This window comes from Mya arenaria, chromosome 12, assembly GCF_026914265.1.
Source record: "Mya arenaria isolate MELC-2E11 chromosome 12, ASM2691426v1".
In the NCBI taxonomy this organism is placed as follows: domain Eukaryota; kingdom Metazoa; phylum Mollusca; class Bivalvia; order Myida; family Myidae; genus Mya; species Mya arenaria.
This window is the reverse complement of record NC_069133.1, coordinates 45,588,205-45,660,293: the sequence shown is the minus strand read 5'-3', so window position 1 is coordinate 45,660,293 and position 72,089 is coordinate 45,588,205. Positions and strand designations below refer to the sequence as shown.

Genomic DNA, 72,089 nt, shown 5'->3' with positions numbered 1-72,089 from the left:
GGTGTAAATATTGACGTATATTACTAATTTAAAACGTAATATGGATTTTTTCTTGGAACTATTTCATCACTTTTCATGATCAAATTAGATGATAATTACTCAAGCTTCTTTTTCAAAACAAGGTTGTGAGCTGCAGCGTACCGCAAACGCCAAATATACTTTTTGACATGACATGTAAAAGAATTAATGCGCCGGGGTAGCAAACTGGGACGTATGCTGTAACGCGGTTTAAAATTGTGTGAATTTAAATACCACTTCATCTAAATATGTAAGATTGCAACGTCAATGTGAATGGTGAGGATCTGAGGTAAAAAAGATAATTAAAGATAATTAAGCAGAAAATGGAAACATGTTGACTTAAAGGCACTGTCTTGTTCTTCCTACACCAAATAGTAAAAACGTCCTTAGCCAATATCGGGTTTCATTTAATTATCTTAACACTAGCAATGAGTTTGCGAAACCAAAGCAATGTTCATATATCGTATAAAATCATAAATGACAGGTAAAACAGGCATCTATAGGTCATGATTTGTGGCCACTCAAAATATTTTTTGGATTCGACTTTTTTTGCCTGTGAACAGACTTGCAAAAAGTGACATCAAACTTGTCTCGCCTACAGCCTTTCAACTATTTCATTGGTTCTTCGACTTGGGGAAACTTTTTCAATATTTGGACATTTTTATATTCTCTAAATCTTTGCCAGTTTGGTTTGTGGTCACTATGTCGGGCAAATGAGTTTCCTCCGGGTAGTCCGCGCAACATTGTACAACGTGAGTTATTAATGTAATGTTTTAATGACTAGTTTAAGGATCGTTGTATAATAAATGAGTTTAACATGTAACAAGTAATATGAATTGTAAATTACTATATTCATTTATTCATACCAACCTTACATTTGCTGCGAAATAGATCGGAGGGAAGTAGATGGCGGTGTAAATGTGTCTTGATGAGACGAGGCGACTTCTGTTCTTCCACGCTCTAGAATATGTTGTTTTTTCTGTTTGACTGATATTCGGTGATATTTGTAACAAAGGCATTATTTCTACATATGTCCGTTTATATGTGTGTCTTTAATACTTTAAAATGGTAATCCCATTGCGTTCCACATTCTGTAAATTGTTTTTTCCCCAATTTTCCGATTCAATAAACCTTTGAGGAAATATATATTTACAGATCCAGAAACTGGAATGTCCCGAATCCTGCATACACAATATCAGATGTTTAAGGAATAGCGTTGTTCTTTTATAGAGCAAATTCAACATTTCAATAACTTAAATTGTCAAATGTTCTAGTTTAATTAAGAGATCCTTATAATTTAACGAATTTTGATCCGAACATTTGGAAAGAAAAAAAAATCTTGATTGGCGCTATTCACAAAGGAGGTTTTTAAAGTTTAACAATGTGTTCCCATTAAAAAAACAACAAAAAAACATTATAGTTATTTAAAGTTGTCTTGCCATATGCAGTTGGGTCAGGTTTGACACAATTCAGTCACTTTCATAACACTTAAGCTGTATGTAAATTAACAGACACAGTGACTGAATGCATATAGTGCAAAGGTTGTTACAACACAACGACGTTTAATTTGATAAGCTATTAACCGATTGTTTACCAATTTGCCAGATAAAGAACAGTTATAAGAGGAATTATACATCCATCAATGTTGTATGAATAAAGAAAATGCCTTGAAAAGCTATTATTGGAAATGTAGGAATGTTGTTGTTTTCTTAAACTATTCAAAAAATGAATATTCTTTTACCTTTGGGCATCAAATTAAAACAAAATTATCTAACCTGTATTCCCCTGAAGAGCGGGAATTCCGGTGTGTTTATGTCAAGGAAAGGGAACCTGGCATCAAGGGGCGTGGCCCGGGCAGCTTCAGTGTCCACCTTGTTACACAGCAACCACACAATCTCCTGGGTCAGCGTGGTACCTGCAGGTAACGGAACAAAGTTATGAGTGTCATTAAGAAATAGAAGCAGTCCCTTTTCGACCGTCGGCCGCCGATTGAATTCACCCTGACCTCTTGTAAAATGAAAAGAGATGAACTGAATATTATTAAGATTTTCATTGGTAATTGTAAAACAAACTAAGAATTCACATTGGTCATTTAAAGACTGTAAAGTGAAACTAAAAATCTGATTGGCCATTGTAAAAAAGTCGAGTTAATAAAAGAAGTATCGAATAACTATCGAATACGATCTAAACTTTTAGCTCTATTTATCAAAATTGAAGCGAACAATTTCCCCAGAAAAGTAGGACAGATTATATTTTAAGACTAAGAGCAACGAGAAGAATGCTGAAAATATGATACAATTTCGACTATAATTGACCGATAATTAAGGTCAAGGTCACCCGACGTCTTATTGAACATAGTTAAGTGTCTGGTCCCGGGTTTAATTTTCAACTAGGACGGTGAAATCTATATCTTGTCAAACACAGACAGCAGCATTTAAAATTGCATACGGGTATAGGTCCGTTGTTTAATGGCGACATAAAATGAATCTTGAACTAGAAACTAACTGCTAAATAACACGCTCATTTCCCTATTTTTCTACAACCCAACATATATAGGCATTTTAACAACCTCCGTGGACAGAAACAGCATAAAACAGTCAATTGTTTATAAAGCTTGCTATCTTTGGCTTTGAGAATAATTATGGGATAACTATTGACCATTCAATAAAAAATTCGACCTATACCGAAGTTGCAGATGTCCTCAACGTTGGCGGTCATATCGTGTAAATATGCTTGATAACTCGAAAACCATCATGACGCCATGTCCCTCAATGTATATATGCAGCTCATTTTTATATCTCGGGTATTCTCTCTACCCACTGGTATAATTTCTTAACAGAACAAAGAGGACATTTATAATAAATTTTCTATTTTAACCATGAATAATAATATGACAATTTACAATACTAAAACTATACTACTTCGCTATTGTATATAGCGACGTTTCCAACGAAATTCATTTATGACGTTACGTCAAAGCTTATTACACTAGTTATATTATAAAACTATAAATTATGTTCTTTATTGCATTTTTGCGGCGTCATTTAGGATACAAGTATTGATATTTTCTGAACCATCTTTAATGAAACCATGTACTAAGTGAGTTAGAATTGACTGATGTCGAGTAAAATACCATACCTGATCGAAAAAATCTGAGAACATACATAGTGTCGTCTCGGATGGTCACTCTACGAGTCGAACACACGCGCACGACATACTGTCCTTCAGTACGTAGCCAAATTAAATAGTCAAATAGTCAAGGAAACCAAACCATACCTGCTAGATAATAATTGCGAACCATCATATCGTCGTATACATTGTAGAACAGTTACTCCACAGCTCGAACACAAGCGCTCGACTTGCTGTATGTTCGTAGCCCAACTAAATATTCAAAAAACATGAAACCATACCTGATCGCGGAAAAGTCAGAATCCAAACATCGTCTTCTATGATGGTCATTTCAGGTATCTTCTCCACTTCACAGGACGAAAACACACTCGTCCCTTTGTATTTTCGCAGACCTACTTGGATTGTTTCTTTATCCGTCACTTTGTCGGACATTTTTAACGTAGATATATGATATTTACAACTTGTATGGTTAAACCGTACATTCATATATCTTGGCTTTTGACTTTTATAATCATATACAAGTTCAACGCATACACTAATCAATTTAGAAACGAATATGATTAACTGCTCTTGATAATGTCTGCGCATTTATTAGGAAAGTGAAATGAGAATGATCTAGTGTTAATGGTGTCCGCCACTCACCCAGGGTTTATCATGGCCTCATTAAATGCACATCCATGAAACGGAATCGAGAGTGACTCTATGAGCCATCAGCTTTTGTCACAATCGAGCTAAAACATATGAACTAATTAGAAAAGGAAATAGCCATTTTTGAATCAAATATAGTTATCCTGAATGATCAATAGAACTCGGCCGCCACAACATAATTAAGAGATACATATAGTTGCTGTATTATGTCAGTCTAAACGTCTATTCGAACGTTGGTATTGACATTCAGAACTATTGTTTTTCGAGCTCCTCATTCCACATAAATATAAAGGATTTTCTTGAAACTTTCCCAGATTGTCAGGTATCATGTGCAAGAAGTACTGCAGCTTTAAAAGCTCTGGGGTTTTTCATATCGTTTAAGCATGTTATGTTTATAATTGTATATTGTACTAGAGTATAACGTTATTATTTGCCTGCTAGAACAATTTGACTCCTGTACAACAGTAAACTTTTGACCACAGAAAAGTCATTTGTTGCTAGAAAATACGGCTTTATTTCCTGTGTTAGTACGTTTTCCTTTTCCGACCATCCATGCTTTGTGTAAGTAATAACCTTTTGAATGTTTTCATTATCTTGCAGTGACTATTTTATTTGCTGTAGTCGAATGCCACTTAAAGGAATATTTTCAGTGGCCATTTATATATATATATATTTACTTCATTCCCAAAAGTTCAAACTAAGTCAAAGAAGACCTAGAAAAGGTATCTGACACAACCATTTCTTTGCCCGGTATATAATTGCATACAGGATTAAACTTTCTCATTCGCATGAGAAGCTTCTGACATCTTAAATGTGCCTGGGCCATTTCTTGCTTGTTAATATGATATTATATATATAGAAATTATATATATAACTTGCTTTAGTAAAATAATAATTTTGTTACTGCGTCAATTCGATAAGACTTGATAATACTATAAAACCTTTTGTAGTTTTTTCTCTGCAATCATATAGGAGATATGCCAAACTCCGCACGTACCATTTTGATGATTTGTTTTATCAAAGTCCGCTTTTTCTTTTATTTTATTTCTCGATTGCAAAGCTCATTGCGTTTAAATAATTTTATTTGAATCCTGATACTGAATCTGTTAATTCATTCTTTAGGGAAAATTGTATTGTTCATATCAATAAAATGTAATTGGTGTAGCAGAAACCCATAAAAATCAATAAGTATGTTCTATTTTCTATTACAATATCATTTATTTGCATAAAAAGGGCTTGCTCTGGCCCTTAAGATGTTGATTTTTTTATAAGTTAAATATATTAAACTGTTGATATTAAATATAATGAAAATTTCTTGTGGTTTAAGTCATATGAGAAAAAATACTATGTACGTGTCTATGTATGTGGTTGCCCCCTAAATATTCATCTAGAACTGTTTATGCATCTTCAATTGTTTATAAGCTACTAAGCTTATTTTACATCATGTACAGAAAGGACTGAATATATACGTATAAAAACAAAGGCTCTTTTTTATTTGTGGAGATTTTAATTAATAGCCGATGTGGCGATGAATCAGATTTCATTGAATGTGTTGATAAAACTCTTTTAAGGAATGTAATATATTTTACCTGTAATGAATACTATAGTGAATTATTTAAATATTTTCTTATCAACCTCAACTGTGCTAAGTGGATGAAACCACACGGTTTGCTAGTTGAGTATTATTTAAATAGTAAGGCAAACATGCAATTATTCCATGATTCAACAGTCTACCTAAGCTTGGACAGGTTTTCAATAACCAATAGGTAATCCAGATAATTCGCGTCGGATTTAGAGCATAAGATATGTAATTGATAATGAACCGGACATCCATATAGGTGAGGTCAGAACAAATTAAATATTTGACTGATAAAATTCCAGAAAATATCTTATATGATGATATATGAGGAGTTTATGATGTTGACAATGTACACCTGCGTACACATTCTGTGTTAGAAAAGTTGCACGACAATTTCTTTAAACAATACGTGTGTAATTGGATAGAAATTTTACATGTCTTGCATGCTGCCAGCAATTCTGGTAACAATAAGTTAAGAACATATAGGAATTAAAAATTTAGTTTGAAACTAAAGAATATGTTAAAATACTAATGCACTATAACACAAATCTGCAATAGCTAAGTTCCGGTGCGGATTTGCACCATTTAGGCTTGAAACCGGTCGGTATGAAAGACAGGATGTTTTAGATAGAATATGCAATATTTGTTATATAGATGTTGAATCTGAAATGTATGTCCAATTTCAATATCTTAATTATTTCCAAGTATGGGAAAATATACTATATGTACTTCAACCTCCTATTGCTTTATTGTGACAAGCGCACTAAATATGTTTATTATACATGGGTTGAGTGGTTTTATAAATAAATATGGGAACAATTTAATATATTTTCTATATTATATATCTTTTTTAATTAATATAAACTTATTGTGTTTAAAAATGTAACATTAAATGTTTAAATGAAATCCATCTTTACACATAGATCAGTATCATTAATTTGGATTAAATTTGGACAGATATGTAGTTAACTGACATTACATCCTAGGTATAATTTATTTAAATGATCAATATAACAACATAATAAGGTATTGTTAATACCTACAATGCAATAATACAATTTGCAAGTATTCTCTGAGTACTAGTATATAGGTTGTATCTTACAATGAATATATTTTCAGGTATTTTGTATCTTATCAAAGAGTACCAGTCTCTTGTAATTATTTTTAAGAACATACACATGTTGTAAGTGTTCTACATTATCATGATGAAACTTTTATTCAATTTGAACTATATTTAATACGAGCATTTAATCATTGGCTTGGCCTGATATCACTAATGTCACTATGTTATCAAATATACTAATTATGCAGGTTGCTTTACCTTGTCTGAAGTGTTACTAGCGATAAATGCTTTAGCATATTTGTGTATATAATTACCTTTGTGATTGAATTAAATGAACTTAAATGTGGACATGTTTTGTAAGTTGGCTTATTATTGATTGTGAAAAATGCTTTTATAAACTTTTTTTAAGTCTCTTTCGGTGTCACGTTGTTGCGCCAAAGTGTGGTATTGTGTTGTGGAGGAACCGGAGAAACCGGCAGAAACCCACTTATCCAGCTTGTTGACCACCAACAAAACTCACATACGCCTAAGCCGAGAATCGAGCCAGGGTCGTCTTGCTGCGGAGCGAGCGTCCAATGCTCTAACCACCTATAAGGTTACAGTTTGTGGCGGCATATTTTGGGAACCCTTGGCAACATTGCCTTGACCCAAGGAGAGGACAACAGATAATAGAGAAAACAACACTATTGAACATTTATTTTAGTACAGTGATGTACATTGTCATGTTTAAAGACTATAAAACAAAGGTACAAACAACAAAGTCATGGTATTCGTGGTATTTCCCATTAATTGTTATTTTTTTTAACTTCTATAATATTTAAAAAAGGTATATTTTTATCTTAGTATATCTCTATCAATAACAAAACAACAAATTGTAATGAGAAATAGGACGGAAATATGCTAACATGATAAGTTATGAAACATATCTTTCAATGTTAATAAAGTATTAACAACAAATTCTTATCAACACATTCTTATCAATGGGATATAAGTTCAGCAGATACATGTATTTGGTTAAAAAATAAGGTTCATTAAATCAGTTGAATATTCATTTGATACTAAACAAATATACAGGTAGGATTTGAATAGATAATTATTAAAATGTGCAAAGAAAGGAGATTGAATCGAGATTGAATCGAAAGTACACTTTATAAGAAAGTAATTGGGCTAACGCTTGTTCAAAAACAATAAAACAGGATTATCTTGGAATTGCAAAAAAAATGTCTAGTGTTTTTGAGAAATTATTTGTAATTACGAGACAACAAAGACATTTCATAATTGCGAAGCCAATTTCTTATACTTTTTAGTCTTTGACGTTTTTTTAATTTTAAAAATGTTTCGGAATTACGAGATACTGATTTCGTTAATACTAAATAGTTCTTCGTTATGACGAAAAAATAACATCTACATCAGCTATCATTGAAAGTTGTTTGGCGCCTGAATTATTGCTTTATATGATTTAAGCTATTGACATTATTTTTTTTTCAAAGTTTGACACAGAGTAACGGCAACTACGCGTTCTTGAAGTTTATTTAACGTGTTGAAATAAAATAATGTTTCACGCCTTTATGATACTAACATGCTTTCGTTAACAGTGCTGCTCAAACAGGTAGGTAAAAATAAACGTTAACAAGACAACTGAAAAACATTTTCAAGTGTAGCCAACTGGAAATTACACTGGACATTTTATTTTAATAAAAGTATACTTTCGATTGTAGAATTTCCAGATAACAATAATGGATAATGAGTTTAATTCAAATATGCTTCTTTCTCTGTTTAATATCTCGTTAACAATCATGGATAATGAGTTTAAATCAGATATGGTACCTTCTCTGTATAACATTTCGTTAATAATCATGGATAATGAATTCAATAAAATAGGCCACTTTCTGTACAGAACTTCTAGGTATCAATCATCAATAACGAGTACAATTAAAATAAGCTGCTTTCTGTGAAGAACTTATAGATTACAATGATGGACAATGAATTCATTTATTATAGGCTACTTTCTATGTAGAACTTCAATGTAACAATCATGTATGATGACTAAGACAAATGTACAAATATCACAGTAAAACATCCGCAACCACAGCTATACTGGAGCCCGAGTTCTAAGCTTAGTTGATATTATCATAATTTTATATTTCCTTTATCTTGAAATACATTTGTGTCAATAGATTTTTACGAAAATTATACTTTCGATTATATAACTTTAAGATTACAATCATGGATAATGATTTTAATTTAAATATGCTCTCTCTGGTAAACATTTCGTTAACAAACATGGGTAATGATTTAAATTTAAATATGCTACTTTCTCTCTTTAACATTTCGTTAACAATCATGGGTAATGATTTAAATTTAAATATGCTACTTTCTCTGTTTAGCATTTCGTTAACAATCATGGATAATGATTTTAATTTAAATATGCTACTTTCTCTGTTTAACATATCGTTAATAATCATGGATAATGATTATAATAAAAAAGGCCACTTTCTGTACAGAACTTCTAGGTATCAAACATCAATAAGCTGCTTTCTGTGAAGAACTTCTAGATTACAATCAAAGATAAAGAATTCATTTATCATAGGCTACTTTTCTATGTAAAGCTTCAATGTAACAATCATGTATGATGAATACAATTGATATAGGAAAATATAAAATTCAATGACTTAGACAAATGTACAAATATCACAGTGAAACATACGCAACCACAGCTATACTGGAGTCCGTCTCCTAAGCTAAGTTAAAATTATCATCATTATTTATTTTCTTTATTTTGCTAATATTTTTGCTTTATTTTGTGAATATTATTTAGGTTAGTATTCAAGTTCAATCACAATTACGAAAATCAAATCAAATCTATGATGTGAAGATTATATATATATTTGAAGGTCATTTGGAGCTCCTTAGCCATTTTTATCGAAAACACCCTCGGATGTATATGGACGGTTTACAATGTCAGAAATCGGTAAACTTTTACTACGCTGCAAGAAGATCGCGAAGTAATTTCAATTTATCAGTTTAACTTAACTCTTGGAAATTTTAATTACGTTTGCAACAATACACTTCACTGGCAATCAATTTAAACTCAGAGCTACAAATTCAATCTAAAACACTACATTTAATTAATAATATAATTCAAAATTTTACAAACTACTTCATCTGATGTACAGGCATACATCCAAGGTTGTTTTCGATAAAAAATGGCCGAGGAGTTCCGAATGTTCTGAAGTTACGACCAGATTCAGTTGATGAAACGGGCTCCCGACACCGCGTACCTTACAATACTACTTTTGCATGTTATGAAAAGTACAGGACCAATAAAGGTTCTATATTACAACAAAAACACAAGCGACAACAACCATCAAGATATAGAATTATTGTTTAGATTTGACTTTCATCACTTGTTCAGAAGAACAACAAGACAATAATTATATTGTGTATATTTTTGTTTCATTGCAAAATTGTAATATATAGCACCAGCAGATGTAATTTACGAGTTGCGTTGAAACTAGTAAAATAATTGGTGCTCTTCTGATAAAATATTATGCAATATTACACTGTAACAAATATGTATCTATTTACAATCGTATAATTGAAACAAAATGATATTGATTTAAAATTGAATAGGAAAATCGAACCAAATTTTAGCCAAAATGACTCCTATCGGAAATGACATCAGTAAAACGGTTTAAAATGAGAAAATCATCGAACGTTTTCAAAATTGTCAGTTTATCAGGATATAACTCACCGCTATTTTATTTTAAAAAAACCCCCACACAACAACAACCTGAAAGCATGAGCTTATCAGTATTTGTACTATATACATGCACTAAAGGTAAATCAGTTAGATTTGCTACCGCCTGCTTTCCTTTTCGTTGATCTCATTATCTTATGCAACGCGTCTTTGTTTGTGGCTGATGAACTATTTTAAAATGTGCATAGATTCGTTGAAAACTTTGATATTTGATTTTTTTTTGCAGAAATAAACATTTACATGTGCATTGCAAATAAAATGAAGTGTCTATAAGGGAGTCGTTCATAGATTTTATGCTGAAAACGATTTAAAAAAGGTTTTGATAATCCAAGACTACAATAATTCAATTTTCAATAAATTTACGCCGTTCGAAAAAATGTAACAATTCTGGCGCATTTTACAATAAATACTATCAGAAGAGCTTTATTTTGAACTTCTGATGCTATTTTATTATTAAATCAAGTATTTGTTCAGATTCCCATACGAACTAATTATATTCGATGCCTGACCCTATAAAATGTGAATGAGTCCCTCCGAAACGCAATTTCTTTTTCGAAACAAATGAGTTTTTGTTTCTTTTACTTAAAATCTTACAGGATAAACCATAATAATAAAAGTCCCTTAATTTCATTTCTTCCCTTAAAAGTGAACATTGAACTTATACCGTACCAATGACAAAACTTTACAAGTGCATTTAAAAATGAATCAGACCAAAACAGTTTTTTAATATTAAAGACCATTCACTAAAATCTTAATTTACACATTGTGTGTAATAAAGGGAAGTGAATAGTCAGGAGTTATCCACTTTTACTTCTGTATGTAGTTTTTCAATGTCATTTCAGGGTTTAAACGAATACAATTTTGAGCGTATATGCAATGAAGAGCAGGAGGAACAAAGGCGTCTTGCAAGGAGACAGCGTCGCTGCTTGGCTGTCGATATCACCTGAAATAGTAACACATTAAAGTAAGAACAATATGTAAGCTTATTTTTGTGTGTTCGGTGCTTTGAAAGTGGACGTTTTCAGTGTGTGTATACCACGTGATACATTGCGTCATACATACTTCGTCGGAAGGAAATTTGTTGCTTTGAATTAAGAATTTAAACAAAGATAACTTTACATTTTTTCACCATTTTAAATGAACCATAACGCACTCTACGCCGCTGAAAGGGCACCACCTTTGTTCCTTACCAGAGTTTGATTGAGAGTTTAATAACTAAATTACTTCGGCAAACCTTTTCACAAAACCGTCACCTGATGGAGCACTGTCAAAACATTGTTTTGGAAACAGGTTTGTCAAAGTGTTTGAGGAAACTAATCGCCTAATCAAACTTCGGTAATAAAACGAAGGAGGGGCTCTTTAAGCGCCACAGACTACTTTTTGTTTCATTTAAAATGATGCAGAAAAAGAGTAGTAAAGTTTTAAGTCTTCATTCGAAACAAAATGTATTGTCTTCCGACGTAGCATTTATGGCGTAATTTATCACGTGGTATAAAATGCAATGGATATAGAGGTGGCGAAACTAACACAGCTTGTACAATAATGTATAGCAAAGGTTGCAGTTAGACATACATGTAGTATGAATATTGCTGTTAGTACATGTAGGCTCACTGACTCTTGCAAAAGCTTTGAAAACAAATCACTACGAAGCGTTATAAATACGGCCCAGGCATATAACTAATACATTATTTAAAATTTCTACTTACAGTTTGTTCCCTTCCATGGCTGAAGACAGGCACACACGTAGCTCAAAGCCAGGTCCTGGCATACACCATTATTCTGGCACGGCTCGTTCAGACACTCGTTCTCAACTACAAGTAAAGTCTTCATATTAGTTATATCTAACTCGCTTCAGGTCGCGGGGAAGTCGACAAGATGTCGACATATGCTGTCTTAAGCTGAGCTCATATGTCAGTTCTCTCTCACTTTGTCGCAAATGTTTACAAGTATTTCAGGTGATTTAAATTCCAGGGGGAAGACGCAATTTCGTTTCTGGCAAACATTAAGTGAGAAAAATGTTTCATGGCAAACAAAATGGCGAATTTGGATTGATAAATACCGATTCTGGGACCATTTATTGCCTGGTAAGTTGACTTTTTTTTATAAATTTGAAAAATTAATGCGTCCAGTGTGTGTGGAAAAACATATTCTTCAATCGACATCTTAGTTTGGTATCATAACTTTAAAGATAAAAAGTTATTGAACAGATTGTGTCTCGGGAGGCAATGTTTACTAATAAATGTGTTGAATTTATCCTCATTTTTTCGTATTTTCTCGGCAAATATGGCATATCTCTGAATGTTGTAACCGTGCTTTCATGGTTATATTCCTATCTTCCAAATGCCATAGTTATTATTCTACTGTACACGTTTCCTGGCCGATTGTTTGTACCTTAACCCCCCCATTTTGTTTAGTGCAAGCACATTACCCACATTTTGGTGACAATGCAAACAACCTTCTGCATCATTTCAGTGTGTCCAACTGTTCATAATGTGCTGTAAAATTAACTAGACACCTCTGACTAACTACACTTGTATGTGTTTACGATTATACCACATTTAAAAAGTAATACAACAGAAATTATTCTAGAATAACGTATCTCTATTATCATTCAAATCATTGTTTTGATGATATCCGTAACGATTAATACATAAATTAGGAAACGTAATACCTACCTACATCTTCACGACAAAAGAACGTAAACACTTTTATCAAACAAATGTACTATCATTTTGTTTTACTTATAGAAATGGATGTAGACACATATTTAATGTACTGTACAATGCTTTCATCAAATACAGGTATCTAAAATTTCTATATTTTTATATATAATTTAAAACCTGTTCATAAAATAAGCCAACAACAGAACAAAATATGACTTTAAATCAATGACTGCCTCTATTCCCCGCATATTTCGAGATAAGCATAGACAAGTAAAACATATCAAATATAATTGGTATTATATGCCTATTCTATGTCATTCGCAAGATGCAAACATTATCAAGGGTTGATGAAGTTTGAATAATTCCATAGAATCATTACCAAGTTTCGTACAGGTTGGATAAAAATGCTAAACTTAAAAAGTGGACAAAGAAAAAATGGTAAAAATTGACAAATAAGAGACCATAACTCCATAATTAATATGTCTTTTGAGCAAACTCGGTCGCACATAAACAATGTAGCCAGTTCTGGTAAGGATTGGATAAGAAATGATCAAGTTAGAAAGTGGACAATGCGAAATTGGTCAATTTGTATCGTTAAAGGGCAATTACGCTGGATTAAAAAGTGCGATCAGGTTGTTAAACAAAGTCATTTTAAATAGTATGCCAATACACATTTTGACCCAGGTTAGTAAAATTTGGACAGCAAGAACAAAAGTTAAGGAGCGAAAATGAAAGTTTAAGGTCGCGAAAGACGACGCAGACGGGGACGACGACTACACCGGAAGGGAGATACCAAATATTTTATGAGTCAACCCAAGTGTACACGTGTTGCTAAAATGTTTAGCGATCTCTTTAAATAGTTTAATGATTGCTTGTTAGCGATAGCGTAAACAAAGGAAAGAAAAATCAGAATTTAAACGACAAAATAGTGATTTATTTGACGAATCGCTAAATTGAAGCGATTTTCTAAACAATCAGGTCATCTTTTACTTACGAACGAGGACTGAAGTGCTGGTCTGTATGGAGTCGGCACTCAAGAGTACGGAGTTCGCGTCCACCAGAGCCTGCACGAGCTCCGTCTGAGCGGCACCGGCAGTCAAGGTTAACGTCTGTAGCGTGTTTGAAGTAAACATGTATTAGGTAAGATTTTATATGGATAAATGATTTTATTTTTCGCAAATATTAATTTCGACTCGATATGTACGAGCTTTAAAATATATTTGTTTAATGTTCATGTAATGGATTAATCCGCTATGGTTCACTTCCTGTTCAAAGCCAATACAATTCAATAGTTTTATGATTATATTTGTTCGTCTTGTATATTTCGTCCTGGTGTAATTGTCAAAGGTCCTGGTCAGAACAAGACACACATTTTGACCAATTTATCATTCGCGATGGCTTAGAAATGTTATTTGCACATCGAGGGGTGAAAGCGAAAAGGTTCTATCTGCTTCTTTATTTAATGTCACTTAGAAACTTTTCGCATTCACCCCTCGACATGTAAGCATGGATAAATAGTGTCGTTGTTATTTTCTACACAACAAAAGTGTAAGGAATCTTGTATATTTATATACAATTTCTAGAACAAAATAATAGTGTATATATAATTATGTATTATTTCTTGGGCATTGCAAACATTAGGAAAACTTTTCTGCAATTTTGGGCTTATTCAAGACACGCATATATGGGTTGGGGTGATATTCATAAAGCATCATAAGTCATTGCTTAACTGAAGTTGATTCCTAGAATTTTCATAATCAAAATTAAAGAAAAGTATTAGTGTTTTTAACATAATATGATATGTCATTCCCCTAATATGAATGAGGCAAAATCATTGGTTCAGAAATGGCCACACGGTGACTACTTATTTCCATATTGGGTCAGTAAATCATTTCGTACCAAAATGGCGTCTATGTTCCAATTCCGATGAATAATTGAAATAGTTCTTATTAATCATTGTAAACAGGTTGCCGACATGATATATACTTTGCCCCGTATATCCCATATCGGTTCACCTACTAACCCTGTAACATATAGTGTTTTCAACGAAACCAAATGAAATATTTCAGAAATTATACAGGGAGATAATTAACTTAGGAACATAACTTAAAATTACCTAAGCTTTATGAATACCAGCACATAGTTTCCATAGTTCCCTTGAAAGATACCCGAATATTCTGGTGGTTGGAACATAATTTTATTCATCGTTTGTAATATATCACTTTAACTGTATTTAGATAAATACAACTACTGTAGTAAACGCTGATATTTTCATTTCTCCCACCTCAGATAAGTAGATCCATTAATTTAATGCTAGAAATTCTTATTTTGCCCACGGGTGAAGATAAAATGCCCGTATGGAACTTCTTTCAATAGTCACCACATTGTAATTACCTCCCTTGTTGAAGACTGTCGTCTGTAGCGCATCATGGAAACCTTGTCTGGTGGCAATATTTAGAACGCGAGTTAATCATTTCTCGCTTCAAATGTCACCAGAAAACAGTTTTCACGCACCTTTCAAGAAATAATGCTTCACTCTTCTTAGAACTATTTAAAGACCGATCAGACCATTTACATACTCTGAATCACTGTGCGAATATCCATGACAACCACGAATTATTGCATATCCGTACGCAATTATTTTCACTAAGCACAAAAGAGTTCCGGCAAAAAAATACATTTTTACTTAATTTTGTTCAACTGAGGTGGGAGAAAAAGCATCTACCATAGCCGCTCGTGTAAGATAGGTTCATCCCGACCCCCGCGCAGGGTGTTTTGAGGAAACTCAGTAAACCTCGTTTCCGCAAAACACCCTACGCTCGGGTCGGAATGAACCTATCTTACACTCTCGGCCATGGAAGATACTTATAATCTTTTAAACAGAGAATGCTTTTCTGATATTATTTGCTTTGAAAAACTTTGATATATTAAAAGTCAAATTAACTTTTAAATGATAATAATTCATCATATTTAATATGATTTATAGTATCGTGATATTAGTCGTAAACTTTTCGCTGCTTAATAGAGCTCGGGAAAACCCGTTAAGCTACGGAAAGTATCTATGCGATAAACGTCCTTTCGAGATGTAAATTGAAACCCAGTTTACGCAAAAAAGAGGTTACGCCTTGAAGCTGCACTCTCACAGATTGAACGTTTCGACAACTTTTTTTGTCTTTGGAACGAGCCAATATCTGCGAGCATCCATGGAAACCAGTCATATAAAAGGACTGACAAAAAATTAGATCGCAGATTTTTATATTTAAGTTAAAAAAATTGCTGTTCTATGCATTTTTCTTAAACCGTTAAACCGCTTTAAGCCATAACGGATTAATATTCGAACGGAAATATGAAAATCTGCGATCTGATCTTTTGCCAGCATTCTTTTATAGGTTTGAAGATATTTACGCAAAAATGTTTTCTTTCCAAGAAAGAGTTAAAAACGGTATATCTGTGAGAGTGCAGCTTTAATATTTCCGGTCTCAAAGGCATAGTTTAAGGAATGTTTGGCATGATAATCCCCTGCTGTGCATCTCCTGCTAATTGCACTCGTGTCACAGTAGGTGCCAATTTCCTGTGTATGCGTTTATTGGCTCAGGGCCATTTAGGGTCCATTTTCATAATAAATCTTCCCAAACTGCACAGCAGGATACTCAGATTGGAGATCTGATAAGACAATAAGCCAATAAGATTAAGATCAATTAACAGAGGTTGTGTACAAATACACGGGTTGGGGGGACGGGTCACTTATAGAAGGCTTAAACTATGCCTTTAAGCTTGACGACCTTTATTGAAACTGGGCCTTAAAAGTTTGCTTTTGCTAATGTTTACTGAAATAAAATGCCAAAACAAAACACACATATACATTTTATCGACTGTTTTAAACATGAGTAAAGATCACTTACGTTCCCACCGGAGTCTGTAAACGTATCTGAGTTGAAGATCATCACCGCGTGGACTATAACACTTCCAGAACTGCAAACAAAATAGTATAAAAAGGCTTGAAAATGCATAACTGGAAACAATGACAAATTAACGGAATTATACCAAGATTATGTTCAATGCCAAATAAACTCTCTAATTTAATAGGCTGCATGCATTTATGCTCATTTGAACCATTAATACATTATGTTGTTTGTGGAATTCATCAATTTCTTCGTAATGAGCCTTTATGTTTTCTTGCAAAAGCTTATTATGATCAGCATAAAAATTACAAAGAATTTTATATATACGAGCACTATCCAATATAATGGCTCGTACATCTCAACAACCATTTCTAATACAGAGCTTGTATTCATAAAACCTGTATTCATAAAATATCTAAAATACTTTTCTCGTTTATATTTTCTTAAAATGTGCATAGTCAAATTGAAAGGACAGTGTTTTAACATTAAAGTATGTTGTTATTTTTCAATGAAATCAATGAAATTAACGTATTTTTGATAGATGTATTATAAACTTTACATAAACAAATAAATATAAAGTTATCATATGATAAAGAGAGCTACTAAATATAAGAAAAAATACTGAGGTTAGGAATTGAGTTCAGATGTTTTATGAATGACCGAGACAGGTAGACAAACCTGAATCCTATAACATTGGTTTGTCTGTAAACAGACGCCATCGGAGTATTCCCCATTTTGTCATTGATCTGCAAGAATACATTTTATATAGAACAAAGAGCAAAGCTTCTTTCGTTTAAAACAGTGTGTGACTGTTTCGGAATTAATTTCACCGCCTGTTCCTTCTAAATTGAGATTTTTTTTTCATTTTTGGAAAATTACAAAGTCATACTGAAAAAAAGCAATATTTTAGCAAAGATATAGAGGATATTTGTTAATATCAGTGTAAGATCGTATTTAACTCTCCAGTGTCATAGAAAATATAGTTGTCATATGATCACGAGGTTATTTCACTGCTAAAACTCCATATTTCATCGAAACATGGTATCCTTTTTATGCATACATTTAAAAGAGAAAGTCTTATCAAGATTTTGTTATTTTTTAAGAAATTAATTGCTTTTTTTATCAATTCACAGAATTTGCGTTTAATTGTTTGAAAAAACATCATAAAGAATTGGGAAATATTAACTATTTTACGCAAGGGGAAACAAACAGTCTTTAGAAGGCAGTAAATTGCACCAACACAAATCACTGAACAGTTTACACATTATACATAAATGACCCTTGATGAACTGTATGTTTGTAGAACGGAATATTTGTAACAAAAATAGCAATACCATGTTAGCTTCTCTAATAACTTTCTTACAAAAACATTAATATTTTCCCTTTCTATGTCGGGATCTCAAATTCAAACTTAAAACGTTATTGATTTTGGGCTCAGCATTCGTACACTAATGCCTTGCCTCAAGACTCAGAACTGCACAGCTGCACTGTATTTTATTTACTTTTGTTATAAGCCAACATTTTTTTTTCAAAACGGTAATACATGTTGTTGCTACTCAGTTTAATAATTATTTACGCATTTTCTGTCAAAATAACTATAACAAAGATAAATGAGGACATTTCGGAATTCACTATTCTAAGTGCAGAGTCTAAAATTCAGACCCGAGACGTTAGTTAATATGAGCCATCTATTGTCTTCCAATATTGTTTTTCTCACCAGTAAAAACTCAAGATAGCAAATATGGGTTATGTTGTTACACAAGTTCAATTAAAATGAGTTTGTAGGCGCTTTTCAATGCCTACCTCAGCCAGAACTTCCCCCGCTAGTGTCTGGAAGGCACTGCTTGACGGATCATTCAGAGCGTTTGTGAACGTCCGTTGAATGGTCGCCGTCAGACCCACACGGCGTTCTGTTATTTCATTGAAAAGATCAATTAGTATTATAACAAATGTTATAAAGAATTCGTTGTTGTACAGCGAGGCAGTTACTTAAGACCACAACTTGGTCGCCGTCAGATGCATCCGGTGTTCTGTAAATTAGATTTCTTCATGCAGTGAATGAGTAATGCACCAGTCAATTGTAATCACCCCCGTCCCCCAAGTTCCGCCGGGGGTAAACCGGGAATAGCGGAGGAAATGGGCCGCATTTTTATCGTCCAGGTGGACCCGCAGTACCGAGTAAATGCGGTGGTTTTATTTTTGCGCCGAAAATAGCGGGGAATTGGCCTGCCCTAGGATGTCCTCGATGTGCGGGGGCATTTTGCGGGGATATTACCAGAAGTTTATCCCTGCAGAACGAGGATTTACCTTAAATTGGTTGGACCGTAAGTCAAATTGCCCGCTTTTCCCCGGACCGGGGGGGGGGGGGTGCGTAGTTACAATTGATTGTTGCATAAGTAAAATATTTATTTTAAAGACTAGTGTGTTAGAACACAACACATAAGTACTTTGCCAACAATTGAAAATTTAACACACCGTGCCATGTGCGTTTAAGTCACTTACCATCTTAAAGGAACACTTAATTATATAATGTATTATTAATCATAAGTTTTATTCTTTCATTTTCTTTCATTTAAACAACAGCTTATGCTAGCACCGTTTTATTTTATTATAAAATTGTTCTGATATGTGTCTAAGAATAAGTTATGTTATCATAATAATATTATTCATTCTATCACTCAATTTAAAGCTGCACTCTCACAGATTGAACGTTTTGACAACTTTTTAATTTTTTGTCTTGGAACGAGCCAATTTTTGCGAAAATCCATTGAAACCAGTTATATAAGACTGCTGACAAAAAATAAGATCGCAGATTTTTATATTTAAGTTCAAAAATTGATGTTTAATGCATTTTTCTTAAACCGATAGTAACGGTTTAAGCCATAAAACATTATTTTTTTGAACGGAAATATCAAAATCTGCGATTTGATCTTTTGTCAGCAATCTTATATCATTGGTTTGCATATATTTACGCATAAATTTGCTCTTTCCAAAACAAAAAATAAAAAAGTTGTAAAAATGGCAAATCTATGAGAGTGCAGTTTTAAATAATGTTTAACTATTTTAGCTCGATCGATAGTGTTTAATAAGCCCTGACCTTAATCTTAAAAAGAATAAACTTAACCCTATCATTATCCAAATAGTTGATATTCAGTAATATAACTAGGACTTATTAAGTTATTTAAACGTTATACCGCCACAGTTGGTTCCTTTCCACCCCGAGGCACACGTGCATGTATACTTGTTGACCCCATCTACGCACGTAGAAGTCGAGTGACAAGGACTGGAGGCACACTCGTTGGTGTCTGGTAAATAAAACCACTCGGTGAAATCGGTTCATCAAAATAAATAACATTTTCAACGCTGATGGTTCGATGTCTTTAAAAACATAGGAAAACTTTTTGAAGTAGTGTTCCCTGAAGTATAATAACGATTACATTCATACTATATTGTTTTAAATTTTGTTAATGTCGAGTTATTCTTCTTACTTTTAAGAACAAAACAACAACAACACCAAACAACAACTTTTATAATATAAATTAAAAAAAACCTTACTTTTGGAACGTAATTAAAAATGCATAAAACGCGCTTTTTGAAAGATAAAGAGTATATTACTGAAATCCGTCTATTTTCGACGTCGTCTCTGCTCGTCGAGAGAGATTACTGCGTATGAGATTGAGTATATCCCTGAACGAATAGGATGAAAGGAGCCAGTCTGAACTGACGATATTTAGGAATGTTTCACAGCAAATTGGATGAAATGAATCAGTCGGAGCTGACAAGTGCTTTAGGAATACGTCTGAACAGAAAGGATGAAAGGAACCGATCTGAACTTGCAAGTTAATTTATATATTTCTGAATATGTACTAATTGTTTTAAGCAAATCGGATGAAAGGGACCAGTCTTAACTGACAAGTTGTTTAAGGAATATTTCCGAACTGATAAGATGAAAGAAACAAATATGAACTAAAAGTTGGTTTAGGAATATTTCTGAACAAAGTGGATGAAAGGAACCATTCTGAACCGGCAAGATGGGTTAGGAATATTTCTGAACAAAGTGGATGAAAGGAACCATTCTGAACCGGCAAGATGGGTTAGGAATATTTCTGAACAAAGTGGATGAAAGGAACCATTCTGAACCGGCAAGATGGGTTAGGAATATTTCTGAACAAAGTGGATGAAAGGAACCATTCTGAACCGGCAAGATGGGTTAGGAATATTTCTGAACAAAGTGGATGAAAGGAACCATTCTGAACCGGCAAGATGGGTTAGGAATATTTCTGAACAAAGTGGATGAAAGGAACCATTCTGAACCGGCAAGATGGGTTAGGAATATTTCTGAACAAAGTGGATGAAAGGAACCATTCTGAACCGGCAAGATGGGTTAGGAATATTTCTGAACAAAGTGGATGAAAGGAACCATTCTGAACCGGCAAGATGGGTTAGGACTATTTCTGAACAAAGTGGATGAAAGGAACCATTCTGAACCGGCAAGATGGGTTAGGAATATTTCTGAACAAAGTGCATGAAAGGAACCATTCTGAACCGGCAAGATGGGTTAGGAATATTTCTGAACAAAGTGGATGAAAGGAACCATTCTGAACCGGCAAGATGGGTTAGGAATATTTCTGAACAAAGTGGATGAAAGGAACCATTCTGAACCGGCAAGATGGGTTAGGAATATTTCTGAACAAAGTGGATGAAAGGAACCATTCTGAACCGGCAAGATGGGTTAGGAATATTTCTGAACAAAGTGGATGAAAGGAACCATTCTGAACCGGCAAGATGGGTTAGGAATATTTCTGAACAAAGTGGATGAAAGGAACCATTCTGAACCGGCAAGATGGGTTAGGAATATTTCTGAACAAAGTGGATGAAAGGAACCATTCTGAACCGGCAAGATGGGTGAGGAATATTTCTGAACAAAGTGGATGAAAGGAACCATTCTGAACCGGCAAGATGGGTGAGGAATATTTCTGAACAAAGTGGATGAAAGGAACCATTCTGAACCGGCAAGATGGGTTAGGAATATTTCTGAACAAAGTGGATGAAAGGAACCATTCTGAACCGGCAAGATGGGTTAGGAATATTTCTGAACAAAGTGCATGAAAGGAACCATTCTGAACCGACAAGATGGGTTAGGAATATTTCTGAACAAAGTGGATGAAAGGAACCATTCTGAACCGACAAGATGGGTTAGGAATATTTCTGAACAAAGTGCATGAAAGGAACCATTCTGAACCGGCAAGATGGGTTAGGAATATTTCTGAACAAAGTGGATGAAAGGAACCATTCTGAACCGGCAAGATGGGTTAGGAATATTTCTGAACAAAGTGGATGAAAGGAACCATTCTGAACCGGCAAGATGGGTTAGGAATATTTCTGAACAAAGTGGATGAAAGGAACCATTCTGAACCGGCAAGATGGGTTAGGAATATTTCTGAACAAAGTGGATGAAAGGAACCATTCTGAACCGACAAGATGGGTTAGGAATATTTCTGAACAAAGTGGATGAAAGGAACCAGTCTGAACCGGCAAGATGGGTTAGGAATATTTCTGAACAAAGTGCATGAAAGGAACCAGTCTGAACCGACAAGATGGGTTAGGAATATTTCTGAACAAAGTGCATGAAAGGAACCAGTCTGAACCGACAAGATGGGTTAGGAATATTTTTACAACAAATATGATGAAAGAAACGAGATTGAACCAACAAGATGATTTAGGAATATTTCTGAACAAATAGGATGAAAGAAACCAGTCTAAAATGGCAAGTTATGTATCAGTATTTTTGAATAAATATAAATATTTCTCAGCAAATAGGATAAAAGGAACCAGTTTTAACTGACAAGATGGTTAAGGAGGGAATATTTCCGAACTTATTGGAAGAAAGGAAAAAATCTGAATAAAAGTTGGTTAAGGAATATTTCTGAACAAAAAACAATTAAAAGAAACCAGTCTTAACCGACAAAACGGTTTGGGAATAGTTCTGAGCAAATAGGATGAAAGGAACCTTTCTGAACTGATAAGTTGGTTAAGCAATAATTCTGAAAACATTAGAATGAAGGAACCAATCTTTACTAAAAGCTGGGTTATGAATATTTTCTGAATAACTGAATGTAAGAAACCCGTCTGAACTGACAAGATGGTTTAGGAATATATTTTATTCCTTCGGTTATGAAACGCTTAAGATGACATTCATCGTTTTTACACATCTACAATTGTACGGCTTTAAATCTCGTTCAATAAATTAATGATGGACAATTTCCTCCTTCTGGTTTCTATATTCCCAGTTGAAAATGCATTGGGTGCGTAGGGGTCAAATCATAATGCAGCTTATAGACGCGGTAAGACCATGGCAAGTCTAACATGTCATTCTACTTACTAGTTTGGCAGTTGTCCCCGGTATATCCTGGCACACAGGTACAAACGCGGGCAAACCATGACAAGTCTAACAGGTAATTCTACTTACTAGTTTGGCAGTTGTTCCCGGTATATCCTGGCACACAGGTACAAACGCGGGCAAACCATGACAAGTCTAACAGGTAATTCTACTTACTAGTTTGGCAGTTGTCCCCGGTATATCCTGGCACACAGGTACAAACGCGGGCAAACCATGACAAGTCTAACAGGTAATTCTACTTACTAGTTTGGCAGTTGTTCCCGGTACATCCTGACACATAGGTACAGACGCGGGCAAACCATGACAAGTCTAACAGGTAATTCTACTTACTAGTTTGGCAGTTGTTCCCGGTACATCCTGACACATAGGTACAGACGCGGGCAAACCATGACAAGTCTAACAGGTAATTCTACTTACTAGTTTGGCAGTTGTCCCCGGTATATCCTGGCACACAGGTACAGACGCGGGCAAACTATGACAAGTCTAACAGGTAATTCTACTTACTAGTTTGGCAGTTGTCCCCGGTATATCCTGGCACACAGGTACAGACGCGGGCAAACCATGACAAGTCTAACAGGTAATTCTACTTACTAGTTTGGCAGTTGTTCCCGGTATATCCTGGCACACAGGTACAGACGCGGGCAAACCATGACAAGTCTAACAGGTAATTCTACTTACTAGTTTGGCAGTTGTCCCCGGTATATCCTGGCACACAGGTACAGACGCGGGCAAACCATGACAAGTCTTACAGGTAATTCTACTTACAAGTTTGGCAGTTGTTCCCGGTATATCCTGGCACACAGGTACAGACGCGGGCAAACCATGACAAGTCTAACAAGCAGGTAATTCTACTTACTAGTTTGGCAGTTGTTCCCGGTATATCCTGGCACACAGGTACAGACGCGGGCAAACCATGACAAGTCTTACAGGTAATTCTAGTTTGGCAGTTGTTCCCGGTATATCCTGGCACACAGGTACAGACGCGGGCAAACCATGACAAGTCTAACAGGTAATTCTACTTACTAGTTTGGCAGTTGTTCCCGGTATATCCGGGCACACAGGTACAGACGCGGGCAAACCATGACAAGTCTTACAGGTAATTCTACTTACTAGTTTGGCAGTTGTTCCCGGTATATCCTGGCACACAGGTACACGAATAATCGCTGATGTCATCTACACACGTTGCTCCATTCAGGCAAGGGTCGGGGCTGCACTCATTACTGTATACTGGAACACACATACTTCCATGTATTGCGTATGTTTTAATGTTGAATGTTAATTGATAGATGTTAACCTGACATAACCGTCTTAAATACTAGAGTTACGGGGAATATATAATTTACTATCGCTGTAGCAGCTTTATTGTCTTCCCCTACTCCACCGAAACTTGCCCTAGTATTTGCAGTAGCTGACCTTGTGCAAGTATCTAGGCAACCGTCACCATTTACATTGGATATTCAGGTCGGTGTCAACGGTTGGCAAACCGACCAAACGACCAATCAAACGATAGGAAAATGATCCCTTTCTGAGATAGGACAAACTCATTGATTTATGCAGTTATTTTAATAACAAAATAGAAACAACGTACTTAGGACATATATTAAATACTCAAATGCCCATACTTATACAGTGCCAAGATTAACATACCCAGTTGACAATTGGTTCCCTCCCAGCCGGAAGCGCAGGTGCACGTGTAGCTGTTGAGGCCGTCCACACACGTGCCTCCGTTCTGACAGGGAGAGGCGGCACACTCGTCCGTCACCGCTGGGAAACGCATTCATATAATTAAAATGATATATCAAAGATAAGAGAATAATGTTTGATGAACTCTTAAAAGGGTTCATTTAAAAGCCATTTGAGATAAAATCTACGAATAGTATATTTACCTTAAAGCTGCACTCTCACAGACCGACAATTTTGACCTTTTTAATTTTATGTCTTAGACTTAGCTGATGTTAACATCAATGCCTTCATGTTAGATAACTCACAGTAGATTCTCAGTTTTAAGAAAACTGCCGATTTTTTTTTTAAAAAGTTGTCAAAACGTACAATCTGTGAACGTGCAGGTTTAAGACCAGTTCATGAACGCTGTTGATTCTCGGACGTCGTGTTGATGGGTTACACGTTTTTAAATGGCATTTTTATGAATAATTTTCAAACACAAATAAAGTAACAGGGAGGATGGTGTCAGTGATAAATACCGCTCTGACAGTTGGTGTTTTCCCATCCGGAAGTGCATGAGCACGTGTACCCGTTGACACCGTCCACGCACGTGCCGCTGTTCTGACAAGGAGAGGAGGAACACTCGTCAATATCTGAAATACATCATATGTCTTCGTTATCTCTAGTTCAATGGTGTATATGTATAATAACGTATCCCAACTCCTACTCCTGTCGATCATATATTACGCAATTCATTTCGTATAAACTTATTCGTTGCATAGGCTGAGTGTTTCTCGATTTCAGCAACGCCTTGTTTCGAAATTCAAGCACTAATCCATATATGAAACGTACTACCCACTTCTGCTATTTCCGACATATATTACATATTCCGAGTATACTCACTAGTGGCGCAGGTTGTTCCCGAGTACCCGGCTGCACAGCTGCACGAGTACTGGTTCACCTCGTTGTTGCACGTGGCCCCGTTCAGACAAGGATTAGAACTGCATTCATTTACATCTGAAAATGAAAATAAAGGTTGTAAAAACAAAAGAATATGTTCCTTTGATCACTGTCATTGATACGGACAAATGTTGGATGTTTAGAACTACTAATATTTGGAAAAACATTGTTTATACAATGGCTGTCCGGAAATTTTTAAGACTGCGCTTATACGTGACCAAATACATTTACTATCAGCGAAAATAAGTCCATTGACATAATAAACCTTGACATACTGATTGCTTGCGAAATATTGAACAAATATGCAGATTTTTTTCTCTCGATAACCTGACAGCTAATCGGACACGTGCTTACAAATGGCTGCCTACTACAGCACAAGGCAGAATAGATACATAAGTACTCTTTATTCTAATCACATGAGCGGGAGCAGTAAATTCGACGACTGAAAAGCGTCTACTTGGTATGGCCTTACATTTAATTTAGCTTTTGAACATTTTCTTAATCGATATTTTTTTATGTATTTAATAGTGTCGGTGTTAATTTCGACCATTTTCATGATTGCCTACTGGACGATTTATCTCCAATAAAGGATGCTTAAGTAACACGTAACAAAGTCCACGTGACAAAGCTGCTACATTTAAACTACTAAACAATGCTGAAACTAAAATCTAGGACCCATGTGGGTGTGCCACTCGTATGATTGTCATCCCGAACAGTGAATACCAACACCTATGACTTCAAGCACAACCCGTTTGAAATGTTGAGTGTGACTGCAGTAGGAACTCCTCGGCCATTTTCATCGAAAACAACCTCGGATATATGCCGGTACATCAGTAAAATTAGTGCGTAAAATTTTATGAATTATATCATTAATTAAATGTAGTGTTTTAGCTTGTATTTCTTGATCTAAGTTTAAACTGATTGCCAATGAAGTGTTTTACTGCAAACATGATTAAGATTCCCAAAAGTTATTAAGTTAAACTGCTAAATCAAACTACGCGATCTACTTGCAGCGGACTTAAAAAGACCCGATTTCTGACATTGTAAACCGTCCGTATACATCCGAGGTTGTTTTCGATAAAAATGGCCAAGGAGTTCCGAATGGTGTGACTGTTTTAGTATGGGTAGTATATCACGACCTCGTCGTCAGTGCAAACTAGAAATGTAAATGTTCTTTGTTTAAGATATTTAAGTTGACTTGCAAACGGGTACTTTCAAATATTGCAGCGCATGGGAAATGTTTAATAATACAATATTATCTTTTCACAAAGGAAGCGCGTTGCATATACTATGATACAGTGTAAATCAAAGGCATACTCGGTGAACTTTAAGCTATCAGCTTTGAGCTTTGTGCTTAAAGAGCTATCTACTCTGACCGGAACCTTTTGCTCCTTTGTCTTGATATTTAGTTTTGTTAATAGTAATAATAAACAAAACGAGGAAGATGAGATAACTTTGTGTTTATCAATGAGTTAAAAAGTTGCCAATCAAAATAGTGCATCATCTCTTCCTGTTGTGCTTTCTCTTTATAACCACATGCATTTCCCTGGATAATATCATTGATTCGTAACATTTATAAAACCAAGGTAGGTAGAACAGTTGGCATACTAATAACAATATCTCACTTGATGCATTTTTCACATCAGTAGTCTGTTTCATAATTCATTCAGATTCATATTCAAATTATAGCTTTCTTTTTCTTTATTGATCAAAAATATGCTATCGTTTTCATTATCTCGCGATTCTTGAACTTATATATTTCGCAATTTACAGAACAAAATGAGACATCGACAGACAACCTCGGCGGCGGTTATGCTTGTTCTCGCAATTAATTTAAATGGGAGTCAAGCAAGTCCACAAATCCTGAAGTTGAAAAGCAATTCTACTACCTGCAAACAACAAAAACAAGCATTTGCCGAGACCCCACCATTGAATGAAATATGTGCCGTGATTGGACCTGACATTTACGAGTGTGTAGATGGCGTATGTTGTACTCCTGGAAGTCCAGCAAGCCTTTGTTGTCCGTTATTTGCCCCCTTATGCGTTGGTGGAGGTTGTTGAGCAACGGGCCGTCCTAAAGTCTGCGACGGCTTGTTCTGCTGTGAAGAAGATAATATTTGTTGCCCCGTTATAGGATGTTGTGAGGCTACCAGTACCTGCTGCAGCACTTCGTGTTGTGATGCTGGGGAGTTTTGCTGTGGCGCCAACTGTTGCGAAGTGGGTAAGTCTTGCTGCGGTACTGGCTGTTGCGAAACTGACCAAAAATGTTGTGCTTCAACTTGCTGTGCAAACAATCAAACATGTTGTGGCGATCGTGGCGATCAATGTTGCAATTCCACTGTTGAAGACAGATGTGAGAAAGAATCCTACAATGAACATTGTTTCTACTCTTTCGATGCAATACCTTGCGACTCGCCATATGACTTCAGCCAATTCGTTGATGTCATCACAACCTTATCTCCGTCCTGCTCTGAACCCACGGATATAAAACATCTATACCGTGTTCTTCGAGATGATGAATCATGCACCGAAGGTCTGGTGCCTAAGAACCCCGTAGCTGTTTGGTCAACAAAGTCTTATTTGAATTGTAGAAACACGCCCGGCTATAAGTCACAATTTCTCTCCTTCACCACCTCTCCGGAAGTTGCGATAGCGTACTTAAAACTAACTGGGCTGAATAGAATCGGTATTGTTGAAATGAAGCAATCCATCTGGAATACTTGTAGCGTTCTGCCTATTGGAAATGCAACGGAATTAGAGACCAAAACGTCGCATGTGTCATCACAATTTGCCATTGCATCATGTGAAGTGTTAATGATTTGCAACGATCCATTGCCTTGTAAAGAAGTCAGCTTCCAGTGATACATAGGGTGAGAATCAGTAGACAATTAAAAACAATCATTTATTACTTGAAATCGTCATTTTATATGGATAAACGTTTGATTGATATTGATTGCATATACATCGAATCACTGCACCAATTATTTGTTTTCAATTTGATTTTTAAATGACATGTATTGATTTCTTATTTGTATAATTGTACTAAATACAAAAATACATCAACAGTTCAGTTTTTCCCATTGCGTTAATGTTGCTGAGTTTAGCAATGAATACATTATCATTCGTAAGTAAAGTAGCAAATCTTGGCCCATTTTTACTAACGTTTGTGTTTGAGAGTCAAGAATCGAAATCGCATTTTTTTTATCATTTTATCAAAATGCTATTTCAATAGCAATTATGGTAAAAAAATCGGGTATATGTTATAAAATATCTTATTCTATTATCATGAATACATGTTTTGTCTAAATTAGTAACATTATATATTTTTTAAACATTTTATAATATCTGTTTTCTGAGCCTGAGACTTAAAATTAGACTAAAACTGAAAGCTTTAGTCAATATGGGTCCTAAGGCTGTGGCACTAGACTTGTTAGCAAACATAACATCTTGAATAAACATACACTGGTTCAAATATCTGATGTTTTAAATGGAGAAGTTGCAAAACACGACGTTAACGCTACACGTTCATTAGAATAATTTTGCGTAGCTAGTCTGCAAACGTGTACTTGAAGTTATTAATGAACACGTACCGATTGGCACAGTGCACAAAGGGCAGTCACGTACCTGGATGGCGTAGTGTACAAAAAATGTCAAAAATGCGTTACGCTTTTATATCGTCTTTTCGAAGTTCTAACAAGACAGAGCCAAAATATTACATCAAAACCCCCAACATATTTATTATTATCGTACAATTGCATATTTTCTTGTCTGTCTTCGCCACTTGACGATTGTTGTATTACCCTATTTTAGCTAAAAAAAGAAATAGTTATTACCAACGCAAAGGTTTCCACTCTCTTGGTAGCCCGTGTTACATGTGCACACGGAGTTGCTGCATTGACCATTGTTCACACATACTCCTGTCTGCCCGGTCGTACACGCCTTCCCGTGCTCTGGAACACAGCAAAACGGAACAGCTAGTCTAATATGTATCATTGGCAATCATGTGTACTAGAAACATGGTGTAAGTATCTTGTTACGAAACATTGACTTCAATCAAACTGGCATAGCTCAGTTAAGTTAAAGAATTTGCTATATTCCGAACACGTTAAGGTTATTAACAACGTTGCACGATTTATATCAGACGCTCTGAATTTCCGAGAGGAGAACCTCCGAACATTAGCAGCTTCTTAACCTTTTTTCGTGTAACCGTATATATACATATTCAACTATATTATAATAATACTATCTGTTTATATGTATTATGATATACAGTTCACTGCTTATTATTTTGCTTCATCTTTATTTCAATGTATGATATTGTGTATTTTGTATTTTATAACTATTAATAATATGTATATACACTTGTGTAATGGGCATGTAATGATTATCAATAATACAATGCTTATCACTAATTGAATGCCTCTAGTAATGATATAAATAATCTGTAGACATAAGGACATTTATTTTTTTTAAGTGCAGATCAAAGATAACGGTTTCGGAAAATCATGACAATTTTAAGATTATCTACACGCTAACTAAACAATGAAACTAGCAGATTTATAGATAAACCGAGAGTCGATAAAATATTAATATTCTTCTTCAAATATAATAGAAGCTGCGTCTCACTTTTATATATTGAGTTGTACACTTTGAAATAGACTAATTGCTGGTGCCTCATATTTTCTAAACCGAGTTTATAGAATAAAAAAGGATTATACCCATAATAAATTTTACTGTTTACTATTGTATAAACCTAGCTTGAATTAGAAACAGCTGAGCAACTGGCTAAACTATCTAACTATCTAGGTAATATATCATGACCTTCTGCAAATATGAATATCTCAGCGAAACAACTGTTAATTGTAGCTATAAATATCAAAGGTGCAATGCAATTAAGAAACAAATTTAAAATTCTACCAAGGAAATTTAACTGTTTTTAAATACCAACTACATTGTATAACTAACTGGATTTGACACGTATATGTAAATCAGTGCAATGTCTAGTTTCATGTTAGACATAGTAAGCGAAATTCCGCAGGTAAAATACGTAACTTCATAAGTGAATTAAATCAGTATTTTAGAGATTAAGTTTAAAAACAAAATAAGATATTTTTATCTCTTATTCGATTCTACGTATAGGTTAGAGGTTATTAAGTATTTTCTTCGTGAATAACTAAGCTAAGGAAGCGGAGCGCAGCGAAGCGACCGTGGTTTCTTATTCACGAAAAAAATACTTAATAAATTTAAACCGACTTAGTGTTAGCCCCTCCCAAATTGCATCAGCTTTAAAATAAAGCCGAGCGCCTGTCACAAGGACCTGTCGATCAATGCAAGATGTGACGTCATTTAAATCAGCGTTGACACTGAAATTGCGCTTTGCATATGCAAACAGAAGGCGTGGATATATGCGCATACGCAGTTATAGCAATTTACTTAATCATGAAGAGTCGTCTTCAGAAATAAGTAACGATTCTTCAGATATAAGAAACGAAACATTTAAAAATCTTGCGCCCCTGATTGGCTGAAAATGTAGGGCAAACACTAATTTTTTTATTGCTGACTTCTTCAAAGTACATACGTTTTCGACACTGTCCTGCACCTCCGGTGAACGAATCGTCACACAGAGTGTTAGCCGTGTCAGCGCAGTCGGATGTTGCAGAACACGTCGTCCCGATCGATGCTAAAAATTGAGATAAGAACATAAAAAATACATTTGGTTCGGGTGACACGACCCTACCTACGACACAGGCGCTGACCCTACCGTTTTATAGTCATTTTGTAAAAAAAAAATGAAAAACTAACAAAGAAAAGAAAAAAAGAAAGATGTTTTTAATTGCTTTTCAATATGTAGTTTAAAACCTTGAATGTTTTATACAGAAGATAACTTTAACAGCATTCTCCAATGATGAACATTACATTCTTATATAAAGCCTAATAAAAAATTTAAAATATAAAAAGCCTACCTACCCTACATATTTTTGAGACGGATGTAACCCTAACCAAACCATTTTTTTAGGACTAAGAACATTAACATTTTGTGATCACAGAATTTTCCGTCGATGCAAAATAATGCATTTGTTGCATTGCCTATTTTAAAGCGTTTGTGTTTTCGGTCACCAAGTCGAATACATGTAGGTTTCTTTTGCGAGTAGACCGGTTTCCAACACACACCAAGATCTCACACGTAGCACCATGCTAGGTATTATAGCATGAATTAGTATATGGTTATCTACACAATCGTTGCAAAATGAACGGTTTAAACTTAAAGTGTACACATTTGTCATCGTCTTTAGACTATTAAAACACAGTGATTTGGTGGAAATAAGCTGAATTTTGACCTTTACAAAATTTAGTGACATTTAACCTAAAATAACTTAAAATACATTTTTTTTTCTTCAGATTCATCAAAGGGGTCACTCCTACCAACTATCTAGCATAAATAACTCTGAGTTATTGCACCTTTACAAAGTCAGAAAATCTCGAATTGTCTAAATATTTGTAAAAGTGCAGTAATTCATAGTTATTTATGCTAGATAGTTGGTAGGAGTATACTCTATTTAACCCCATTTGGTGAATCTGAAGAAAAATATATATATTTTAGGTTATTTTAGGTTAAATGTCACTAAATTTTGTAAAGTTCAAAATTCACCTTTACACGTGGTCGGTCCATCTGCTCCATTGAAATATGGCATTATGATCTTATGGTATATTTGCGCTATACCTTTACACGTGGTCGTTCCATCTGCTCCATTGAAATATGGCATTATGATCTTATGGTATATTTGCACCATACCTTTACACATAGTCGTTCCATCTGCTTCATATAAATATGACATTATGATCTTATGGTTTATTTGCACCATACCTTTACACGTAGTCGTTCCATCTGCTTCATACAAATATGACATTATGATCTTATGGTTTATTTGCACCATACCTTTACACGTAGTCGTTCCATCTGCTTTATATAATTATGACATAATGATCTTATGGTTTATTTGCACCATACCTTACACGTAGTCGTTCCATCTGCTTCATATAAATATGACATTATAATATTATGGTATATTTGCACCATACCTTTACACGTAGTCGTTCCATCTGCTTCATATAAATATGACATTATGATATTATGGTATATTTGCACCATACCTTTACACGTAGTCGCTCAATCTGCTTCATATAAATATGACATTATGATTTTATGGTATATTTGCACCATACCTTTACACGTAGTCGCTCCATCTGCTTCATATAAATATGACATTATGATGTTATGGTATATTTGCACCATACCTTTACACGTAGTCGCTCCATCTGCTTCATATAAATATGACATTATGATGTTATGGTATATTTGCACCATACCTTTACACGTAGTCGTTCCATCTGCTTCATATAAATATGACATTATGATCTTATGGTATATTTGCATCATACCTTTACACGTAGTCGCTCCATCTGCTTCATATAAATATGACATTATGATCTTATGGTATATTTACACCATACCTTTACACGTAGTCGTTCCATCTGCTTCATATAAATATGACATTATGATTTTATGGTATATTTTCACCATACCTTTACACGTAGTCGTTCCATCTGCTTCATATAAATATGACATTATGATTTTATGGTATATTTGCACCATACCTTTACACGTAGTCGTTCCATCTGCTTCATATAAATATGACATTATGATTTTATGGTATATTTGCACCATACCTTTACACGTAGTCGTTCCATCTGCTTCATATAAATATGACATTATGATATTATGGTATATTTGCACCATACCTTTACACGTAGTCGCTCCATCTGCTTCATATACATATGACATTATGATTTTATGGTATATTTGCACCATACCTTTACACGTAGTCGTTCCATCTGCTTCATATACATATGACATTATGATATTATGGTTTATATGCACCATACCTTTACACGTAGTCGTTCCATCTGCTTCATATAAATATGACATTATGATTTTATGGTATATTTGCACCATACCTTTACACGTAGTCGTTCCATCTGCTTCATATAAATATGACATTATGATATTATGGTTTATATGCACCATACCTTTACACGTAGTCGTTCCATCTGCTTCATATAAATATGACATTATGATCTTATGGTATATATGCACCATACCTTTACACGTAGTCGTTCCATCTGCTTCATATAAATATGACATTATGATCTTATGGTATATATGCACCATACCTTTACACGTAGTCGTTCCATCTGTTTCATATAAATAAATATGACATTATGATTTTATGGTATATTTGTACCTTACACGTAGTCGCTCAATCTGCTTCATATAAATATGACATTATGATTTTATGGTATATTTGCACCATACCTTTACACGTAGTCGTTCCATCTGCTTCATATAAATATGACATTATGATATTATGGTTTATATGCACCATACCTTTACACGTAGTCGTTCCATCTGCTTCATATCCAGAACTACAACTGCAGACGAGGGGATTGCCGCTACACAGCGCATTTGCAATACAGTCACCGGCTATTGTACATGTAGTTCCAAGAGTTGCTGTTCGTGATAAAACAAATCATATGCATTCAAATAATTGCAATAAAACAGTAATAGTATGACATGAAACATAACATACTATTTCGCATAAGTTTAGTAGTCTGTTCTTAAGAAAACAATTCGAAGAGAAATACTTCTTGATATCGTTTACTGTAACTTTTATATGTGAGACTATTATATGCGATGACTATAACAATTATCACGCAATGTTACTTCCCTTACAGTACAGTAACCACTGACACCATGGAAATCACCTGACCATAGATACCATGTAAATTATCTATAAATTTAGATATCGTTTTGTTTTTTAACCTCACTGAACTTTGAATAATTGAAATTGCATAAAAACTCACCCCAAAAGATAGAAAAAATCTAAAATAGGTTTACATAAAAAAAATTATAGTTAAATCCAGCTAGACTCGCACATGATAGAGGAGTTCTATTCTGCTTGTCAGGGGAAATCATTGCGTAGGAAATTGTGGCTATTATAACCGCTGCATTTCTAAACAATCCTCAGGTTTCAATCGAGATTCAATCAGAGGTCAGTGATGAGGAATTGTCGAAGAACAACTAGGTCTTTCAATGGAATTCTTTACTCTGAGCAATATCCTGCTGCAGCCTCACCTTTACAAAGGTTGTTTTCAACTTGATATCCGGTACTGCAGGCGCATGTTCCACCACTGCATTCTCCGTTGTTCAGACAATCAGACGTCTGCGTGCAAGATTTACCAGATCCTGGGCGAGCAATCGTATATTATGATATTAATATAAACACCACTGACTTAAGAACAAGCCTTTTAAAGTATTCATTTACAAAATATTACTAAGAATGACTATGTAAAAAAGTGGTTATCGATTTATATGTCAAAGAATATATAATATATATAATATATTGCCATGATAAAATCACCACACGTAGTTGTTGAAAACGAGGCATGCATTTTATGGGATACAAAAATCATAATCCCATTTGCATTCAGCAAATTGACATTTCTACAAAAGGACACGGACTGCTGAATATGAATACATCGTCATATTTAGACAAAATATATATTATGACACAACAAGCTTTATTTTGAGACTGCAAGACACATTATAAACAATGAGTTGAGATTGGAGATGTACGTTTATTTAACGACACCACTGGCCAACCATGGGCGTCACTTCCAGTGGGAGTATCATTTTTTTTTAAAGTTATGGAATAAAGCGCATAGACATTGTTAACTTAGGCTAATGTATATCACTGTCACACGGGACAACGGTTTAACTTCCCTACTGGAAGACGTTTAGGTATACTTTTAACAGTACATATATGACAGACGGCAATATTTAGACATAGATATGTCCAATTATCGAAGAAATATAAGCTTGAAATAGGTATGTACTTCTCCGGCATTGGCCTCCTGAGACGGTGGTATCACATACACTGTTGAGGGAGTCCACACAATGGCTATTTTGGGTGCATGAAGACTCAAGAGAACCTGAAATTTAAAATTTAGAAGAATTATCAACTATACAAGGGTATGTATTGCTTCGGCATTGGTCTCATGAGACGATGGTATCACACACACACGCACGCACGCACGCACGCACGCACGCACGCACGCACACACACACACACACACACACTGTTGAGGGAGTCCACACAATGGCTGTTTTGAGTGCTTAAAGACCCAAGAGAACCTGAACAATTATTAAGTACCGCTTTGATCGCGAAGTTGTGTTATTTAGTTTTGTTAACAATAAAGGTATTATATAATTAATCATACAGTGATGTATGTCATTCTTGAAATGTAATATTTTAAGACTTGAATTTTAGGGAGGAACCTGTCAAGTGTTTTCTCTTAAAGGGAGTCATGTTTATTTTAATAACTCTCAAAAATGATACCTAACCGATGGAAGAATTTAAAATTTGAACTCGGCCAAATTCCACCCTTACAAGAATGTTAGGAAATGTTGCTTAGGTCAAAATAATCTTTTTAAAGAAATATTTGGTGCTAGTGCTTACAGTTTATGTAGAACTTCCATTCTCAAAATAGAACTATGTATTCCGTATAGAGTTAAACTTCTCAAATCTGTGTTTCATTCAAGTCGCTTTATATTGCAGTTTTTTTTCAATTTTGCATGAATTATGTTATCATTTGTACAGCAGAAGAAGTAATTCAGGTTTGTTTTGTGTTTTATATAATAAATATAATCATAGCCACAATAGTGCGCGTATAGTGAACTTTTTTAACATTTAGATATTCATTTTGTTCCCTAAACGCTTCAAGTCGATTGATTCATCCCAATGTAAAATATATTCTTCAACTGTAAATCCACAATATTTTACACTGCACTGTTAAATGGAACCACAAAAGTCAAACATAAATTATTATTTGCCAATACTTTTCTCATAAATACACTTAAGTGTTTCATGAAACTCAAATTCAGATCGATCTGTCAACAAAGCATCGCCAATTTTTTAACTATCCGCTCATTATACCCTGCGCTGGTATCTGTCATTCTTGGTTAGGAAACAACAGGTGGGATATGGATGCGTAGAGTCGCCAAAACAAAAATCGTCAAAGACTCTGAAGCGGCTGTTTATATGGACTAATATAATCACTAGCCTTTGAGTGACTTCTAGTGTTCTAAATGACATTAACCAAACACAATTAAGACGCATTTTATCTCCGAACTTTCTGTCTACTTACGTCTGCACTGATTTACAGAGGTGTCGCACTCGGTGTTGGCTGCATCAGCACACTGACTGTTAGAACTGCACGTGGTGCCCGTTGATGCTATATAATTTAAAAAAAACATAAGTGTTGAAAGAAGATCAAAAGGAAAATGATAATATGCTGACAGTATAAAATGTTAGCCAGCACTGGTACCCGCTAGAGCACTGTTACCCGCTGACGTCATAGTAGGATGCGATGCGGGGTTTACCTTCTACCGCTTCGTCTGCTCCGTTTTTGGAGCTTTATTTACATTTTGATAACCCATATTTCAAGAAAGAAAACAAGTTTTGTTCGGTATTATTATCAAATGAAGATTGCCCCCGAAGGCGAACAGTGCCCCTCAAGCCTCTCGGGTTGACTAGATGCACTTTTCCCATCAAGGGAGGCAATACTTTTTAATATTTTATCCCTCGAACTGAATGATAAAAGCGATAATTTCATATTTGATATAACATATCATCATTTTTTCTTTCAATAAAGCTAAGACTCCATCCCGTACACTAACTTTGAACTGTGCTCTGGACTCCATATGTGGTACCTTTTTGTTATTGTGGTAATTGTAAAATATATTTGGTTACACCGATTTCAGACATCAGAAGATTTATGTTACTGAGATATGACAGTGAAACTTTATTGAAAGCTTTATTAGTTGACATAAACATTGTTTGCATTGTTCCAGGGTATGATATGCGGCGCAAAATATTTATGCCATTTTATCATTTTGTGTTTTTACCTATTCTTAGTTATGGAACTGTTCAAATCAGTTGCAGACAACTCTAATTCAATTACTGAGGGCAACACATGGATTTGTAGATAGCCCCAATTCTGAAAAAAAACGTACTTATCCATAACTGATTTTAAGATGTCTCTTATTATATAAATGGGTTTTATATTTCAATTGTTGAGAGAGCAAGTTCTGCTTTATTTGAAATATAACAATATACAATTATTATAATGATTTGGAGAAATATCAAATTGAATTAGAGAGGTCTTTTATTGATTTGGAAAGCTCTACAATTCAATTGCAGAAGTTTTTATGTTAGTGGATTTGGAGATATTTGCAATTGAATTGTAGAGATCCCCAAATTATTTTAAGAGGTCTCTTTATCAATTGATGATATCACTAATTCGAGTGGAGCCCTCATTTTTTTAATTGGAAAGGTATGTAATTATTTGAAGAGCTCTCCTAATATTTGAGCTTATGTTTATTTGGCATCACATACATATTCATGGTCTATAGATGAAGCACACTTGATAGCCGGTTCAGTTAAAAAAATGTGCCGGGACAACGATTAATATCGGAAATGACTTCTTGTAAAGAAGATTATTATTAGCGCATTTTTTTCGCTTTCTGTTAAAAACAGTATGTTTTTTTTATTTCTCTTGAATTTCGTGTTCAGGGCGATATTCGATACTTATTGTCATGTAATAAAGCTATTTTTAAAATGGGATCCATGCCAAACTGGGCAGAAAAAAATCAACGTCTACGTCGTCTGCGCTTCGGTCAATACGACTTTCTCTGCCAATGCTTATCAAATCTTAATATGTGGCCTATAAATATAGTTTTTGGTCCAGCACCCGATCGATGGGATATCTTATAGTTCACGGGTGTGGGTATTTTGCTTCTCTAAATAACTCTCTTAAAGTACATGTATCCCCTCCTCGATTTCCGTTTCAGAAAATACAAAGAGCGCGACTTAAGAAAATGACATCGCTCATAGTTGTCAGTTTGGGTACCTCCTTGATTTCCGTTTCAGAAAATATCAAGAGCGCAACTTAAGGAAATTACGCCTTTCATAGTTGACAGTTTGGGTACCTCCTTGATTTCCGTTTCAGAAAATACCAAGAGCGCGACTTAAGGAAATAACGTCTTCCATAGTTGACAGTTTGGGTACCTCCTTGATTTCCGATTCAGAAAATACCAAGAGCGCGACTAAAGGAAATAACGTCTTCCATAGTTGACAGTTTGAATACCTCCTTGATTTCCGTTTCAGAAAATACCAAGAGCGCGACTTAAGGAAATGACGCCTTCCATAGTTGACAGTTTGAATACCTCCTTGATTTCCAAATCAGAAAATACCAAGAGCGCGACTTAAGGAAATGACGCCTTTCATAGTTGACAGTTTGGGTACCTCCTTGATTTCCAAATCAGAAAATACCAAAAGCGCGACTTAAGGAAATGACGCCTTCCATAGTTGACAGTTTGAGTACCTCCTTGATTTCCGTTTCAGAAAATACCAAGAGCGCGACTTAAGGAAATGACGTCTTTCATAGTAGACAGTTTGGGTACCTCCTTGATTTCCAATTCAGAAAATACCAAGAGCGCGACTTAAGGAAATGACGCCTTCCATAGTTGACAGTTTGGGTACCTCCTTGATTTCCGTTTCAGAAAATACCAAGAGCGCGACTTAAGGAAATGACGCCTTCCATAGTTGACAGTTTGGGTACCTCCTTGATTTCCAATTCAGAAATCCAAGAGCGCGACTTAAGGAAATAACGTCTTCCATAGTTGACCGTTTGAATACCTCCTTGATTTCCGTTTCAGAAAATACAAGAGCGCGACTAAAGGAATGACGCCTTCCATAGTTGACAGTTTGGGTACCTCCTTGATTTCCGTTTCAGAAAATACCAAGAGCGCGACTTAAGGAAATGACGCCTTCCATAGTTGACAGTTTGGGTACCTCCTTGATGTCCAATTCAGAAAATACCAAGAGCGCGACTTAAGGAAATAACGTCTTCCATAGTTGACCGTTTGAATACCTCCTTGATTTCCGTTTCAGAAAATACAAGAGCTCGACTAAAGGAATGACGCCTTCCATAGTTGACAGTTTGGGTACCTCCTTGATTTCCGTTTCAGAAAATACTTATAGGTAGAAACAATTTCTATTCCTTTTCTTTTTTTTTTATATAAAACCATTTCTCGTAGCCTCGCAAAGGCCCACCATGATCTTCGATTTTTCTAAATTTGTCTGCATTCAGGATTCATTGCAAAAACACTAATCAAGTTTATTTATGTTTGTAGATAAACAACAGTATCTGCAAAACTTGAACCGTCGGCCAAGAACATATTAATTCCGTAAAATTCACCTCTGATATAAATAGTCCACCTCTGTAAGAATGACTTTTGATATACGATAACAGATCATCGATGAACAGGTTAATATTATATCGTTGAAGTCACACAACCCTGTTTCGTGCCGATGCAACATGAAAAATAGTCAATAAGAGCAGTTTTCCCACCATTGTTCTTTTCTATATATGACTTAGGTTGGGAGATACATGTATGTCATTTTACTCTTATATAAACCCTTTAACGCGCACACAATTATCGAACGCTTTTGAAAAGTCAAAGTAAAAGACGTACACTCGTTCATGCTTCTTAGAAATATATTTTGAACAATTGCTTGGGAGGTTGAACATGTTATCGGTCTTTGCGTAACCACCACTGAAACCGGCTTGTTCCTCGTTTAGTATATTGTTGTCCTCTGTCCACCGTGATTGCCGGTTACTCAATATTTTCATGAATACTTTGCTGATGCAATTATCAACTGATATAGCTCTATATTTCTAAGGGTCGTTAACAGAACCTATTTTATGTATATGTGTTATAATGATTTCACACAGAGAAGTAGGGACGTCATTGGCGTTAGCTTTTGTATTATTTTTGTACATACTTATCACAAAAGAAGTCAATTGCAATTCGGGTACATTTAAGCAACAGCTACACGTGATTTACCTTTACAGAAATCGCCATCCTGTTCGAAATTCGATAGGCACGAGCATGTAGTAGCACAATTGCCGTTACTCAGACAATCTGACGTCTGTGAACATACTGATCCAAATTCTGAAAACAGGGAAATAAAGTATATGCAAGTTTTTCATCTATATGCTACATTCATTTTATACCACTTTAAACTGCACTAATATATTTGGCGGTTGCTTTATTCAACATTCATTTTCTATCATTTTAAACTGCAATTTCCTATGCTGTGATCTCCCTTTACGAGCAGGATAGATATCTGCCGCTTCGTACGGAAATAGCTGGATTTCATGAAATGAATTAATTAAGGAGTACCTGATATATTTGCCGGTTGCTTTATTAAGGTTCCACAAAGAACGTTTGTAAGGGAATGGCAGGCCTGCTTTCACATAGAATTTTAAGTCGCAATACAGACTAAGCAAGAACTTTTTCTGGCTATCTGATTTAGTTTTTGCGGTATAACCGACTTATATTATTCAAGTGGGTGGAATGTTTTGTATGCTTAGAAATATTTGCAGTATTTTACTTTCCGCTAAGAGAACGCTTACTTGTCCTGCATTCATTGCCTCCTGGAACTGTGGTATCACAAAAGGTGTTGGTGGCGTCTACACAGTCGCTGTCCTGGGAGCAGGAAGATCCAATAGATACTGTAAGAAGATTACAGAACTTTACCTGGTGATTCCTTGCACTTTAGATTTGGTATCATTTAAACAATTTTTTCTTTGTGCTTTTCCACACGCTCTTACATTCGCGAATGTTTCCCTACTTTTTAAAGACAAATTCGGATAACTACTTAAGTAAGAACGTAAGTAACCTTTTTGAATCAGGACGTGTCGTCGTTTTTCCAATTGAGTATTTTTATATGAAATGCATTTCTATAATGTAAAATTTATTGATCAGTAATTGTAACAATTCTACGAACGCGTATTGGTGCAAACAAATGTATCTTGCCCTTTAAGTTAATTATCAATTGATTGAAAACTACATATTGGTATCGTATATTAAAAACTTACGAAATGATAGAATGCTAACTTATTCCATTTCATGTACATGCATTATATAATATAATATGTCTCACCTTGACAGGTGTTCGACGAAGCATCACATTCATGGTTTGCTGCGTCAGCGCAATCATTGTCTACTGAACACGTCGTCCCAACCGAAGCTTAAACAAACAACGTGTATTAGTATATGTATAGCTCATGTAAAACGACATTGCTTTTTCACAAGCTCTTATATCTGCAAATGTCTTCTTACTTATGATCGACTAATTCTTGCAGTATAGGCTAGGTACCATTTAAACTATATTCACCGTGTGTGATTTTTACACGCTCTGATATGTCCTAGTTAAGTAAATACATTATTAATATTTTGCATCTGAACGTGTCGTCGTTTTTCAAGGTTTATTTATATCAAATGCATTTCTACGATGTTAAAACCTTATGACAAGCAAGTGAAAGGATTATAGGAACGTGTATTTTTGCAAATAAATGCTTAAAATGAATTTCAAGAATGCTCAACAAACTACTTTTGACATTGAGTGCTACATAAGACATCCATTTTTGTTAGAATTGTTTAAGTTAACAAGTGTACAATTACTACGGGATTGGTGGAGTCTGATTAGTTTGCACGAATATATTAGATTTGATATAAAGTATTTCGTAATAGTTGGCCTTTCGTACTGTAGGTGAAATTTATTCAAAAATGACATAAACCAATGTTATCAGTTTGATTTTGCACACGTAATAGTTATTTTTAAAGTAAGTATACACGTATTAGTTAAGAATAGGAGGAGCGAGCGCTGCGAGCAAACCGTCTTTCTTACCAAACACAATTAACTTAATATATGCGGTTGACCGTTTTCGTTGCTGTAATGAGAGGTTGTCTTTAGATTTGGTCCTTGATAGTTTAGGCTTGAAATGTGCATCTAAATACTTATAGGTAGAAACAATTTCTATTTCTTTTTTTTATAAAACCATTTCTCGTAGCCTCGCAAAGGCCCACCATGATCTTCGATTTTTCTAAATTTGTCTGCATTCAGGATTCATTGTAAAAACACTAATCAAGCTTATTTATGTTTGTAGATAAACAACAGTATCTTCAAAACTTGAACCGTCGGCCAAGAACATATTAATTCCGTAAAATTCACCCCTGATATAAATAGTCCACCTCTGTAAGAATGACTTTTGATATACGATAACAGATCATCGATGAACAGGTTAAAACTATCGTTGAAGTCACACAACCCTGTTTCGTGCCGATGCAACATGAAAAATAGTCAATGAGAGCAGTTTTCCCACCATTGTTCTTTTCTATATATGACTTAGGTTGGGAGATACATGTATGTCATTTTACTCTTATATATACCCTTTAACGCGCACACAATTATCGAACGCTTTTGAAAAGTCAAAGTAAAAGACGTACACTCGTTCATGCTTCTTAGAAATATATTTTGAACAATTGCTTGGGAGGTTGAAGATGTTATTGGTCGTTGCGTAACCACCGCTGAAACCGGCTTGTTCCTCGTTTAGTATATTGTTGTCCTCTGTCCACCGTGATTGCCGGTTACTCAATATTTTCATGAATACTTTGCTGATGCAATTATCAACTGATATAGCTCTATATTTCTAAGGGTCGTTAACAGAACCTATTTTATGTATATGTGTTATAATGATTTCACACAGAGAAGTAGGGATGTCATTGGCGTTAGCCAATGTACATACTTATCACAAAGAAAGTCAATTGCAAGTCGGGTACATTTAAGCAACAGCTACACGTGATTTACCTTTACAGAAATCGCCATCCTGTTCGAAATTCGATAGGCACGAGCATGTAGTAGCACAATTGCCGTTACTCAGACAATCTGACGTCTGTGAACATACTGATCCAAATTCTGAAAACAGGGAGATAAAGTATATGCAAGTTTTTCATCTATATGCTACATTCATTTTATACCATTTTAAACTGCACTAATATATTTGGCGGTTGCTTTATTCAACATTCATTTTCTATCATTTTAAACTGCAATTTCCTATGCTGTGATCTCCCTTTACGAGCAGGATAGATATCTGCCGCTACGTACGGAAATAGCTGGATTTCATGAAATGAATTAATTAAGGAGTACCTGATACATTTGCCGGTTGCTTTATTAAGGTTCCACAAAGAACGTTTGTAAGGGAATGGCAGGGCCTGCTTTCACATAGAATTTTAAGTCGCAATACAGACTAAGCAAGAACTTTTTCTGGCTATCTGATTTAGTTTTTGCGGTATAACCGACTTATATTATTCAAGTGGGTGGAATGTTTTCTATGCTTAGAAATATTTGCAGTATTTTACTTTCCGCTAAGAGAACGCTTACTTGTCCTGCATTCATTGCCTCCTGGAACTGTGGTATCACAAAAGGTGTTGGTGGCGTCTACACAGTCGCTGTCCTGGGAGCAGGAAGATCCAATAGATACTGTAAGAAGATTACAGAACTTTACCTGGTGATTCCTTGCACTTTAGATTTGGTATCATTTAAACAATTTTTTCTTTGTGCTTTTCCACACGCTCTTACATCCGCGAATGTTTCCCTACTTTTTAAAGACAAATTCGGATAACTACTTAAGTCAGAACGTAAGTAACCTTTTTAAATCAGGACGTGTCGTCGTTTTTCCAATTGAGTATTTTTATATGAAATGCATTTCTATAATGTAAAATTTATTGATCAGTAATTGTAGCAATTCTACGAACGCGTATTGGTGCAAACAAATGTATCTTGCCCTTTAAGTTAATTATCAATTGATTGAAAACTACATATTGGTATCGTATATTAAAAACTTACGAAATGATAGAATGCTAACTTATTCCATTTCATGTACATGCATTATATAATATAGTATGTCTCACCTTGACAGGTGTTCGACGAAGCATCACATTCATGGTTTGCTGCGTCAGCGCAATCACTGTCTACTGAACACGTCGTCCCAACCGAAGCTTAAACAAACAACGTGTATAAGTATATGTATAGCTCATGTAAAACGACATTGAATGTCGATATGGCTTTTTCACAAGCTCTTATATCTACAAATGTCTTCTTACTTATGATCGACTAATTCTTGCAGTATAGGCTAGGTACCATTTAAACTATATTCACCGTGTGTGATTTTTACACGCTCTGATATGTTCTAGTTAAGTAAACACATTATTAATATTTTGCATCTGAACGTGTCGTCGTTTATCAAGGTTTATTTAGATCAAATGCATTTCTACGATGTTAAAACCTTATGACAAGCAAGTGAAAGGATTATAGGAACGTGTATTTTTGCAAATAAATGCTTAAAATGAATTTCAAGAATGCTCAACAAACGACTTTTGACATTGAATGCTACATAAGACATCCATTTTTGTTAGAATTGTTTAAGTTAAAAAGTGTACAATTACTACGGGATTGGTGGAGTCTGATTAGTTTGCACGAATATATTAGATTTGATATAAAGTATTTAGTAATAGTTGGCCTTTCATACTGTAGGTGAAAATTATTCAAAAATGACATAAACCAATATTATCAGTTTGATTTTGCACACGTAATAGTTATTTTTAAAGTAAGTATACACGTATTAGTTAAGAATAGGAGGAGCGAGCGCTGCGAGCAAACCGTCTTTCTTACCAAACACATTTAACTTAATATATGCGGTTGACCGTTTTCGTTGCTGTAATGAGAGGTTGTCTTTAGATTTGGTCCTTGATAGTTTAGGCTTGAAATGTGCATCTAAATACTTATAGGTAGGAACAATTTCTATTTCTTTTTTTTATAAAACCATTTCTTGTAGCCTCGCAAAGGCCCACCATGATCTTCGAATTTTCTAAATTTGTCTGCATTCAGGATTCATTGTAAAAACACTAATCAAGCTTATTTATGTTTGTAGATAAACAACAGTATCTGCAAAACTTGAACCGTCGGCCAAGAACATATTAATTCCGTAAAATTCACCTCTGATATAAATAGTCCACATCTGTAAGAATGACTTTTGATATACGATAACAGATCATCGATGAACAGGTTAAAAATATCGTTGAAGTCACACAACCCTGTTTCGTGCCGATGCAACATGAAAAATAGTCAATAAGAGCAGTTTTCCCACCATTGTTCTTTTCTATATATGACTTAGGTTGGGAGATACATGTATGTCATTTTACTCTTATATATACTATTTAACGCGCACACAATTATCGAACGCTTTTGAAAAGTCAAAGTAAAAGACGTACACTCGTTCATGCTTCTTAGAAATATATTTTGAACAATTGCTTGGGAGGTTGAACATGTTATCGGTCGTTGCGTAACCACCGCTGAAACCGGCTTGTTCCTCGTTTAGTATATTGTTGTCCTCTGTCCACCGTGATTGCCGGTTACTCAATATTTTCATGAATACTTTGCTGATGCAATTATCAACTGATATAGCTCTATATTTCTAAGGGTCGTTAACAGAACCTATTTTATGTATATGTGTTATAATGATTTCACACAGAGAAGTAGGGATGTCATTGGCGTTAGCTTTTGTATAATTTATGTACATACTTATCACAAAGAAAGTCAATTGCAAGTTGGGTACATTTAAACAACAGCTGCACGTGATTTACCTTTACAGAAATCGCCGTCCTGTTCGAAATTCGATAGGCACGAGCATGTAGTGGCACAATTGCCGTTACTCAGACAATCTGACGTCTGTGAACATGCTGATCCAAATTCTGAAAACAGGGAAATAAAGTATATGCAAGTTTTTCATCTATATGCTACATTCATTTTATACCATTTTAAACTGCACTAATATATTTGACGGTTGCTTTATTCAACATTCATTTTCTATCATTTTAAACTGCAATTTCCTATGCTGTGATCTCCCTTTACGAGCAGTGATAGATATCTGCCGCTTCGTACGGAAATAGCTGGATTTCATGAAATGAATTAATTAAGGAGTACCTGATATATTTGCCGGTTGCTTTATTCAGGTTCCACAAAAAACGTTTGTAAGGGAATGACAGGGCCTGCTTTCACATAGAATTTTAAGTCGCAATACAGACTAAGCAAGAACTTTTTCTGGCTATCTGATTTAGTTTTGGCGGTATAACCGACTTATATTATTCAAGTGGGTGGAATGTTTTCTATGCTTAAAAATATTTGCAGTATTTTACTTTCCGCTAAGAGAACGCTTACTTGTCCTGCATTCATTGCCTCCTGGAACTGTGGTATCACAAAAGGTGTTGGTGGCGTCTACACAGTCGCTGTCCTGGGAGCAGGAAGATTCCAATAGATACTGTAAGAAGATTACAGAACTTTACCTGGTGATTCCTTGCACTTTAGATTTGGCTATCATTTAAACAATTTTTTCTTTGTGCTTTTCCACACGCTCTTACATTCGCGAATGTTTCCCTACTTTTTAAAGACAAATCCGGATAACTACTTAAGTAAGAACGTAAGTAACCTTTTTGAATCAGGACGTGTCGTCGTTTTTCGAATTGAGTATTTTTATATGAAATGCATTTCTATAATGTAAAATTTATTGATCAGTAATTGTAACAATTCTACGAACGCGTATTGGTGCAAACAAATGTATCTTGCCCTTTAAGTTAATTATCAATTGATTGAAAACTACATATTGGTATCGTATATTAAAAACTTACGAAATGATAGAATGCTAACTTATTCCATTTCATGTACATGCATTATATAATATAGTATGTCTCACCTTGACAGGTGTTCGACGAAGCATCACATTCATGGTTTGCTGCGTCGGCGCAATCACTGTCTACTGAACACGTCGTCCCAACCGAAGCTTAAACAAACAACGTGTATTAGTATATGTATAGCTCATGTAAAACGACATTGAATGTCGATATGGCTTTTTCACAAGCTCTTATATCTGCAAATGTCTTCTTACTTATGATCGACTAATTCTTGCAGTATAGGCTAGGTACCATTTAAACTATATTCACAGTGTGTGATTTTTACACGCTCTGATATGTTCTAGTTAAGTAAACACATTATAAATATTTTGCATCTGAATGTGTCGTCGTTTTTCAAGGTTTATTTAGATCAAATGCATTTCTACGATGTTAAAACCTTATGACAAGCGAGTGAAAGGATTATAGAAACGTGTATTTTTGCAAATAAATGCTTAAAATGAATTTCAAGAATGCTCAACAAACGACTTTTCACATTGAATGCTACATAAGACATCCATTTTTGTTAGAATTGTTTAAGTTAAAAAGTATACAATTACTAAGGGATTGGTGGAGTCTGATTAGTTTGCACGAATATATTAGATTTGATATAAAGTATTTAGTAATAGTTGGCCTTTCATACTGTAGGTGAAAATTATTCAAAAATGACATAAACCAATATTATCAGTTTGATTTTGCACACGTAATAGTTATTTTTAAAGTAAGTAGTACACGTATTAGTTAAGAATAGGAGGAGCGAGCGCTGCGAGCAAACCGTCTTTCTTACCAAACACATTTAACTTAATATATGCGGTTGACCGTTTTCGTTGCTGTAATGAGAGGTTGTCTTTAGATTTGGTCCTTGATAGTTTAGGCTTGAAATGTGCATCTAAATACTTATAGGTAGGAAACAATTTCTATTTCTTTTTTTTTATAAACCATTTCTCGTAGCCTCGCAAAGGCCCACCATGATCTTCGATTTTTCTAAATTTGTCTGCATTCAGGATTCATTGTAAAAACACTAATCAAGCTTATTTATGTTTGTAGATAAACAACAGTATCTGCAAAACTTGAACCGTCGGCCAAGAACATATTAATTCCGTAAAATTCACCCCTGATATAAATAGTCCACCTCTGTAAGAATGACTTTTGATATACGATAACAGATCATCGATGAACAGGTTAAAAATATCGTTGAAGTCACACAACCCTGTTTCGTGCCGATGCAACATGAAAAATAGTCAATAAGAGCAGTTTTCCCACCATTGTTCTTTTCTATATATGACTTAGGTTGGGAGATACATGTATGTCATTTCACTCTTATATATACCCTTTAACGCGCACACAATTATCGAACGCTTTTGAAAAGTCAAAGTAAAAGACGTACACTCGTTCATGCTTCTTAGAAATATATTTTGAACAATTGCTTGGGAGGTTGAAGATGTTATCGGTCGTTGCGTAACCACCGCTGAAACCGGCTTGTTCCTCGTTTAGTATATTGTTGTCCTCTGTCCACCGTGATTGCCGGTTACTCAATATTTTCATGAATGATTTGCTGATGCAATTATCAACTGATATAGCTCTATATTTCTAAGGGTCGTTAACAGAACCTATTTTATGTATATGTGTTATAATGATTTCACACAGAAAAGTAGGAATGTCATTGGCGTTAGCTTTTGTATTATTTTTGTACATACTTATCACAAAGAAAGTCAATTGCAAGTCGGGTACATTTAAACAACAGCTGCACGTGATTTACCTTTACAGAAATCGCCATCCTGTTCGAAATTCGATAGGCACGAGCATGTAGTAGCACAATTGCCGTTACTCAGACAATCTGACGTCTGTGAACATGCTGATCCAAATTCTGAAAACAGGGAAATAAAGTATATGCAAGTTTTTCATCTATATGCTACATTCATTTTATACCATTTTGAACTGCACTAATATATTTGGCGGTTGCTTTATTCAACATTCATTTTCTATCATTTTAAACTGCTATTTCCTATGCTGTGATCTCCCTTTACGAGCAGGATATATATCTGCCGCTACGTACGGAAAAAGCTGGATTTCATGAAATGAATTAATTAAGGAGTACCTGATATATATGCCGGTTGCTTTATTAAGGTTCCACAAAGAACGTTTGTAAGGGAATGGCAGGGCCTGCTTTCACATAGAATTTTAAGTCGCAATACAGACTAAGCAAGAACTTTTTCTGGCTATCTGATTTAGTTTTTGCGGTATAACCGACTTATATTATTCAAGTGGGTGGAATGTTTTGTATGCTTAGAAATATTTGCAGTATTTTACTTTCCGCTAAGAGAACGCTTACTTGTCCTGCATTCATTGCCTCCTGGAACTGTGGTATCACAAAAGGTGTTGGTGGCGTCTACACAGTCGCTGTCCTGGGAGCAGGAACTTCCAATAGATACTGTAAGAAGATTACAGAACTTTACCTGGTGATTCCTTGCACTATAGATTTGCTATCATTTAAACAATTTTTTCTTTGTGCTTTTCCACACGCTCTTACATTCGCGAATGTTTCCCTACTTTTTAAAGACAAATTCGGATAACTACTTAAGTAAGAACGTAAGTAACCTTTTTGAATCAGGACGTGTCGTCGTTTTTCGAATTGAGTATTTTTATATGAAATGCATTTCTATAATGTAAAATTTATTGATCAGTAATTGTAACAATTCTACGAACGCGTATTGGTGCAAACAAATGTATCTTGCCCTTTAAGTTAATTATCAATTGATTGAAAACTACATATTGGTATCGTATATTAAAAACTTACGAAATGATAGAATGCTAACTTATTCCATTTTATGTACATGCATTATATAATATAATATGTCTCACCTTGACAGGTGTTCGACGAAGCATCACATTCATGGTTTGCTGCGTCAGCGCAATCACTGTCTACTGAACACGTCGTCCCAACCGAAGCTTAGCTTAAACAAACAACGTGTATTAGTATATGTATAGCTCATGTAAAACGACATTGAATGTCGATATGGCTTTTTCACAAGCTCTTATATCTGCAAATGTCTTCTTACTTATGATCGACTAATTCTTGCAGTATAGGCTAGGTACCATTTAAACTATATTCACCGTGTGTGATTTTTACACGCTCTGATATGTTCTAGTTAAGTAAACACATTATTAATATTTTGCATCTGAACGTGTCGTCGTTTTTCAAGGTTTATTTAGATCAAATGCATTTCTACGATGTTAAAACCTTATGACAAGCGAGTGAAAGGATTATAGGAACGTGTATTTTTGCAAATAAATGCTTAAAATGAATTTCAAGAATGCTCAACAAACGACTTTTGACATTGAATGCTACATAAGACATCCATTTTTGTTAGAATTGTTTAAGTTAAAAAGTGTACAATTACTACGGGATTGGTGGAGTCTGATTAGTTTGCACGAATATATTAGATTTGATATAAAGTATTTAGTAATAGTTGGCCTTTCATACTGTAGGTGAAAATTATTCAAAAATGACATAAACCAATATTATCAGTTTGATTTTGCACACGTAATAGTTATTTTTAAAGTAAGTATACACGTATTAGTTAAGAATAGGAGGAGCGAGCGCTGCGAGCAAACCGTCTTTCTTACCAAACACATTTAACTTAATATATGCGGTTGACCGTTTTCGTTGCTGTAATGAGAGGTTGTCTTTAGATTTGGTCCTTGATAGTTTAGGCTTGAAATGTGCATCTAAATACTTATAGGTAGAAACAATTTCTATTTCTTTTTTTTATAAAACCATTTCTCGTAGCCTCGCAAAGGCCCACCATGATCTTCGATTTTTCTAAATTTGTCTGCATTCAGGATTCATTGTAAAAACACTAATCAAGCTTATTTATGTTTGTAGATAAACAACAGTATCTGCAAAACTTGAACCGTCGGCCAAGAACATATTAATTCCGTAAAATTCACCCCTGATATAAATAGTCCACCTCTGTAAGAATGACTTTTGATATACGATAACAGATCATCGATGAACAGGTTAAAAATATCGTTGAAGTCACACAACCCTGTTTCGTGCCGATGCACCATGAAAAATAGTCAATAAGAGCAGTTTTCCCACCATTGTTCTTTTCTATATATGACTTAGGTTGGGAGATACATGTATGTCATTTTACTCTTATATATACCCTTTAACGCGCACACAATTATCGAACGCTTTTGAAAAGTCAAAGTAAAAGACGTACACTCGTTCATGCTTCTTAGAAATATATTTTGAACAATTGCTTGGGAGGTTGAACATGTTATCGGTCGTTGCGTAACCACCGCTGAAACCGGCTTGTTCCTCGTGTAGTATATTGTTGTCCTCTGTCCACCGTGATTGCCGGTTACTCAATATTTTCATGAATACTTTGCTGATGCAATTATTAACTGATATAGCTCTATATTTCTAAGGGTCGTTAACAGAACCTATTTTATGTATATGTGTTATAATGATTTCACACAGAAAAGTAGGGATGTCATTGGCGTTAGCTTTTGTATTATTTTTGTACATACTTATCACAAAGAAAGTCAATTGCAAGTCGGGTACATTTAAACAACAGCTGCACGTGATTTACCTTTACAGAAATCGCCATCCTGTTCGAAATTCGATAGGCACGAGCATGTAGTAGCACAATTGCCGTTACTCAGACAATCTGACGTCTGTGAACATGCTGATCCAAATTCTGAAAACAGGGAAATAAAGTATATGCAAGTTTTTCATCTATATGCTACATTCATTTTATACCATTTTGAACTGCACTAATATATTTGGCGGTTGCTTTATTCAACATTCATTTTCTATCATTTTAAACTGCTATTTCCTATGCTGTGATCTCCCTTTACGAGCAGGATATATATCTGCCGCTACGTACGGAAAAAGCTGGATTTCATGAAATGAATTAATTAAGGAGTACCTGATATATTTGCCGGTTGCTTTATTAAGGTTCCACAAAGAACGTTTGTAAGGGAATGGCAGGGCCTGCTTTCACATAGAATTTTAAGTCGCAATACAGACTAAGCAAGAACTTTTTCTGGCTATCTGATTTAGTTTTTGCGGTATAACCGACTTATATTATTCAAGTGGGTGGAATGTTTTCTATGCTTAGAAATATTTGCAGTATTTTACTTTCCGCTAAGAGAACGCTTACTTGTCCTGCATTCATTGCCTCCTGGAACTGTGGTATCACAAAAGGTGTTGGTGGCGTCTACACAGTCGCTGTCCTGGGAGCAGGAACTTCCAATAGATACTGTAAGAAGATTACAGAACTTTACCTGGTGATTCCTTGCACTATAGATTTGCTATCATTTAAACAATTTTTTCTTTGTGCTTTTCCACACGCTCTTACATTCGCGAATGTTTCCCTACTTTTTAAAGACAAATTCGGATAACTACTTAAGTAAGAACGTAAGTAACCTTTTTGAATCAGGACGTGTCGTCGTTTTTCGAATTGAGTATTTTTATATGAAATGCATTTCTATAATGTAAAATGTATTGATCAGTAATTGTAACAATTCTACGAACGCGTATTGGTGCAAACAAATGTATCTTGCCCTTTAAGTTAATTATCAATTGATTGAAAACTACATATTGGTATCGTATATTAAAAACTTACGAAATGATAGAATGCTAACTTATTCCATTTTATGTACATGCATTATATAATATAATATGTCTCACCTTGACAGGTGTTCGACGAAGCATCACATTCATGGTTTGCTGCGTCAGCGCAATCACTGTCTACTGAACACGTCGTCCCAACCGAAGCTTAAACAAACAACGTGTATTAGTATATGTATAGCTCATGTAAAACGACATTGAATGTCGATATGGCTTTTTCACAAGCTCTTATATCTGCAAATGTCTTCTTACTTATGATCGACTAATTCTTGCAGTATAGGCTAGGTACCATTTAAACTATATTCACCGTGTGTGATTTTTACACGCTCTGATATGTTCTGGTTAAGTAAACACATTATTAATATTTTGCATCTGAACGTGTCGTCGTTTTTCAAGGTTTATTTAGATCAAATGCATTTCTACGATGTTAAAACCTTATGACAAGCGAGTGAAAGGATTATAGGAACGTGTATTTTTGCAAATAAATGCTTAAAATGAATTTCAAGAATGCTCAACAAACGACTTTTGACATTGAATGCTACATAAGACATCCATTTCTGTTAGAATTGTTTAAGTTAAAAAGTGTACAATTACTACGGGATTGGTGGAGTCTGATTAGTTTGCACGAATATATTAGATTTGATATAAAGTATTTAGTAATAGATTGGCCTTTCATACTGTAGGTGAAAATTATTCAAAAATGACATAAACCAATATTATCAGTTTGATTTTGCACACGTAATAGTTATTTTTAAAGTAAGTAGTACACGTATTAGTTAAGAATAGGAGGAGCGAGCGCTGCGAGCAAACCGTCTTTCTTACCAAACACATTTAACTTAATATATGCGGTTGACCGTTTTCGTTGCTGTAATGAGAGGTTGTCTTTAGATTTGGTCCTTGATAGTTTAGGCTTGAAATGTGCATCTAAATACTTATAGGTAGAACAATTTCTATTTCTTTTTTTTATAAACCATTTCTCGTAGCCTCGCAAAGGCCCACCATGATCTTCGATTTTTCTAAATTTGTCTGCATTCAGGATTCATTGTAAAAACACTAATCAAGCTTATTTATGTTTGTAGATAAACAACAGTATCTGCAAAACTTGAACCGTCGGCCAAGAACATATTAATTCCGTAAAATTCACCCCTGATATAAATAGTCCACCTCTGTAAGAATGACTTTTGATATACGATAACAGATCATCGATGAACAGGTTAAAAATATCGTTGAAGTCACACAACCCTGTTTCGTGCCGATGCACCATGAAAAATAGTCAATAAGAGCAGTTTTCCCACCATTGTTCTTTTCTATATATGACTTAGGTTGGGAGATACATGTATGTCATTTTACTCTTATATATACCCTTTAACGCGCACACAATTATCGAACGCTTTTGAAAAGTCAAAGTAAAAGACGTACACTCGTTCATGCTTCTTAGAAATATATTTTGAACAATTGCTTGGGAGGTTGAACATGTTATCGGTCGTTGCGTAACCACCGCTGAAACCGGCTTGTTCCTCGTGTAGTATATTGTTGTCCTCTGTCCACCGTGATTGCCGGTTACTCAATATTTTCATGAATACTTTGCTGATGCAATTATTAACTGATATAGCTCTATATTTCTAAGGGTCGTTAACAGAACCTATTTTATGTATATGTGTTATAATGATTTCACACAGAAAAGTAGGGATGTCATTGGCGTTAGCTTTTGTATTATTTTTGTACATACTTATCACAAAGAAAGTCAATTGCAAGTCGGGTACATTTAAACAACAGCTGCACGTGATTTACCTTTACAGAAATCGCCATCCTGTTCGAAATTCGAGAGGCACGAGCATGTAGTAGCACAATTGCCGTTACTCAGACAATCTGACGTCTGTGAACATGCTGATCCAAATTCTGAAAACAGGGAAATAAAGTATATGCAAGTTTTTCATCTATATGCTACATTCATTTTATACCATTTTGAACTGCACTAATATATTTGGCGGTTGCTTTATTCAACATTCATTTTCTATCATTTTAAACTGCTATTTCCTATGCTGTGATCTCCCTTTACGAGCGTGATAGATATCTGCCGCTACGTACGGAAATAGCTGGATTTCATGAAATGAATTAATTAAGGAGTACCTGATATATTTGCCGGTTGCTTTATTAAGGTTCCACAAAGAACGTTTGTAAGGGAATGGCAGGGCCTGCTTTCACATAGAATTTTAAGTCGCAATACAGACTAAGCAAGAACTTTTTCTGGCTATCTGATTTAGTTTTTGCGGTATAACCGACTTATATTATTCAAGTGGGTGGAATGTTTTCTATGCTTAGAAATATTTGCAGTATTTTACTTTCCGCTAAGAGAACGCTTACTTGTCCTGCATTCATTGCCTCCTGGAACTGTGGTATCACAAAAGGTGTTGGTGGCGTCTACACAGTCGCTGTCCTGGGAGCAGGAACTTCCAATAGATACTGTAAGAAGATTACAGAACTTTACCTGGTGATTCCTTGCACTATAGATTTGCTATCATTTAAACAATTTTTTCTTTGTGCTTTTCCACACGCTCTTACATTCGCGAATGTTTCCCTACTTTTTAAAGACAAATTCGGATAACTACTTAAGTAAGAACGTAAGTAACCTTTTTGAATCAGGACGTGTCGTCGTTTTTCGAATTGAGTATTTTTATATGAAATGCATTTCTATAATGTAAAATTTATTGATCAGTAATTGTAACAATTCTACGAACGCGTATTGGTGCAAACAAATGTATCTTGCCCTTTAAGTTAATTATCAATTGATTGAAAACTACATATTGGTATCGTATATTAAAAACTTACGAAATGATAGAATGCTAACTTATTCCATTTTATGTACATGCATTATATAATATAATATGTCTCACCTTGACAGGTGTTCGACGAAGCATCACATTCATGGTTTGCTGCGTCAGCGCAATCACTGTCTACTGAACACGTCGTCCCAACCGAAGCTTAAACAAACAACGTGTATTAGTATATGTATAGCTCATGTAAAACGACATTGAATGTCGATATGGCTTTTTCACAAGCTCTTATATCTGCAAATGTCTTCTTACTTATGATCGACTAATTCTTGCAGTATAGGCTAGGTACCATTTAAACTATATTCACCGTGTGTGATTTTTACACGCTCTGATATGTTCTAGGTTAAGTAAACACATTATTAATATTTTGCATCTGAACGTGTCGTCGTTTTTCAAGGTTTATTTAGATCAAATGCATTTCTACGATGTTAAAACCTTATGACAAGCGAGTGAAAGGATTATAGGAACGTGTATTTTTGCAAATAAATGCTTAAAATGAATTTCAAGAATGCTCAACAAACGACTTTTGACATTGAATGCTACATAAGACATCCATTTCTGTTAGAATTGTTTAAGTTAAAAAGTGTACAATTACTACGGGATTGGTGGAGTCTGATTAGTTTGCACGAATATATTAGATTTGATATAAAGTATTTAGTAATAGATGGCCTTTCATACTGTAGGTGAAAATTATTCAAAAATGACATAAACCAATATTATCAGTTTGATTTTGCACACGTAATAGTTATTTTTAAAGTAAGTGTACACGTATTAGTTAAGAATAGGAGGAGCGAGCGCTGCGAGCAAACCGTCTTTCTTACCAAACACATTTAACTTAATATATGCGGTTGACCGTTTTCGTTGCTGTAATGAGAGGTTGTCTTTAGATTTGGTCCTTGATAGTTTAGGCTTGAAATGTGCATCTAAATACTTATAGGTAGAAACAATTTCTATTTCTTTTTTTTATAAAACCATTTCTCGTAGCCTCGCAAAGGCCCACCATGATCTTCGATTTTTCTAAATTTGTCTGCATTCAGGATTCATTGTAAAAACACTAATCAAGCTTATTTATGTTTGTAGATAAACAACAGTATCTGCAAAACTTGAACCGTCGGCCAAGAACATATTAATTCCGTAAAATTCACCCCTGATATAAATAGTCCACCTCTGTAAGAATGACTTTTGATATACGATAACAGATCATCGATGAACAGGTTAAAAATATCGTTGAAGTCACACAACCCTGTTTCGTGCCGATGCACCATGAAAAATAGTCAATAAGAGCAGTTTTCCCACCATTGTTCTTTTCTATATATGACTTAGGTTGGGAGATACATGTATGTCATTTTACTCTTATATATACCCTTTAACGCGCACACAATTATCGAACGCTTTTGAAAAGTCAAAGTAAAAGACGTACACTCGTTCATGCTTCTTAGAAATATATTTTGAACAATTGCTTGGGAGGTTGAACATGTTATCGGTCGTTGCGTAACCACCGCTGAAACCGGCTTGTTCCTCGTGTAGTATATTGTTGTCCTCTGTCCACCGTGATTGCCGGTTACTCAATATTTTCATGAATACTTTGCTGATGCAATTATTAACTGATATAGCTCTATATTTCTAAGGGTCGTTAACAGAACCTATTTTATGTATATGTGTTATAATGATTTCACACAGAAAAGTAGGGATGTCATTGGCGTTAGCTTTTGTATTATTTTTGTACATACTTATCACAAAGAAAGTCAATTGCAAGTCGGGTACATTTAAACAACAGCTGCACGTGATTTACCTTTACAGAAATCGCCATCCTGTTCGAAATTCGATAGGCACGAGCATGTAGTAGCACAATTGCCGTTACTCAGACAATCTGACGTCTGTGAACATGCTGATCCAAATTCTGAAAACAGGGAAATAAAGTATATGCAAGTTTTTCATCTATATGCTACATTCATTTTATACCATTTTGAACTGCACTAATATATTTGGCGGTTGCTTTATTCAACATTCATTTTCTATCATTTTAAACTGCTATTTCCTATGCTGTGATCTCCCTTTACGAGCGTGATAGATATCTGCCGCTACGTACGGAAATAGCTGGATTTCATGAAATGAATTAATTAAGGAGTACCTGATATATTTGCCGGTTGCTTTATTAAGGTTCCACAAAGAACGTTTGTAAGGGAATGGCAGGGCCTGCTTTCACATAGAATTTTAAGTCGCAATACAGACTAAGCAAGAACTTTTTCTGGCTATCTGATTTAGTTTTTGCGGTATAACCGACTTATATTATTCAAGTGGGTGGAATGTTTTCTATGCTTAGAAATATTTGCAGTATTTTACTTTCCGCTAAGAGAACGCTTACTTGTCCTGCATTCATTGCCTCCTGGAACTGTGGTATCACAAAAGGTGTTGGTGGCGTCTACACAGTCGCTGTCCTGGGAGCAGGAACTTCCAATAGATACTGTAAGAAGATTACAGAACTTTACCTGGTGATTCCTTGCACTATAGATTTGCTATCATTTAAACAATTTTTTCTTTGTGCTTTTCCACACGCTCTTACATTCGCGAATGTTTCCCTACTTTTTAAAGACAAATTCGGATAACTACTTAAGTAAGAACGTAAGTAACCTTTTTGAATCAGGACGTGTCGTCGTTTTTCGAATTGAGTATTTTTATATGAAATGCATTTCTATAATGTAAAATGTATTGATCAGTAATTGTAACAATTCTACGAACGCGTATTGGTGCAAACAAATGTATCTTGCCCTTTAAGTTAATTATCAATTGATTGAAAACTACATATTGGTATCGTATATTAAAAACTTACGAAATGATAGAATGCTAACTTATTCCATTTTATGTACATGCATTATATAATATAATATGTCTCACCTTGACAGGTGTTCGACGAAGCATCACATTCATGGTTTGCTGCGTCAGCGCAATCACTGTCTACTGAACACGTCGTCCCAACCGAAGCTTAAACAAACAACGTGTATTAGTATATGTATAGCTCATGTAAAACGACATTGAATGTCGATATGGCTTTTTCACAAGCTCTTATATCTGCAAATGTCTTCTTACTTATGATCGACTAATTCTTGCAGTATAGGCTAGGTACCATTTAAACTATATTCACCGTGTGTGATTTTTACACGCTCTGATATGTTCTAGTTAAGTAAACACATTATTAATATTTTGCATCTGAACGTGTCGTCGTTTTTCAAGGTTTATTTAGATCAAATGCATTTCTACGATGTTAAAACCTTATGACAAGCGAGTGAAAGGATTATAGGAACGTGTATTTTTGCAAATAAATGCTTAAAATGAATTTCAAGAATGCTCAACAAACGACTTTTGACATTGAATGCTACATAAGACATCCATTTCTGTTAGAATTGTTTAAGTTAAAAAGTGTACAATTACTACGGGATTGGTGGAGTCTGATTAGTTTGCACGAATATATTAGATTTGATAAAAAGTATTTAGTAATAGTTGGCCTTTCATACTGTAGGTGAAAATTATTCAAAAATGACATAAACCAATATTATCAGTTTGATTTTGCACACGTAATAGTTATTTTTAAAGTAGGTATACACGTATTAGTTAAGAATAGGAGGAGCGAGCGCTGCGAGCAAACCGTCTTTCTTACCAAACACATTTAACTTAATATATGCGGTTGACCGTTTTCGTTGCTGTAATGAAAGGTTGTCTTTAGATTTGGTCCTTGATAGTTTAGGCTTGAAATGTGCATCTAAATTCTTATAGGTAGGAACAATTTCTATTTCTTTTTTTTTATTACCATTTCTCGTAGCCTCGCAAAGGCCCACCATGATCTTCGATTTTTCTAAATTTGTCTGCATTCAGGATTCATTGTAAAAACACTAATCAAGCTTATTTATGTTTGTAGATAAACAACAGTATCTGCAAAACTTGAACCGTCGGCCAAGAACATATTAATTCCGTAAAATTCACCCCTGATATAAATAGTCCACCTCTGTAAGAATGACTTTTGATATACGATAACAGATCATCGATGAACAGGTTAAAATATCGTTGAAGTCACACAACCCTGTTTCGTGCCGATGCAACATGAAAAATAGTCAATAAGAGCAGTTTTCCCACCATTGTTCTTTTCTATATATGACTTAGGTTGGGAGATACATGTATGTCATTTCACTCTTATATATACCCTTTAACGCGCACACAATTATCGAACGCTTTTGAAAAGTCAAAGTAAAAGACGTACACTCGTTCATGCTTCTTAGAAATATATTTTGAACAATTGCTTGGGAGGTTGAAGATGTTATCGGTCGTTGCGTAACCACCGCTGAAACCGGCTTGTTCCTCGTGTAGTATATTGTTGTCCTCTGTCCACCGTGATTGCCGGTTACTCAATATTTTCATGAATACTTTGCTGATGCAATTATTAACTGATATAGCTCTATATTTCTAAGGGTCGTTAACAGAACCTATTTTATGTATATGTGTTATAATGATTTCACACAGAGAAGTAGGGATGTCATTGGCGTTAGCTTTTGTATTATTTATGTACATACTTATCACAAAGAAAGTCAATTGCAAGTTGGGTACATTTAAACAACAGCTGCACGTGATTTACCTTTACAGAAATCGCCATCCTGTTCGAAATTCGATAGGCACGAGCATGTAGTAGCACAATTGCCGTTACTCAGACAATCTGACGTCTGTGAACATGCTGATCCAAATTCTGAAAACAGGGAAATAAAGTATATGCAAGTTTTTCATCTATATGCTACATTCATTTTATACCATTTTGAACTGCACTAATATATTTGGCGGTTGCTTTATTCAACATTCATTTTCTATCATTTTAAACTGCTATTTCCTATGCTGCGATCTCCCTTTACGAGCGTGATAGATATCTGCCGCTACGTACGGAAATAGCTGGATTTCATGAAATGAATTAATTAAGGAGTACCTGATATATTTGCCGGTTGCTTTATTAAGGTTCCACAAAGAACGTTTGTAAGGGAATGGCAGGGCCTGCTTTCACATAGAATTTTAAGTCGCAATACAGACTAAGCAAGAACTTTTTCTGGCTATCTGATTTAGTTTTTGCGGTATAACCGACTTATATTATTCAAGTGGGTGGAATGTTTTGTATGCTTAGAAATATTTGCAGTATTTTACTTTCCGCTAAGAGAACGCTTACTTGTCCTGCATTCATTGCCTCCTGGAACTGTGGTATCACAAAAGGTGTTGGTGGCGTCTACACAGTCGCTGTCCTGGGAGCAGGAACTTCCAATAGATACTGTAAGAAGATTACAGAACTTTACCTGGTGATTCCTTGCACTATAGATTTGCTATCATTTAAACAATTTTTTCTTTGTGCTTTTCCACACGCTCTTACATTCGCGAATGTTTCCCTACTTTTTAAAGACAAATTCGGATAACTACTTAAGTAAGAACGTAAGTAACCTTTTTGAATCAGGACGTGTCGTCGTTTTTCGAATTGAGTATTTTTATATGAAATGCATTTCTATAATGTAAAATGTATTGATCAGTAATTGTAACAATTCTACGAACGCGTATTGGTGCAAACAAATGTATCTTGCCCTTTAAGTTAATTATCAATTGATTGAAAACTACATATTGGTATCGTATATTAAAAACTTACGAAATGATAGAATGCTAACTTATTCCATTTTATGTACATGCATTATATAATATAATATGTCTCACCTTGACAGGTGTTCGACGAAGCATCACATTCATGGTTTGCTGCGTCAGCGCAATCACTGTCTACTGAACACGTCGTCCCAACCGAAGCTTAAACAAACAACGTGTATTAGTATATGTATAGCTCATGTAAAACGACATTGAATGTCGATATGGCTTTTTCACAAGCTCTTATATCTGCAAATGTCTTCTTACTTATGATCGACTAATTCTTGCAGTATAGGCTAGGTACCATTTAAACTATATTCACCGTGTGTGATTTTTACACGCTCTGATATGTTCTGGTTAAGTAAACACATTATTAATATTTTGCATCTGAACGTGTCGTCGTTTTTCAAGGTTTATTTACATCAAATGCATTTCTACGATGTTAAAACCTTATGACAAGCGAGTGAAAGGATTATAGGAACGTGTATTTTTGCAAATAAATGCTTAAAATGAATTTCAAGAATGCTCAACAAACGACTTTTGACATTGAATGCTACATAAGACATCCATTTCTGTTAGAATTGTTTAAGTTAAAAAGTGTACAATTACTACGGGATTGGTGGAGTCTGATTAGTTTGCACGAATATATTAGATTTGATATAAAGTATTTAGTAATAGATGGCCTTTCATACTGTAGGTGAAAATTATTCAAAAATGACATAAACCAATATTATCCGTTTGATTTTGCACACGTAATAGTTATTTTTAAAGTAAGTGTACACGTATTAGTTAAGAATAGGAGGAGCGAGCGCTGCGAGCAAACCGTCTTTCTTACCAAACACATTTAACTTAATATATGCGGTTGACCGTTTTCGTTGCTGTAATGAGAGGTTGTCTTTAGATTTGGTCCTTGATAGTTTAGGCTTGAAATGTGCATCTAAATACTTATAGGTAGAAACAATTTCTATTTCTTTTTTTTATAAAACCATTTCTCGTAGCCTCGCAAAGGCCCACCATGATCTTCGATTTTTCTAAATTTGTCTGCATTCAGGATTCATTGTAAAAACACTAATCAAGTTTATTTATGTTTGTAGATAAACAACAGTATCTGCAAAACTTGAACCGTCGGCCAAGAACATATTAATTCCGTAAAATTCACCCCTGATATAAATAGTCCACCTCTGTAAGAATGACTTTTGATATACGATAACAGATCATCGATGAACAGGTTAAAAATATCGTTGAAGTCACACAACCCTGTTTCGTGCCGATGCACCATGAAAAATAGTCAATAAGAGCAGTTTTCCCACCATTGTTCTTTTCTATATATGACTTAGGTTGGGAGATACATGTATGTCATTTTACTCTTATATATACCCTTTAACGCGCACACAATTATCGAACGCTTTTGAAAAGTCAAAGTAAAAGACGTACACTCGTTCATGCTTCTTAGAAATATATTTTGAACAATTGCTTGGGAGGTTGAACATGTTATCGGTCGTTGCGTAACCACCGCTGAAACCGGCTTGTTCCTCGTGTAGTATATTGTTGTCCTCTGTCCACCGTGATTGCCGGTTACTCAATATTTTCATGAATACTTTGCTGATGCAATTATTAACTGATATAGCTCTATATTTCTAAGGGTCGTTAACAGAACCTATTTTATGTATATGTGTTATAATGATTTCACACAGAAAAGTAGGGATGTCATTGGCGTTAGCTTTTGTATTATTTTTGTACATACTCATCACAAAGAAAGTCAATTGCAAGTCGGGTACATTTAAACAACAGCTGCACGTGATTTACCTTTACAGAAATCGCCATCCTGTTCGAAATTCGATAGGCACGAGCATGTAGTAGCACAATTGCCGTTACTCAGACAATCTGACGTCTGTGAACATGCTGATCCAAATTCTGAAAACAGGGAAATAAAGTATATGCAAGTTTTTCATCTATATGCTACATTCATTTTATACCATTTTGAACTGCACTAATATATTTGGCGGTTGCTTTATTCAACATTCATTTTCTATCATTTTAAACTGCTATTTCCTATGCTGTGATCTCCCTTTACGAGCGTGATAGATATCTGCCGCTACGTACGGAAATAGCTGGATTTCATGAAATGAATTAATTAAGGAGTACCTGATATATTTGCCGGTTGCTTTATTAAGGTTCCACAAAGAACGTTTGTAAGGGAATGGCAGGGCCTGCTTTCACATAGAATTTTAAGTCGCAATACAGACTAAGCAAGAACTTTTTCTGGCTATCTGATTTAGTTTTTGCGGTATAACCGACTTATATTATTCAAGTGGGTGGAATGTTTTGTATGCTTAGAAATATTTGCAGTATTTTACTTTCCGCTAAGAGAACGCTTACTTGTCCTGCATTCATTGCCTCCTGGAACTGTGGTATCACAAAAGGTGTTGGTGGCGTCTACACAGTCGCTGTCCTGGGAGCAGGAACTTCCAATAGATACTGTAAGAAGATTACAGAACTTTACCTGGTGATTCCTTGCACTTTAGATTTGCTATCATTTAAACAATTTTTTCTTTGTGCTTTTCCACACGCTCTTACATTCGCGAATGTTTCCCTACTTTTTAAAGACAAATTCGGATAACTACTTAAGTAAGAACGTAAGTAACCTTTTTGAATCAGGACGTGTCGTCGTTTTTCGAATTGAGTATTTTTATATGAAATGCATTTCTATAATGTAAAATGTATTGATCAGTAATTGTAACAATTCTACGAACGCGTATTGGTGCAAACAAATGTATCTTGCCCTTTAAGTTAATTATCAATTGATTGAAAACTACATATTGGTATCGTATATTAAAAACTTACGAAATGATAGAATGCTAACTTATTCCATTTTATGTACATGCATTATATAATATAATATGTCTCACCTTGACAGGTGTTCGACGAAGCATCACATTCATGGTTTGCTGCGTCAGCGCAATCACTGTCTACTGAACACGTCGTCCCAACCGAAGCTTAAACAAACAACGTGTATTAGTATATGTATAGCTCATGTAAAACGACATTGAATGTCGATATGGCTTTTTCACAAGCTCTTATATCTGCAAATGTCTTCTTACTTATGATCGACTAATTCTTGCAGTATAGGCTAGGTACCATTTAAACTATATTCACCGTGTGTGATTTTTACACGCTCTGATATGTTCTGGTTAAGTAAACACATTATTAATATTTTGCATCTGAACGTGTCGTCGTTTTTCAAGGTTTATTTAGATCAAATGCATTTCTACGATGTTAAAACCTTATGACAAGCGAGTGAAAGGATTATAGGAACGTGTATTTTTGCAAATAAATGCTTAAAATGAATTTCAAGAATGCTCAACAAACGACTTTTGACATTGAATGCTACATAAGACATCCATTTTTGTTAGAATTGTTTAAGTTAAAAAGTGTACAATTACTACGGGATTGGTGGAGTCTGATTAGTTTGCACGAATATATTAGATTTGATAAAAAGTATTTAGTAATAGTTGGCCTTTCATACTGTAGGTGAAAATTATTCAAAAATGACATAAACCAATATTATCAGTTTGATTTTGCGCACGTAATAGTTATTTTTAAAGTAAGTATACACGCATTAGTTAAGAATAGGAGGAGCGAGCGCTGCGAGCAAACCGTCTTTCTTACCAAACACATTTAACTTAATATATGCGGTTGACCGTTTTCGTTGCTGTAATGAGAGGTTGTCTTTAGATTTGGTCCTTGATAGTTTAGGCTTGAAATGTGCATCTAAATACTTATAGGTAGAAACAATTTCTATTTCTTTTTTTTATAAAACCATTTCTCGTAGCCTCGCAAAGGCCCACCATGATCTTCGATTTTTCTAAATTTGTCTGCATTCAGGATTCATTGTAAAAACACTAATCAAGCTTATTTATGTTTGTAGATAAACAACAGTATCTGCAAAACTTGAACCGTCGGCCAAGAACATATTAATTCCGTAAAATTCACCTCTGATATAAATAGTCCACCTCTGTAAGAATGACTTTTGATATACGATAACAGATCATCGATGAACAGGTTAAAAATATCGTTGAAGTCACACAACCCTGTTTCGTGCCGATGCACCATGAAAAATAGTCAATAAGAGCAGTTTTCCCACCATTGTTCTTTTCTATATATGACTTAGGTTGGGAGATACATGTATGTCATTTTACTCTTATATATACCCTTTAACGCGCACACAATTATCGAACGCTTTTGAAAAGTCAAAGTAAAAGACGTACACTCGTTCATGCTTCTTAGAAATATATTTTGAACAATTGCTTGGAAGGTTGAACATGTTATCGGTCGATGCGTAACCACCGCTGAAACCGGCTTGTTCCTCGTGTAGTATATTGTTGTCCTCTGTCCACCGTGATTGCCGGTTACTCAATATTTTCATGAATACTTTGCTGATGCAATTATTAACTTATATAGCTCTATATTTCTAAGGGTCGTTAACAGAACCTATTTTATGTATATGTGTTATAATGATTTCACACAGAGAAGTAGGGATGTCATTTGGCGTTTAGCTTTTGTATTATTTATGTACATACTTATCACAAAGAAAGTCAATTGCAAGTCGGGTACATTTAAACAACAGCTGCACGTGATTTACCTTTACAGAAATCGCCATCCTGTTCGAAATTCGATAGACACGAGCATGTAGTAGCACAATTGCCGTTACTCAGACAATCTGACGTCTGTGAACATGCTGATCCAAATTCTGAAAACAGGGAAATAAAGTATATGCAAGTTTTTCATCTATATGCTACATTCATTTTATACCATTTTGAACTGCACTAATATATTTGGCGGTTGCTTTATTCAACATTCATTTTCTATCATTTTAAACTGCTATTTCCTATGCTGCGATCTCCCTTTACGAGCGTGATAGATATCTGCCGCTACGTACGGAAATAGCTGGATTTCATGAAATGAATTAATTAAGAAGTACCTGATATATTTGCCGGTTGCTTTATTAAGGTTCCACAAAGAACGTTTGTAAGGGAATGGCAGGGCCTGCTTTCACATAGAATTTTAAGTCGCAATACAGACTAAGCAAGAACTTTTTCTGGCTATCTGATTTAGTTTTTGCGGTATAACCGACTTATATTATTCAAGTGGGTGGAATGTTTTCTATGCTTAGAAATATTTGCAGTATTTTACTTTCCGCTAAGAGAACGCTTACTTGTCCTGCATTCATTGCCTCCTGGAACTGTGGTATCACAAAAGGTGTTGGTGGCGTCTACACAGTCGCTGTCCTGGGAGCAGGAACTTCCAATAGATACTGTAAGAAGATTACAGAACTTTACCTGGTGATTCCTTGCACTATAGATTTGCTATCATTTAAACAATTTTTTTCTTTGTGCTTTTCCACACGCTCTTACATTCGCGAATGTTTCCCTACTTTTTAAAGACAAATTCGGATAACTACTTAAGTAAGAACGTAAGTAACCTTTTTGAATCAGGACGTGTCGTCGTTTTTCGAATTGAGTATTTTTATATGAAATGCATTTCTATAATGTAAAATGTATTGATCAGTAATTGTAACAATTCTACGAACGCGTATTGGTGCAAACAAATGTATCTTGCCCTTTAAGTTAATTATCAATTGATTGAAAACTACATATTGGTATCGTATATTAAAAACTTTCGAAATGATAGAATGCTAACTTATTCCATTTTATGTACATGCATTATATAATATAATATGTCTCACCTTGACAGGTGTTCGACGAAGCATCACATTCATGGTTTGCTGCGTCAGCGCAATCACTGTCTACTGAACACGTCGTCCCAACCGAAGCTTAAACAAACAACGTGTATTAGTATATGTATAGCTCATGTAAAACGACATTGAATGTCGATATGGCTTTTTCACAAGCTCTTATATCTGCAAATGTCTTCTTACTTATGATCGACTAATTCTTGCAGTATAGGCTAGGTACCATTTAAACTATATTCACCGTGTGTGATTTTTACACGCTCTGATATGTTCTAGTTAAGTAAACACATTATTAATATTTTGCATCTGAACGTGTCGTCGTTTTTCAAGGTTTATTTACATCAAATGCATTTCTACGATGTTAAAACCTTATGACAAGCGAGTGAAAGGATTATAGGAACGTGTATTTTTGCAAATAAATGCTTAAAATGAATTTCAAGAATGCTCAACAAACGACTTTTGACATTGAATGCTACATAAGACATCCATTTCTGTTAGAATTGTTTAAGTTAAAAAGTGTACAATTACTACGGGATTGGTGGAGTCTGATTAGTTTGCACGAATATATTAGATTTGATATAAAGTATTTAGTAATAGATGGCCTTTCATACTGTAGGTGAAAATTATTCAAAAATGACATAAACCAATATTATCAGTTTGATTTTGCACACGTAATAGTTATTTTTAAAGTAAGTGTACACGTATTAGTTAAGAATAGGAGGAGCGAGCGCTGCGAGCAAACCGTCTTTCTTACCTAAACACATTTAACTTAATATATGCGGTTGACCGTTTTCGTTGCTGTAATGAGAGGTTGTCTTTAGATTTGGTCCTTGATAGTTTAGGCTTGAAATGTGCATCTAAATACTTATAGGTAGAAACAATTTCTATTTCTTTTTTTTATAAAACCATTTCTCGTAGCCTCGCAAAGGCCCACCATGATCTTCGATTTTTCTAAATTTGTCTGCATTCAGGATTCATTGTAAAAACACTAATCAAGTTTATTTATGTTTGTAGATAAACAACAGTATCTGCAAAACTTGAACCGTCGGCCAAGAACATATTAATTCCGTAAAATTCACCCCTGATATAAATAGTCCACCTCTGTAAGAATGACTTTTGATATACGATAACAGATCATCGATGAACAGGTTAAAAATATCGTTGAAGTCACACAACCCTGTTTCGTGCCGATGCACCATGAAAAATAGTCAATAAGAGCAGTTTTCCCACCATTGTTCTTTTCTATATATGACTTAGGTTGGGAGATACATGTATGTCATTTTACTCTTATATATACCCTTTAACGCGCACACAATTATCGAACGCTTTTGAAAAGTCAAAGTAAAAGACGTACACTCGTTCATGCTTCTTAGAAATATATTTTGAACAATTGCTTGGGAGGTTGAACATGTTATCGGTCGTTGCGTAACCACCGCTGAAACCGGCTTGTTCCTCGTGTAGTATATTGTTGTCCTCTGTCCACCGTGATTGCCGGTTACTCAATATTTTCATGAATACTTTGCTGATGCAATTATTAACTGATATAGCTCTATATTTCTAAGGGTCGTTAACAGAACCTATTTTATGTATATGTGTTATAATGATTTCACACAGAAAAGTAGGGATGTCATTGGCGTTAGCTTTTGTATTATTTTTGTACATACTTATCACAAAGAAAGTCAATTGCAAGTCGGGTACATTTAAACAACAGCTGCACGTGATTTACCTTTACAGAAATCGCCATCCTGTTCGAAATTCGATAGGCACGAGCATGTAGTAGCACAATTGCCGTTACTCAGACAATCTGACGTCTGTGAACATGCTGATCCAAATTCTGAAAACAGGGAAATAAAGTATATGCAAGTTTTTCATCTATATGCTACATTCATTTTATACCATTTTGAACTGCACTAATATATTTGGCGGTTGCTTTATTCAACATTCATTTTCTATCATTTTAAACTGCTATTTCCTATGCTGTGATCTCCCTTTACGAGCAGGATATATATCTGCCGCTACGTACGGAAAAAGCTGGATTTCATGAAATGAATTAATTAAGGAGTACCTGATATATATGCCGGTTGCTTTATTAAGGTTCCACAAAGAACGTTTGTAAGGGAATGGCAGGGCCTGCTTTCACATAGAATTTTAAGTCGCAATACAGACTAAGCAAGAACTTTTTCTGGCTATCTGATTTAGTTTTTGCGGTATAACCGACTTATATTATTCAAGTGGGTGGAATGTTTTGTATGCTTAGAAATATTTGCAGTATTTTACTTTCCGCTAAGAGAACGCTTACTTGTCCTGCATTCATTGCCTCCTGGAACTGTGGTATCACAAAAGGTGTTGGTGGCGTCTACACAGTCGCTGTCCTGGGAGCAGGAACTTCCAATAGATACTGTAAGAAGATTACAGAACTTTACCTGGTGATTCCTTGCACTTTAGATTTGCTATCATTTAAACAATTTTTTCTTTGTGCTTTTCCACACGCTCTTACATTCGCGAATGTTTCCCTACTTTTTAAAGACAAATTCGGATAACTACTTAAGTAAGAACGTAAGTAACCTTTTTGAATCAGGACGTGTCGTCGTTTTTCGAATTGAGTATTTTTATATGAAATGCATTTCTATAATGTAAAATGTATTGATCAGTAATTGTAACAATTCTACGAACGCGTATTGGTGCAAACAAATGTATCTTGCCCTTTAAGTTAATTATCAATTGATTGAAAACTACATATTGGTATCGTATATTAAAAACTTACGAAATGATAGAATGCTAACTTATTCCATTTTATGTACATGCATTATATAATATAATATGTCTCACCTTGACAGGTGTTCGACGAAGCATCACATTCATGGTTTGCTGCGTCAGCGCAATCACTGTCTACTGAACACGTCGTCCCAACCGAAGCTTAAACAAACAACGTGTATTAGTATATGTATAGCTCATGTAAAACGACATTGAATGTCGATATGGCTTTTTCACAAGCTCTTATATCTGCAAATGTCTTCTTACTTATGATCGACTAATTCTTGCAGTATAGGCTAGGTACCATTTAAACTATATTCACCGTGTGTGATTTTTACACGCTCTGATATGTTCTAGTTAAGTAAACACATTATTAATATTTTGCATCTGAACGTGTCGTCGTTTTTCAAGGTTTATTTACATCAAATGCATTTCTACGATGTTAAAACCTTATGACAAGCGAGTGAAAGGATTATAGGAACGTGTATTTTTGCAAATAAATGCTTAAAATGAATTTCAAGAATGCTCAACAAACGACTTTTGACATTGAATGCTACATAAGACATCCATTTTTGTAAGAATTGTTTAAGTTAAAAAGTGTACAATTACTACGGGATTGGTGGAGTCTGATTAGTTTGCACGAATATATTAGATTTGATAAAAAGTATTTAGTAATAGTTGGCCTTTCATACTGTAGGTGAAAATTATTCAAAAATGACATAAAACAATATTATCAGTTTGATTTTGCGCACGTAATAGTTATTTTTAAAGTAAGTATACACGCATTAGTTAAGAATAGGAGGAGCGAGCGCTGCGAGCAAACCGTCTTTCTTACCAAACACATTTAACTTAATATATGCGGTTAACCGTTTTCGTTGCTGTAATGAGAGGTTGTCTTTAGATTTGGTCCTTGATAGTTTAGGCTTGAAATGTGCATCTAAATACTTATAGGTAGAAACAATTTCTATTTCTTTTTTTTATAAAACCATTTCTCGTAGCCTCGCAAAGGCCCACCATGATCTTCGATTTTTCTAAATTTGTCTGCATTCAGGATTCATTGTAAAAACACTAATCAAGCTTATTTATGTTTGTAGATAAACAACAGTATCTGCAAAACTTGAACCGTCGGCCAAGAACATATTAATTCCGTAAAATTCACCCCTGATATAAATAGTCCACCTCTGTAAGAATGACTTTTGATATACGATAACAGATCATCGATGAACAGGTTAAAAATATCGTTGAAGTCACACAACCCTGTTTCGTGCCGATGCACCATGAAAAATAGTCAATAAGAGCAGTTTTCCCACCATTGTTCTTTTCCATATATGACTTAGGTTGGGAGATACATGTATGTCATTTTACTCTTATATATACCCTTTAACGCGCACACAATTATCGAACGCTTTTGAAAAGTCAAAGTAAAAGACGTACACTCGTTCATGCTTCTTAGAAATATATTTTGAACAATTGCTTGGGAGGTTGAACATGTTATCGGTCGATGCGTAACCACCGCTGAAACCGGCTTGTTCCTCGTGTAGTATATTGTTGTCCTCTGTCCACCGTGATTGCCGGTTACTCAATATTTTCATGAATACTTTGCTGATGCAATTATTAACTGATATAGCTCTATATTTCTAAGGGTCGTTAACAGAACCTATTTTATGTATATGTGTTATAATGATTTCACACAGAGAAGTAGGATGTCATTGGCGTTAGCTTTTGTATAATTTATGTACATACTTATCACAAAGAAAGTCAATTGCAAGTTGGGTACATTTAAACAACAGCTGCACGTGATTTACCTTTACAGAAATCGCCATCCTGTTCGAAATTCGATAGGCACGAGCATGTAGTAGCACAATTGCCGTTACTCAGACAATCTGACGTCTGTGAACATGCTGATCCAAATTCTGAAAAC

At 34.9% G+C, this 72,089-nt stretch overlaps 2 protein-coding genes across 2 annotated transcripts in view; both read right to left on the bottom strand.

Moving 5' to 3' along the window:
- The window catches only part of LOC128210315 (sulfotransferase 1E1-like), a 7,294-nt gene extending 3,592 nt beyond the window's left edge, over positions 1 to 3,702 (bottom strand). The window contains exons 1-3 of the mRNA XM_052914583.1: positions 3,429 to 3,702; positions 1,794 to 1,933; positions 889 to 978 (exon numbers count right to left, since the gene is read on the bottom strand). Of these exons, the coding sequence (XP_052770543.1) occupies positions 889 to 978; positions 1,794 to 1,933; positions 3,429 to 3,633 (435 nt within the window). The 5' untranslated portion in view covers positions 3,634 to 3,702. The remainder of the gene's footprint in view (positions 1 to 888; positions 979 to 1,793; positions 1,934 to 3,428) is intronic.
- Positions 3,703 to 13,846: 10,144 nt separating this feature from the next.
- On the bottom strand, positions 13,847 to 58,938 carry LOC128210731 (neurogenic locus Notch protein-like). The gene is made up of 33 exons (XM_052915085.1): positions 58,906 to 58,938; positions 58,376 to 58,448; positions 57,803 to 57,910; positions 56,071 to 56,157; positions 55,541 to 55,639; positions 54,968 to 55,075; positions 53,237 to 53,323; positions 52,707 to 52,805; positions 52,134 to 52,241; positions 49,868 to 49,966; positions 49,295 to 49,402; positions 47,562 to 47,648; positions 46,456 to 46,563; positions 44,725 to 44,811; positions 44,195 to 44,293; positions 43,622 to 43,729; positions 41,915 to 42,001; positions 41,385 to 41,483; positions 40,813 to 40,920; positions 37,050 to 37,136; positions 35,739 to 35,834; positions 34,978 to 35,088; positions 34,231 to 34,353; positions 31,363 to 31,464; positions 29,618 to 29,734; positions 25,728 to 25,841; positions 25,364 to 25,477; positions 24,810 to 24,926; positions 24,273 to 24,389; positions 18,566 to 18,672; positions 17,441 to 17,508; positions 16,763 to 16,832; positions 13,847 to 13,969 (listed from the first exon to the last, which is right to left on the bottom strand). The coding sequence occupies exons 1-33, from the start codon at positions 58,936 to 58,938 to the stop codon at positions 13,847 to 13,849; spliced, it is 3,258 nt and encodes a 1,085-aa protein (XP_052771045.1).
- Between the last annotated feature and the right edge of the window lie 13,151 nt (positions 58,939 to 72,089).

Excerpts from the sequence above, each read along its gene's own strand:
- LOC128210731 (XM_052915085.1), bottom strand. The coding sequence starts at position 58,938 with ATGAATGTGATGCTTCGTCGAACACCTGTCAAG. Across the intron at positions 35,835-37,049 it reads CTCTGTAAATCAGTGCAGAC|GTTCTCTTGAGTCTTCATGC; the intron begins GTAAGTAGACAG and ends TTTAAATTTCAG. Across the intron at positions 29,735-31,362 it reads TGCAGGACAGTGTCGAAAAC|AGCACGGGAAGGCGTGTACG; the intron begins GTATGTACTTTG and ends GCTGTGTTCCAG.